Here is a 71,184-nt window from a genome sequence, read left to right as displayed (position 1 = left end):
GAAATACCTATATTATGTCACGGTCCATAGTTGATAGTTTTGTTTCATTTATAATAATAATGCTTTTTAATATACTTTTTCATGAATTAATATTTATTACAGTTGGCTTTTATGATTTGTTTGAACTATTAGTACGTATTTTTTTTGGGAGATCCCTATTATTAAAACACCGTTACCAATATGCGTTTTTTTGGGTTAGTTATAGAAAAATAAATTACATTAATAGCAATAATATTAAAAAATATGGTTGATAATTTATTGTTTTTCGTATGATTTTATATCATTCAATTCAAACTTAAAACATCCTACAGTGAGTAACTTTTACTTACCTAACATACTCCTGTTACTGAGTTACTCCTATAAATTGCAAGGTACTATTTACCAACTGTACAGTAGAGTGGCAAAGTTACTTATCCAACCTTCTTTTTTTAGCTTTAAAATAATTAGGGTCATGCTCTTAGTAAATAAGATATACTTTTAATAATATATTTTTATTCCAATTATAATGTAACTACTAATTTCTTTTCTTTTTTAGATTTCATTAAGTGGACCATTGATATCGAAACAATTAACAAATATGTGCATTCCAATTTCAAAAGAAGAAAGGCTGATTAGGATTGAAGCAATGAATTTGATTTTTAAATGTTTTTTTGCTACCGCTAGCGAACCGCGGCGGCCAAACCGCGCGTCTGAACAGGTCTATTGGAAAAGCATTGTTTAATTTTAGAGAGCGGAAGCGGTCGACCGCTCGAAAATTAAACAAGAGCGGTCGCAAGCAGCCGATCGCGCCGATCAGCGGCGCTGTTTTTCCCGTATGAATATGCCAATTGAATAACCCGTGTTTAATCGTCGGCGGTTATCCGCCGCGGATAAAAACCGCGACCGTGCGCGGCCAAACCGCTCCGTGTGTAACCAGCTGAGGATGTCAGATTTTTAGCGCACCATTTATTTCTCTCTCTGACCCAATCATTGTAGTGTTTTCTTAATCGTACATTTGGTATGCTACGCGTGGGTCAAAGATGGGAAGCAAATAGTGCGCTGACATCCCAACCGGCAACAAGTTTACACGAGTGAGCTGGGTATGGCTCCTAGTTAGATAATAAAGATATTGATAGGACATAATGGTCTAATCAGCGGTCTTATTATCTATGGGCTTCATTCATAGCATGGATTAAGGTGTCAACAATCAAAGGATCAACTTGATAATCAAACACTTAAGTTTGGCAACCTGCATCTCAGGATCTTATTATTCAAAGTGTCCTAATGAGTCATAAGAAGGTTAGTTAGGTAAACCTATGGTTAGTTGAAGCCAAAGAGTCAATAAGGCCTTTGCAATTCAAGATCTTTTCCTACGTATTCGGCATTGTTAACATAACTATTCTACCTTTACACTTTTTCTTCCCCCGTCTCTCACAGCTATATACAGGTTCAGCCACTCTCATTCCACACCTCCATATGATCGGTATTCTGTCTATCCATCTCTTCTTCAGTCTTCTCGTCCATCATTTCTCCCCTAAATTAACTTCTATAGCCACTCTCACTATCTCTTATCATACAGTGACCGAACCACCTAAACCTATTCTCTCTTGTTTTCACTGCAATATGTACACTTCCCTTAATTAATTAATTTCTTATTCTATCCTCTTTTGTACCTTAACACCTTACTTATTATTCTCATATCTGCTACTCTCACTCCACTTACCTACCCTAACCTTACATTTCTTTTTCATCTTTCCCTTTCATACACCAAACATTCTGAAATCCTGTTGACCCATTTCCTTATCTTCGCCATATCACACACTTCCTAATTCCTATTCACTCAGTCTCTAGTTACCTACAAGTCATCGTACTTGATTCTCGGTGAAAATATTTAAATATCATTGAGCGAATTCCCTACTCGAAAGAATTGCTTAAAAAAATATCATACCTCACCAATTTTCTAATTTTGAACACGACTTTATCGATAGCCCGCATAGCGTTATACCAGTATCGTTACAATACAAATATTGAAAATTTTCGGGCAATACATCCCCTGATCAATTAACTATAATAAAAAAAAACCTACTGAGAAATAAGAAAATACATACCCCGTGACGGAATCAAAATCTGCTACGAAACTTAGTCTTCGAAACACTGAGACGTTCACACATTTCAATCTGCTTATGATATATTATTCCCAGTTTGAAAATGTTCACTGACGAATACCATTTCTGAAATAACACGCATCTTATGCAGTAAAATGTTCTACAATATTCTAATGACCTATGCGTTACAGTCTACAGATATTATATAAACCTACCAATAAATACCTAATATAATTTTTATTACACAGAGTTTGTATTTTTAAATGTTGTATTCAAGGATTTATTAGTTTTATTTGTATACCTAACAACAATTACATTTATTCACAAGTCAGTTATCAACTAGAACTCGACTACGAGTAAGACAGCGTTTGGATTGTTCGGACTGGCGTATAATTTATTATTATTATACATTGCGCCTTTGGTAGGCAGTAGTAAACGTATATGCTTCTACATTACTTAGTTAACAGATTTTCGTTTGAGGTGTTCTCTTAAAACCCAAATATTTAATGCCCGTATCCCGTATGCATAGAAGATGTATGTTTCACATTTAATGAAAACTAAAACTATCGTGACGGAACTGAATTACGAAGAACGTATAAAACAAAAATAATCGTCACCAAGTGATAGGGTATAATCTGCTATGTACTTACAAATCATATTAAATAACATTAATCATTATGTATTTTCTTATTTTGTTAGGTAGGTATAAAAACCTACCTTCCTACTTATAAAAGCATTACCTAATCATTGATTTAAAATTTTAAAAATTATTCTACTATAACAATAAATTAACAGTTGTAGGCAAAGTATTATAATTTAAGGTATTTTTCATAATATCCTAATTTTTGTACACCTATAACAACTACTCTACGTCTAGCGGGTATATAAGTTTGTCTGACAATAAATATTTACATTAGGTTTACCGCGTCCACAGAGTAGTAGGACAAAACTTACGTAATTATTTATTCTTCCGGCGAAACGCGGTCCCTTTGAGTGTATAATATTGTCTAGTGTCAGAGCTGTGCGTCTCCGTCAAGGAAAATGCAGCGCGCGTCTTCATATATCCGATCCAAAAGTTCAGTCTGGAAGTATTGAGATTAATGACATTTATAAAAATAGGCACCTAGCTTAATATGCTTAATAGCACCTAACGAAATATGTGAGTACGTATTGGAATCGCTGTTCGTCTCAAACGATTGTCATTTTCCATAGATTATTTATAATTATAACCTAACCGTCCCAATCATAGAAAATATATATATGGTCCTAACCGATGGATGATGAATATTTTTACATTATCTTCAAAAAAACATTTATTTGTTTCTACTAGACGCAAATGCGGTAAATTGAATTCAAATTTATAATAAAGATAACGGTTTTTTTACTTGGTAACAATTTATTTATTACTTGGTTTATAAACAAATTCTAATTGATATAAAATAGTAATTATATAAAAATAGTTTTATTGATCCCAATATTTAAAAATAGTGTTTCAAATAAAATAATAAAAAAAATTTAAGAAATACCTATTAATTAATATGTATTACCTAAATAACAAAATAACTAAATAAATTCGTGTTTTTTTTTAAACATTTTCACGTCCCCCCTCCCCCTTACGAAATTGTGTCACTCTTCCTTAGAGTGGTGCGCCCCTTAGGTCAAGAGCCCTTGAAATAGTGCATGTTAAAAAATCAGCTATATCCTCCCCCCACCCTTTGACAAAATCATTTGACTCATTTAGCTACTTTATGAATTAAGAACGATACATTGAACGTACAAAACTGTACCTACCTACATAATAGTTATCAACCTATTAACCCATCAATAATATTATATTTTTTATTGTGTACACTAATCGATTGGTATATACAAAATAACGTTAAGTTATAAATAGGACGTGGATTTAAATGCATTAAAAATAAGAAAAATGTCTTAAAAATACGATTTAATGCACTTATATTACAAAGCTTAATAAAATGGCCAGAAAAATTAAAAGTCCAATTTAAATGAATATAAAATAGAATTTAGATAAGTGTATAGGTAGTGTATTCGTTATATTTTGAGTTTCATTATAGCACATCAGTCGATCAGATGCTATTTAATATTTTAAAATAAAAAAATTCGACAGTAATTCCATATTGGCAAGTGTTGTTTTCTATAACTGAAGACTGAAGTTATAGTATCGAACATAATGGGTACGTAAAAAAATAGAAATATAAGAAAAAAAGTTACCTTTATTTAATTGTATTTAATTTTTTTCTATTAAGTTTTTATAAAATTGACTTTATCCCATATAAATGTTCTAATTTCATTTTTCAATTCGTTGATAATATATAAAACGAATTCTTTGCTTGGAAAGCAATGTTTTAGAAAATTCAGAAAATGCAGTTTATATTTAAATATTATAAATAATAATTTCTGATGTATTAATGCAGAAGAGTGAGGGGGTTGTCCACCCCCTATGAAAATAAAAAAATATTTATAATTCATGTTTATACCGATTTTCTACCGAAAAAATAAATTACTTTAATCTCAATATTATTTATTAGTCAACGATATCTTTGATCAGAATCGTTTTTCGTTTGTTCGTTTTGTATTTTAATAATTTATACGTGGATAGGTATATTATTATTACTAATAATTATAGTAGTTGTGTTTGTTTTATTTCATTAATTTATTTAGTACTATACCAATAAATTATAATATATTAATTAATAATTTTTAAAACATTGTGTTAAAAAAAATAAAAAAAAAATGTGATTGTAATTAGAGTCTTGTAATGTACCTACCTATATTTAAAAAATAAATAAATATAATAATAACTATTGAACTTTTAGGGACATAATAGGTAACCCATTCGTGTATGTAGTATTACACTATTTATATAGGTATATTTGTATACCTATACGAGTATATGAGTAGGTATATTATTCATAAGTGCGCACACGTCAGGATAGGCAGTTGACCATTAAACCAAAATATTTATATATTTATATTAAGTACCCTGTATAGAGGTATTCACCTATTAATTATAATTATTCTACAAACAGGGACTGGAAAAACGACGACGGCGTTTATATCTCGCGTATTTTATACATTTCTAGTCCGGAACTAAAATATGAGCCTACAACACTTGGATAGCACATTTTTCGTGACATTAAATATTTGTTTTAAGTCTTAAAAGTAAATTTAAGCCAAAAAAGAATATAAAAACAAACTTACTTTAATTATCGACTCTTTCGGCGGAATCCGTGACGTGTGTGAACTGCGACGCCCATGAGGAAACGCTCCAGAATACAGCCAGAACTTAGAATATTGTGATTTATGAAAAATAAAATTATACGAAACGCAGTAAGTTTTTTGCTCATATCTTCTTTGCTTATTGAAATTTTAGAATTTTTAATCGACTGTGTCTTCTGCAACGACTTTGAGATTTGCCATAGATTAAATAAATAAATGATAGATATTATACTAGGTACGTCAATATGATGAATTCACGGATATAAATGATATAATATTATAATGCAACTTTTTATATCAAAGAGTTCCGTGTTAAGGACCAATTTGTTCATTGAAATTTGATATGACAATAAACCAAAATAGTTTATAATTTTGAATTTGAATTATAATAATATGATATAGGTATTATTTAAATTATTATTTTTGTTTATCAATTTAATTATTGATTAAGGTGGTGAATAGATATCAGAAGCACAAGAATATTTTTATAAGAGCATATTGTATTTTATGAATTATTAAATAAAAATGTTTATTGTTTGTATTAATACCTACACCATAATAGGGAACTAAAATTTTGTAAATGATGTACAAATGTATTTTTGGTGTTTTAAGGCTGCAGTAAGATCAATTTATGAGAATCCTTGCATTAAATTGTTAGGATTATTTGATATGAATAATTATTTTATTACATATAGGTTTATTACATATTGGTAAGTCGATCAGAAACTATATTTACACTGAATGTTAATAGTAAAAAGCTATTAAAAAATCTATTATTTGTATTTATTTGTTAATAATTAAGACTTAAATATTAGCAGTAGCAGTAATCTTGTTCCTTTCACAAAATGTTTTTTAATTATTTTTAATTTAATTTACATTTATCCCAAAGTGATCTCTGAATAATCATTCAATGATGAATTTAATAGTTACATTCTCGGTTATATTAATTGGATTATAAATTAAAATAAACTACAGTTTCCAGCTTCTACTACAACATTATTTTATATTTTATTTTATGTTTTTAATTTTTTAAACGCAGTCTGCACCTCGTGTTGGTGATTTTACACGTAATATAATAAAATTGATACTACTGATGAGTAGGTAAGTACCGTATTGTTTAATCAAATTATTTACATGATTATTAACTAAAAAAATATCTATGAAGTATAAACATCCGCATTTCTATTAACTATAAATTCATAATTGTATGAGCTATACATGTTACATATATTTTTCGAAAAAACTATTTAAAAAAACAAGAATAATTCCTATTTTATGTCACACGGGTTGAACTAACTGACTGCTACGACAACTGTGCAATTTTTTTTAAGCATAATACGTTTTGAAAACGTCCAGAAAAGAGTATGTTTTAAGACTGTCTGTCTTGATAACAACTAATTTAATTTAGAGTGTATTGTTATATTATATTATAATGAAATTAATAATTATAGTAAAATATATAATTGCAAGACATTTAATACCTATATCTATAGCCATCTAGGGTATAAACTACACTAAAAAAGGTGTAAGTATGCTAATAAAATATATGAGGTGTATAATGTATTTATGTATATAAAAATATAAAATATAAAGATTAATAACATTATATTGTTTTAAATACTTCGCGCAAACCTAAGGTGATACCCGGCGTATAGTATAACATGCAAAAAGGTGCGTATTAAACTTGGCGTGGTGAAACGAAGACGGTCTCGCGTATTTTATACATTGCGCTATTGGGATTAAACTTATAAATGCTTCTACGTTACCTAGTTAACAGATTGTCCGTGGCAATGAATATTTAATTTAAGTCTAAAAAGTAATTAATGTAAAATAGTAGGTAATAATATGAAAACAAACTTACTCGTAAACATCTACTCTTCCGGTGAAACGTAGCTAGAGTGCCGCCATCGCCGAAGAAACAGCTATCTTCATCCATCTTCATCTAATCACCTCACTCCGATGAACTGAAACTTGAAAGTATCGAAATATTTTATGAAAATAACCTGATCAAACGAAATTTGCGAGTTTGTGTTACAACTTATCCGGTTTAACGAACTGTCCGTTTATATTTGTAGCCTATTATTTTTTTGTTCACTGAAATCAAAATATACAATATATTATATTTATAATACAATAGTATTTCTGAAACTATTGGAATTGTTAACCGTCGCCAACGAATTTCGACAATTGACGACTGCCATAGATATTATAAAATATATTATGCCATAGATATTATAAAATATATTATTTATTATGATAAATCCAAAGAACTTATATATTATTATATAAGTACTCAGTATACCTATACGGTATATTTATAAATCGTATGTTCTTTTACAGAAATCTTTGTGATCTGCAGTGCACCTATTCTGGTTTTCTATTTCAATTATAGTTCGCATGCCAAATTTAACTATACAAACTGGTCCGCAAGTTTATAGACATTCTAATACATTCAGTGCCAATAGACAAAGTGTTTGAGAAGTTATATTTTTTTGGTACCTAATTAATTTACAATATGAATTATTATAAGTTACCTATGTAGGTACTTGTCCAAAACTCGACTACCTGCAAATCATTGGTTTTTATGGTATAGCCTTACGAAGTTCACGATTTTCGGTGTTTTACGCACACGTACAACGCTTAAAGTTTACCGAGATTAAGTATTACAAATTAATTTTTTTTTTTAATCTAGTTAAATCAACGTTTTAAAATTGATGATGCAAAAATAATTCTGACACCCACCCAAGGTGGTTTTACATAACAAGTCGAGGGATGTTTTTGATTTTAATTGTTCGAGCAAGCGCAGTGTGGTACACCGGGTACATATGAAAATACCAAAAATTTCAATTAGTTATAAATTTATAATACATATAACTTAAAAATAAGACTGACCGCCAAGTTCAGACTTCCCTGACGTTTTCAGTTAAAAACTAATGATTTCCGGCAATTATTTTTTGCAATATCGTTCTTAATTCGTTGTTACTTGTAATATATACATATGCCTATTTTAAAAATATTATTCGTGGGTAATTGAAACGTCTAAAATATATTATCATATACAAATACGATAATAAACAAATAATAATAATTCAACTTAAACGGCTACGGTATTAATGATATTTAATAATATCAATATAAATATAGTATACAATATCCTAGGCTGACAAATCGTCTCCACTTAAAATCGTTTTTCGTATACTATGATATTATATCATTGAATTCAAATTTAACACTATCCATAACAGTCACCCACTTGTAACCTACTGTTCAGCAGAGTCACTTCCAATTTTTTTTTTTAGATTCTGAGGTAAGCGATGAATGTATTGATTTTACAATGATGTGTGTTTTTTTTATTTTTTTTTTGTGTCTGTCATCACCTTTTAGGACAGTAAAAGTGCTTGAATTTTCTTTAACAGTAACTTTTCAGATAGGAAAGTGAATCTAGTTGGTACTATGGGGGGTCAAAAGTAAAAATTTCCCATTAGTTTTCAAAAGTGACGTGAAAAACAAAAGAAAAATTAAGGAAAAACGGGAATTTTTACGCAAAATCTGTTTTCGAGAAAATCGATTTTGGTTTTTGGTGTAACTCTAAAACAAATGACCGTAGGGACATGAAATTTTGACTGAATGTTCATATTAGCATTTTCTATACACCATAACATTTTCCATATATTTTGACTTATTTTGAGCTGTTTACGGACATTGTCAGTTTTCAATTTTATTTTAGTTTTTTTTTCTATAAATATCAATAAAATGTTATTTGTTGGTTGAAAAAGCTTGAAAATTTAATAGAAGGTTCCTAGGTTATTGTTTCAAAGGCAGATGAAAAAAATTAAAAATCCTTAGTCACGGTTTTTATTTATAAGCATTTAAAGTTCAAATATTGACAAAATACGAAAAATCACGAAAATTATCAAATTATTTTGAGTTGAGAATTCATAAAAATTTTTCTTTTTCAATCTAAGATTCAAAATTGTAATACAAGATCATCCATAAGTTTACCTACCTATATCAAAAAAAAAATGTCTACAAGAAAGTCAAATTAAATTTTTATTAACGTTTGAAATTCATATTTTTACAACATATGATATTCACTCGATTTCTCATGTAACGATTTTCTTATTTTGTTGTAATTAAAAAACGTATGACTGTAGATACTTGAAAATTTCACTGAATGTTTATATTAGCATTTTCTATACATGATAAAATTTTGAAAATAATTTGATTCTTTTTGAGCTGTTTACGGACATAGTCAGTTTTCAATTATTTTAGATTTTTTTTCTATAAATATCAATAAAATTTTATTTGTTGGGTAAAAAAAGCGTGAAAATTTAATATAAGGCTGCTGATATATCGTTCTAATAGAAGTTGAAAAATATTAAAAATACATAGACACAATTTTTTTTTATAAGCATTTAAAGTTCAAATGTTGACAACATTTATCAATTTTATAATTTATTAATTATTTTGTAGTTAAAAATGTATAAAATGTTTAACTTTTATGGCTAAGGATTAAAAATTCAAAACAAGGTTCCACGTAAATAGGTTATATATAAATTACTTTATTCACTATAATATCATCAAATATACTTGGTAATATCATAGGCTGACTGACCGTTTTCGCTCAGAATCAGTAGTTAATATAATATACAGTGCTTACAGGTAGGTGAAGAGCATTTAACACATTGCACATTGTATTGATTGTACACAGATAGGTGAGGACTGAGGAGCAAAGTAGTATGCGGCCCTTAAAACCATTTATTTTTTTTCTTGTCCCAATTTAAATGTAATAAATCATCAGCCGTCACAACATAGAAAAATTAGGAAATTCGAGAATATGACATTGGAGGTATAATTCAGCCCCCGGCCATTCGAAATTATTATTTTTATTATTTTGTTATAATTATAGTTAGGACTTTGTTTTATATTATAATAAATATTAAATAATAATAATTATGATTCTAATGTATTCATTTTTTTTTAAATTTTCATATACATATGAAATACTGGGCCCTACTGAGAAAACTCGTGTGGGGGCCCAAATTCATTAGTTTATATTTTTTGATAAAATAATAAGATAGTAAGATACCACTTTGTAAAACACATTAAAATAATAAAAAGTTCCAAATAGTTCAGCCACTGGCCCTGGGGTCCATTGTTATGATTTAACGGGGGCCCGGGGGTTCTTTGCACCCCTAGCACCCCCAATTGTTGCGTCTCTGATAATTTGGTTTTGTACAATGGCACCTACAGTCGGTATCTACGACAGTCTCATGTATATGGTACAACCGAAAATACCTATAGTGTATACGCTAGGTAATTAACAAGCGTAATGTAGGTAATATATAAACAAACTAAAATAAAAAATAGCAAGTTATTAGGCAGGTGGTTTAAACCATAGAATCATATTTTTATATTAAAAAATGTAAAATTCATTACATATAGGTCAGCGTTTCTCGACCTGTGTTCGATATGTCCCTAGTCCCTACATAATATTAATAACAATACAAGTTGAATGAACGCCACTGAGCAAGATTGACGAGAAATCTAAATGACAAACCATATTCTGAAACAGGACATACTAGAGACAAATATATATATTATACAAATATAAATATAATAATTATTAAGCGATTTGGAGAAATGCAAAACCGTGGAGATCAATATTACACATATCATTCTTTCCATGTTATCGCATTGTTTTTGGTGTTTTCGACGTATAGGTACCCTGTTGATAACACTTTATGTTCTTTGGTCAAAAAGCTTGATAATTTAATACAAAGTTGCTCGTGAGATTTTACACTGGTTAAAAAAACCGTAAGTATACCTGAACTAGAATTTCCACAAGCCGCATTAATTAATTTTACACAAGAGTTTTGACATATTTATTAATAATATTATCAAATAAAAACCAAATATTATATAACATAACACACAATTTTATTTAAGTAAATTTACAGATACAATATACATTTTACATAATATACAATTTACATTGTACATACATTTGGTGCCCAAATACTGTCGTAACAAAACCATATCATAAGCCCTATTCGTCTGCGCGGTCGATCGCACCACAGCTAAACATACACCTGACGAACCGCTTCGTCCGGTTCCAAAGTGAACGCGCGGACGTCTAGGCGTGACCGTTGTCCGTTCCCGCGTCACTGCTGGTTACCGTACCCATTACTCTGGCTTCTACCGGTGGCAGCCGCGACGAGACGGATAACGGCGTTTTGATCCAACAGTCATCTTCTGGAGTGGCAGGTGGCATCAATGCCAAGACAGACGATTCGGCACGTGACGGTGAATCCGTCGAAACGGGCAACTCCGCGGACGTACCGAACGACTGTCCAGTTTTGGGAGCATCGCCCGAGGAATTTTCACGTACGGCCACATTAGGCAAAGACGCAGATCTCTTGTTCACCGGGAAGCTAAGGACATCGCTGCTCTCCGACGGTTTCAGCACATTCGACAGGTGATCGTCGACAGCCGGTACCATCAAGTCGTGCATGGATTTCCAATCGACCTCTGTAGGCGCTTCGGCCGAGGAATTTACACGCACAGCCATATTCGGTAACGATACAAATCTATTGTGCAGCGGCGATGTACGGAAATCACAACTCTCGAGCGATTTCGGTCGATTCGACATAAGCTCGTCAAAAACCATTTGCATCGTTTCAGCCTTGGATGACAGCTTGATATCTGACGACTTCTTGTCTTGAGCGGCAATATTTGACATACCGATATTTGATGTAGGTACGTGGAATAAATATACTATAAGAAAATTCGATTTTAACTTTTATACCGTAGGTATTAGCAATTATTCGTGATTTTCGTAACAAATGAATTATAATGAAACTACAATACGTCATAAAACATAGTGTTATGAGTTACGGTTGTATAATATATATAATAATCAAACTTAATATTTCAATTATTACATGTATTATTTGCTGTGACGCAACTACTTTTTTTTCAATTATATCGTATAATATACCCGCCGCATTAACAAAACGGTTTTATTTCCGGGATGAAAATATATACTTGGGTAAATAATAATCCACTTCGTAAATTATTTCAAAATAACCATATTTGTTCCAATATTATATTATAGGTACTTACGTTATAAAATAAAAACATAATATTCGTCAAACGCAAACGATATTTTTTTTAAAAAAAAAAACGTAAATTAATGTTTTGTGGGTCTTGGGAGTATTAATTATTACCCCGCACCCGCGGAAGCCACCCTCTGTCTATACCCTATTCAGTTATATCATTGCGACTTTAGGAAGGCGTATGTTATATTATTACTACACCAAATGTACCTACACAGACACACTGTTCAAAGATTGTATATCAACACTTTGAGTGCCGTGTGTATCAATTTTAATACACAACTAATATGTTTATTTTTGCCGTGTGTATTGATAACGGTACACACATTTAATGCTCATGATACACACAAAATAATGTCCCGGTCAGAATGGTCAGTTTTGTCATTTTTGGTCCGTCACTCGCAAAGTGTTAATCAAACCGTTTATATACGGCAACGGTGTACTACAGGTCGTTGAATTGCTCTCGCGAGCTTGCGACAATACCACCACACCAGGTAACCGGCTGTCTTTATGCAGACACCAGTGCCGCAATTAGCGGGGGTGCTGGGGATGCACCGTACCCCCAAAAGGCCCCGGATATAATATTTAGGAAGCTCTTTTCAGACATAAAGGATTTTAGATTTTTAACTAATATGAACTTTTATTCCAATTTACAACACATGATGAAAATTGAAATTGTTTGATACCTGCAACGTGTTTCGTCCAACATCTAATATTATGTTATTATTGTATTGATTATACTTAAGAAGATAATATTTTATACTATACATTTTTTAATATAACTTGGCCCACAAATAAAAATTTGTTGATATTCATAGAAAAAAAAATTTAAAAATTTAAATTGTCCGTAAATAGCTTAAAACGAGTCAAAATATTTTTAAAATATTATCATGTATTGGAATTGATAAAATAAACATTCAGTGAAATTTTCATCTATCTACAGTTCGTTTTTGAATTCCAAAATATCTTAGATTTAAAAAGAAAATTTTTATGAATTTCTCACTCAAATTAATTTTAACATTTTTGTGAATATGACGTATTTTGTCAATATTTAAACTTTAAATGCTTATAAAAAAAAACATTGTGACTATATAGATTTTTAATATTTTTCATCTTTCTTTGAAACAATATATTGGGAGTCGTCTATTAAATTGTAAAGCCCAAAGTACCAACTGGATTCACTCTCCTATCAGGAAAGATACCGTTGAAGAAAATCTAAGCAATTCAATGATATCTTATCATTGTATACGAAAAACAATTCTGAGCGGGGACGGTTTGTCAGTCTGGATATTTTATTATAGCCTGTAAGTACTAAGTTGTATTATAAATTAAAACAAAATAACTAAAATCGTTATTTTTATTTTTATTCGTTTTTAAACAAATCCCATTTTTAGCGGTTTTTTGTAATTTGTCGGTGATTTTTCCCGTGGTATTAAATAACTATTGAGAAAATCGACAAATGACCTCTTTAAAGTACCACTTTGATTATAAAAGATAAGATACTACATGTTGAAATCAAAACACTCCTTCTGGTAGAAATTTTGTATACAAAATAAAAAAAATAAATAAATAAACACGATTGTAAAACCACTAGATCCCTCACTCCGCTCAGAATCTAAAATATCAACTGAGATGAAATTACATATGATGGGTGCTCCTCTGACGATTTTTCGAACTAGCGTAAGACACTACCAATGAAAAAATTCGATGGGTGGTCCCCCAGGTCACTGCCTTGTAAAATTATAAATATCAGAAAAAAAAGGTATTTGTACAAAGAACTTAGAGATTATAAGTTTGAAGATGTATAGAAAATGTTATCAGAAAAAAAAGGTATATTTACGAAGAACATTTCATTTTTATATTTAAAGATAAAAACTAATATATTTTATTGATGTTAAATTATGTTAAAATATAAATATGAAAGAAGGAAATTAATTATTATACATAATAACATTAGGCTTAACAATATTTTCGATTGATAAACATTTTTGTTTTTGTAAATATCGCTTAGCATAAAACTATAAAGTGTTGTACTCCACTAAGACTTATATTATACCCACCAACACACAATATCTTAAAGGAGAGTTGTTATCACTACAATTTATTTTACTATAATAATATATTGTATCGTTGAATGTAATTATTTGTTTGCTAAATAAATAATATATTATTATTATATGCGTAATTATTATGGTATTATTGGTGTATTGGTTTTATTAGTATACACATTGTTGATCGCCGCACAAAAGGACATAATGATATGAAGAAAAATAATATCGGCAAACCTAGGATCCATTTCTTAGATTTATAAATTAAGATATTTAAACATGAAAAATAATAAATACCACACGAAGTTATTAATAACTATCCAAGTTTTCTAACTGCAGATAATCGATAGGTTCGAAAAAACCAGCAATGATAACAAAGAATATATTGACACCTTTTAAAAGTACCAAGTAAATGCTATTAGAAATCGGCCAAAAACTCGAAGTCCGAACTACTATAAAACGTGTACGCCCGTACTCGAAAAAACACACGTCGTTGTAAAACAATTGATACATTCATCGTTCCACCCAATGAATGTAAAAGACTTCACCTAAAAGTATAAGACGAGCACCAATGCAATTCGAAAGACGAATCCTCGTTAAAATAATATTATACTATAGGTACCTACCCGTAGGCTTAAGTACGTATCGATAATAATGATGTTTGGGAAAATAAGCCGTTAAATAAACGACGCGGTCGTACTCACGCTGGCTAGCAATAAACGACGTCGTAACCGTCGTCTGGGCAATGTTTGTATTTTTCGGTGACTGCTTAGACCAAAATTGTTTTTTATAACTCACTTACAATTTTGTCTCCAACAGTATTAGATACTTGTTTCATACTATACCGGAAAAAAAACACTGTTAATAAAATAACATGGCCACGATGGAGATCGATATAGACGCAATCCTGAGGGAGATGATTCACAGCCTTATTGACGAATTTTTCGTCGACAAAAATCAAGAGCATATCGATGAAGAGCAAGTTCCAGAGGACATAAACAGCATGAAAGATCCAGCTTTAGATGACGTCGTGAGCACCCTTTTGGGTGAGATAGTCGAAGCTGTCTGCGTCAAAGTCGACGAAGGGCAACATTTGGATTACGACAAAAATCAAGGAGATATTGAAAACGAGAACCATCGAGAGCCTATGGACGAAAAGGAAGTTCCAGAGCATATCTATGACAAAGAAGACCCAGATGAAGCCGTGAACACCCTTTTGGGTGAGATTGTTGAAGCTGTCTGCGACGAAGACTCATCGGGGGCTATGGCCAGCGGAGACGCGGAGACAGTTACAGTTCCGGAACAGATGATAGAGACACCGGCCGAGGGCAAAGAGAGGGACAGAGATGGACTGGCCAGGATACCTGAATCGGAAGCACCGAAACCAGCGGACCCCACACCTCCACGTGGACGCGCAAGGCGAATAGTGGCCACCACGTGGAAGGGTGTGAGGCGGGTCACGCGCCTGATGCTGTGTGGATGCTTCCGAGGAGAGTGAAGCCGCAGTCCACCCCTCCCTCCTCCTCGGACCGAAGAACACCAGACAAGACGGCGGCGACATGGGGGATTGATACGTGACAGAGCACTTTACGGTGTACGGCGGTAAGTCACCCTGTACGTTTTCCGGCCACCCGCGGAAAGACGAGGTCGTGGTCGATGGCGTCGCGAGCTCGCGGTTTCTGACACGCGAGACCATCTGTGGCGGCTCGGCGATGGCCCAGCAGCGTAGGTCGTGAGAGGAGTGACGGACGGACGACGACGACGACGACATACGACGGCTAGCTAGACCAGCGTGGGCAACGATACCGCCCCGACGGTACTTCGACGACAGCTGCAGTTTGCACGTAGGCGACTCGTGACGGCGGCGGCGGAGATCTCGGAGCACGATGGGTGAGCGATATAGCTAAGGTAAGCTATGGGAACACGGACGTCGCTGCATCGCCTGACCCGCAGAAACTGATCATGTTTCAGGGTCCGGCGGTGCGCAACTCCACGGCGGAGGGGCCATCGGTGCGGCAGACACTGTGCCGACGGGACCCCAGGACGAAAATCACGGAATGGATCAGGACCATGGTGCGTTGTGGCGTGGTCCGACGATTCTCTCCCCTTTTCGTCCAGTGGTGGTCCCGCCGGCCGAGTCGGAAAGCCAGGACGAAAATCACGGAGTGGATCAGGACCATGGTGCGTTGTGGCGTGGTCCGACGATTCTCTCCCCTTTTCGTCCAGTGGTAATTCCGCCGGCCTGGCCGCGCCACCGGTCGCCGCTGATTCCACAGCCCCAAATAGCTGTCTTCGATCGCTCAGTGCTTTGGTGTCTCCGTCGTCGCCGTCACAACAGTCGTCTTCAGCATCTGCGCATCGTCGACGCGCATGACATCGCGCACTAGCCGCTCGCCGTCAATCGTCGTCCAATGTCGCTCCCGCGGCCTTCGCAGTCGGGTCCAACCAGCCGTCACGATGGTCGTCACCCGCGAGCAAACGCGCCAGCGATCACACTCGTCTGCCTTAGGGACCGGCCGCGAAAACGTATGGAGGTGACCAGTGGCCTTTGCATCTGCACGCACATCGCCATCACGTATCAATTCCCCCGCTTTTGTGTCTTGTCTGGTGTTTTTTTTTTTTTATTATATTAATATTTTTTTCATGTTCAAAATTATTAAATTTTCTGACCATTTTGCGTCAAACCTTATCTTTCGGCTCAACAAACATACATTTTTTTTGTTATATATTACCATTAATTCAGACCATTTGGCGTCAAACTACTTATCCTTTGCTCACCAGCAATAAGTTTTTTTTATGTATGTCATCATTAATTCAGACAATTTTGTGTAAAACTTCTTTCGGCTCAAAAAAAATAAAAATTATGTGGTTAAAATATTGTTTCTTTTTTTCGTATTAATAGTGTATTTGAATTTTTATTTATTTCAACAGAATAATAGGTAGAATAATATTAATATAAAATCGATATATTACACTAACTTTGAAATTCTACAACTATTAGCTAACTTTTGCTCCTTATAAATAAATAGGTACACTTATTAAGCTTATACATGTACGTTGCATTGAAATTTTGTAAAATGATACAATTATTTATTGCTATCTAAGATAACTCAAACACACACATGTATATTAGTTATTACTTATGAGTTATGACAATAAGTATTGTAAACAATTTTGTAATTTAAAAATATTATTCGTGGGTACATTTAACGTATTTTATTATATTTTAATATTTTATACACACGATAACGTTTTCAAATGCAATGTTTTCGGCAAAAATTAATTCAACTTACTGTACTTCTACCTAATACTTTTTGAGATACTTACACTAGCTGACTACTGATACGTTGAGAGTTTGAGACGCTGGTCACTGACTTACATAATTACTATTCGGCATTCGCCCTATACATGGGTAGGTATGAAAAGATTTTGATAATTTAAATACACTGTTGACATTTAGTAAGTACTCGAAACTATAATGATTCATTTATACAATTTGCTTTACTTCAGAAGTAAAATTCAAATTCTGTTTTACATTATAACGTTACATCACTTACTTGCTATATTATAAAAACCATCAATGTCAAATATTATAGGTATAATAAAATTTTTGCAGGTCCGACGACGCCGCGAGTACTGCGAGGTCAATACAGTCTTGTAAAAAATACTTTTGAAAAAGTATTCGAATAAACAAGTATTAACATTACTTTTAAAATACTATTATAAAAATGTATTTTACGAATACTCACCAAGTATTTGAATACAAATTCAAGTATTTTTTTAATTTTATGCTGCATAATATTTATGTATATTGTACATTTGTTTAGGCACCTACCTCTATTATAATATGTTACTACTTACCATAGATTTTAACAATAACTATAACATGTCCGACTATTTTAAGATAAACCAATGTTCAAGATTTTAAAATGTAATACAAAATTCCTTATAAGGTTATCTACCTTTATAAAAAAAAAATGTCCATAAAAAAGTCAAATTTAATTTTTATGAGCGTTTTAAGTTCAAATTTGTACAACATTGGATATTCACTCGATTTCTCATCTAGTGATTTTCTTATTTTGTTTTAATTCAAAAACAAATAACCGTAGACACTTGAGATTTATATATGTTTATTTTATCAATTCATATACTTGATAAAAATGTCAAAATATTTTGACTTGTTTTGATCTGTTGACGGACAATTTTAGATTTCAATTTTTTTAGTTTTTTTTTCTATAATTATCAATAAAATTTTATTTGTTAGCCCAAAAGGCAACAAAATTTAATACAATAAGGCTTCTGATATATTGTTACAATCGAATAGTTGAAAAATATTCAAAATACATATACACAATTTTTTTTTATAAGCATTTAAAGTTCAAATTTATCTTATTTTAAATTTTATAATTACTTTGTAGTTAAAATGTATAAAATGTTCAACTTTTATATCCAAGGATTGAAAATTTAAAACAATGTTCCACGTAAATAGGTTATATAATATAAATTACTTTATCCACAATAATCTCATCAAATATACGTAGTAATATCATAAGCTGTGGACCGTCTTCGTTTAGAATAGTTTTTCTTATACAGTGATATTATATCATTGAATTCAAATTTAACACCATCCATAACAGTGACCTATTTGAATGTACTTTAAGGATTCATTTATTTGTATCTATCTTTAGCAACTTTTTTTGTCACGGGAATAACCGACTAATTTAAATATTTAATTCCTAAATTATGTATGCCATTCATAAAAATAATAAATGTACCTATAGTAAGTGGATTTATTTTGTTATTAGTATTTACTATTTTTTAATCATATATTTAAGATATAATGTAATGATGATATATTATTTTAATATTATCTCAAATATTGTATATAATAGTCAAGTGCAGTTAGACATGTTTTTATTACATGAGTTGGGTAGGACACTTTTTTTGGATACATGAGGTTCCCTCACAACCAAAATAACTTAAAATTTTTTATTGGGGGGGGGGGGGGTGATCTAATAGTATATTTGGTGGCTAAGTCCACCCCCTATTTCCACCAATGCTACAGTAAAAACTAAAAGGGCCTCTTAAATATTTTTGATCCGGGGCCTCAAAATTGTAATTGCGGCACTGTTTGTGTTGATGACAATAGACCTTCACTCGTATCGTAGAGTAATATTCGTGACAAATTGTAGTATTTGTCATGGTAATATTACTCTATGCACGATGTAGAGAAGAGGTGATAACACTCGGCTTGGCCAGGAGAAAAAAAGTGGCTTAGTTTTCGACGTCAAATTTGTAGTTTAAATAATATTCACCGGGAGCACCACAAGCTTCGAAGGCCGGGTGTTTGAATAATTGCATTAGATACTATATATTTTAGACACATGTGTATTGTGTTTTATTGCAATGAATCAAAAATATTAAATACTATAAATATTGTATTTATAATGAAAAATACCTGTGTGTACCAACGTTTATTTATTGGTATTTCAATAAGATAATTTTAACGTATGGTATTCATATTGCAAATCATTTATTGCCTTATGATATACTTTATTCAACTGCCTAGAAGCTTACAATTGAAAATTATAGCAAAATTGCAGATAACAGAATACAGACCATTACAAATTTAATAATTTCTGTATATTATAAGCAACTCAAATCTATTTATATATACTTACTTCATATATTTACTTTTGATTCAATATTTACCTGATATTGGTATATGGTACCTTCTCTTAAAAATATTTAAATATATATAAAACACTATTACATTAATAATAATAGGTAATGTGCCTAAGTATAATACATAAAATAGTATACATATAAGTAAGTAGTTATCACATAATATTAAAGAAGTAGTTACAACTTGGACTGTTTTGACAATTTTTTTTGTTTTATCAGGGTTTAAAGTGGGAAAAATTCCAGAGGGGACTAATGTTTCCATATAGTTTTAACTTTTAAGTGTTAAATTTATAATTTTATGTATAATGCCTAATGTATAAAATCCTAATTTGTTAAATGGGACGCATTTTAACCGTCATCAGAGGTAGGGTTGACTGATTCCTCCTGCATCCCCCCCCCACCCCACTTTAACCCCTGAGTGTTCTGTGTTGTGACTTATAGATAATATCCCGATTTGGGTAATATTTTTTTACAAATTATGTCAATATAAATTAGTCATCTAGATTTACTAAAATAAACAAATGTGTTATTTAATTAAAATTATAATTATATCCCAATCAGATTATAAAAACATAAAACTTAAAATTAAATATGTTATAGCCTATAAGAATATTGTAATAAAGATAAATTAATATATAATACATTTTTACAAAAGGTTAAAATTCGATTTACTTAATATGTACCTAATAGTTATTTATTAATTATAGTTTATCTTACATCAAGATAAAAGTTATAAAAATATTGTTTATTACCTAATAATTATCATATTAAATTATAATATTTAGACTCTATGGCTCAAATTACCGAGCTACCATAAGAGTCAATACAAATCGTTGAAGAGTGTACATCAAGGAACATATTATAAACAAATCTATATAATATATATATATAGAATATATAGTATTTATCGGTCCATGATGTTATCATAGAACACAACTGTCGGTTTACGCGTCACGTGATGTATACAAAACGAATTCAATCAATTTCAGTTTACTATTCTAGTTGTCACAATAAGTTATCAAATAATATATTTTATATTATGTATAGTAGTAAAATAAATAATCTTAGAAAGTTGAAACTATCTGTTTTCAATATTATACTTATAATAAGTCAATTTTAACTCGCGCAAATTCGGTGGACAGGCACGACGTGGCCACTGTGAAGACAACCGTCAGTCGTCAAAGCACAACGCCATAACGCCATGACGATGGCGCACCGGTTCCGGAATTTTCGTTTTCATCCACCTAAAACTTTCAACTTAAACCTACCTTATACCGTGGCTAAATAGACTATTTAGCCGTGCTTAATATGTCATACGATATTAATACACAGTGTGGTAATAACCGATCAATAGTGGAATGTTATTTGTATACAAATATATGTTTTATTCATATAATATTTGTTATATAAATGCGGTGAGTGAAATGTTTGTATAATATATCTTCTGTTTATAAGTAAAGATTATTAATCCGTTATCTTAGAATGGCACAGAAACTTTTTCCGTCTATCTTTATAACTAGCAAATCAAAAACGTGTTAGTTTTTGTAGTTCCAACCGTTAAATTATGTTAATGATTGCTTCAGTTTACCTTCAATAGAGCGGAACTATGTTTGACTAAAATTGTTTAAATACCTAATAGATGTCTACCTATATTACTTTTCATTTTATACATAAAACATTTCATTAGTGATATAATTATTTTGAACATAGCAATTTTACTATGAAATTTAATTAATAACAGCTTACCTACCATTTATTAATTGAATATGATTATCATTATTAAATTTAACAGTCTTCCCTACTACTAGGTAGTATCCTAAATAATTATTTTTAATATTTAAACATTTATAACCTATTTTAGTGCATCAACATGAATAGCTCAGTAAATGAATTTGATGAAAAGAAAGTGAAATATTTCAGATTTAACAAGTAATCATTTTATTTATTATGAATATGAATTACTCTCAAATAACAATTAATATTATATGCGATAGGTAATAATTATTCATCTCAAAACAAAACAACTACATCTCTTCCGAGAAGATTTCCAGAATTTCATTACAATTAACAGTCGACGAATTTGCTTCTAGAATGGAATTTAGAATCCGTATACACATCTTATATAGGTAAAATTGAAAAAAAATTTATTACGCTTGTTTAAACTAAATTTTTCTCTTTAATATTTTTAGATATACTGTTATACTAATTTACACTGAACAAGGAACCTGTAATATTGAACAAGTTCCTATTATTCAAAACATTGCTGGTCAAAAAGATGGCATATCAAAAAACACAGTATTTCTATAATCCTAATGAGGTTATTTTACAAAGAATAATGTTATAAACAAAAATTGTCATAATATGTTGGTGGGATATTGTTTGTAATATAATCAAAATTGGCTTTGGAATGACAGTTTTATAGTATTCCATAGCCAGTGTAATTTGTTAGAGCTTTTCATTCTAAAATCAAAGTAATATAATTCATAAGTTAAAGTAGTTACCTAATAATATCCCCCATGGATAATGTTGGAATTATAAACAAAACACCCTATATAATGTAGTGTATAAGTAATATATTCACACTGTAGTTCATCAGACGCTGACTATACATTTTTATATACTACAGCATATTATATGTCCTGCGTAGTGTAGCCGGGTATACATAGTTAGTCGTTGATTTATATTACGCCTCGTAACACTATTGTACATCGTATCATTATACTTATTATTATATTATATATATCCGATTATATTATTATTTACCTTTTAACTTCTGTATATCTGTGTACTTCAACAGATAACAATTATGGATTTATTTGGTAATATATAATAATTAATAATGTAATGAACATAACAATAAGTAATTTATAAGTAAATATTAGATGTGAAATTTCTCGGAGAAAAAAAAAGGAAGTAGAATGGTTAGTAAATAAAATATAACTGAGAAGCAGTGGCATAGCGAGAAACTTGTTGTCCCTTAGAGACAGAGGCTCTCTTTAACACAGAAATTAAATAAAAATAAAAATATTAATTTTATTAAATAGTGATTCTAGGAGCTAATAATAATTATAATGATTGTAAGAAGACCACAACATACGACCTACAAATCACAATATTTTCATCAATAGATTATAAAACTGTGAAGCTTAGATTATTGTGACTGCCTTAGAAATAATATTCATAGAATAGCTGTGCTCATAAGCGGAACCACGGCCTGGGCCAACTGGGCCTTGGCCCAGGCTAATCGCGCCCAGTTTTAATATATACAGTAGTCAGTTGTAGCTAGGTACCTGCCGGTACTACTATATGTCTATAGGTATAGTATATTAAATGGATATCATGCACAATGGTTGTGGTTAGGAATTTTAAATATTTAAATAAAACATAAAACTATAAACACTGCAGTGTTATTTCAGTACCACTATTGTCCTCAGAATTGTATAAATTATTATTTATTAGGTAATTATAAAATATGTCATACCTACGCTTGACTGTATTCCGTTAATTAAATAAACATAAACTATTGTCAACATGAACTCAACACTATATGCCTATTATATTATTACAATGTACTTACATAATTATTACTTGCATTTTTGAATAAAAATCATATACAAATTGGTTTTCAAAAAAATTACCCCTCCATTCCGCTCATAAGTCTACATGTCTAAATATTGATCAGGAAAAGTGGCCCAGTCTAATAAAATTGTCTAGTTCCGCCCATGGCTGTGCTGAAATAACTTATACAATTCTATAAGTCGTGTGTATTATATACTACTACACATTAGAGATTTAAACATTAAGATTCAAAAATTAAAATCATAGAATAATATTAAATACATAATAAATATACATTAATAGGTATAATTCCTAATACTTAAATTCTTATAACAGCTGGTCTTCTCAAAATATTTTTAAAATTGAGTTATTCACTAAGCACAATTTTATAGAAACATGAAACATTAATATTATGATTTTAAAATGTTTAGTATTTAAAGGATCATTATTGCATTTTTAATTTACTGCTTATGATATATTTTCTAGGTTGATATTGATATCCAAAGTAAATATACGGGCAATTCAAATTTAAATACAATTTTTGAAAAATCATTCAATATTACGCTTTACGATTTGTCGCCAGGTAATATTTGAAATCTATTTTCATGTACAATGTAAGGTACATTTTGTACCTACTTAAAATTTAATACTAGCTTAGTTTAAGTCTCACTAACTAAAGAAATGTCAAAATCATACATTTTTTATATGTACATGAATAAATCTAGAATCCATGTTATAATATTACAAATAAATTATTTCCAATAGGTAGGTATTATTGTACTAATATTTTGTATTATAATAATATTCCATAGTAAAAAAAAATGGTAAATTCAATATAAAACCAATGAAATATGATTCCTATAAATTTATTTATAGTATAATCTACATTATTTAGTGCCTACCTACAAATACCAGGGTGGGTGATCTTACAGTTTAAATTTAAATGTTTTTGCTAATATTTATTTGTATGTTTTAAAATAGAAATTTTTTTACAAGTTGTTCATTTTCAGATTCAAAAATATTGGTTATAATATATTTTTTACATAGTGTATTCATTCCTTTGTCAAAAAATCCACTCATGATGAATATTGAATATGGTAGAAAAGGTTTTACCAAATACACTGTGCAAGAATTAATTAATCATGAATTTTTTATTGTGACACTAACTTCTGTGAACATTGAATCTATACAATAAGGTAGGTATTTATTAAATAATAATATTTGTTATGTATTCAGTCAAAATAACTAATAAGTATTGTTTTAAATTCTAGGTATATATTGACTTTAACAGAATATACTATAAAAATTGAAGAAGTGTTTGTATAACGCATTAAATATTGAATGAACGGATAAATAATAATGCCAACACACGAGATTTAACCAATAGTAAGTACTCCATAAATTATAGTATAAAATATAGTATTTTGTATATTTTACTGGTACACAAAATTAAATATCCAGATACTCCTTATAACAAAAATCATAATACGTGTAATGATGTAGGTATTGAAGTGTTTGTTCAATTATTACGATTTGTTTAATTTTTAATACCTAACCAAATTCACAATATTATAAATATGTTTAAACTTGTAGAAAAAGCCATTATAGTAGGTACTTTATCTTTTAGTAACTAATATATTCTATCTAATAAAGGATAACATTTTAAAATAAATAGCTACCTATTGGCAAAGCTGGGCAAAAGTTATTTTCAACTAGTTAAAGCTAAGTTACTTAAATATAAAAAAATAACTAAGTTAGAATATAAATTAGTTTATGAAATTTTTTAAATGCAGGTAAAATTGAACAACTGTCAACTGATAGTTTGATCAAATATTTCAAATTGGTAGGTAATAACCTTAATTTCTTGGAATGTCAGTCATTAGAATATAGAAAGTTTAACTATATAAGAAATTGAAAAATTTAATAAATGAAAATAAAACTACAAAAATAACTAGTTACTTATTATTTTTAATGAGTTAGATTAGATTATTTTACACATTGAATGCAAGTTTACAAAGTTAATATGAATTAAAACTGCAGCGTTGCCTATTGAGCAGTACCAGTATTATTCACTGTAATCAACATGTTATAAATAACATGCTATACATACTATTCAGATGATTTCTAACATTTTTTTAAATTACTGTCTTTTCAGATTCAAAATATTTGATAGTTATGTACTCGTTACATAGTCTGCTAATTCCTTGATCAAGAAAATTAACATGAGAAGAGAATTGAAAAAAATACTATGTACAATATGGAATCAATGATTCCTAAAATTCAACCATAAAATCTAATAAAAAAACTATTGGATAGAGAAGCACTTTTAAAATAGACGGCACAGTCTCTCTCTCATCCATATTCTAGACCACGTCCCCTTATTTTGTTAAAAAAGAAATGGCTTATCCATTCTTATATTATCTATAGTCCTATCCAGCCAAATATATTGATTGTTGGTTGTTGGTACTTTATTTTATGCGAAACAAGTTTTGATATATTTTATTGAAGTCAATTATTATATGACTTACAATTTAAAAAATACTTTACGTATTTTTGGAAATGTTCCATATTTTTAATGTCGAATATTTGCTCGAATCTGAGAGTATGTGCGGATTATGTTACAAACATTGTTTTTAATATTCATACAATGAATGACAAGTCATATACCTACCTTCACTAAACAAATTTCTTCAGAAATTAGGGGCTAAGGTATAATAGATTTGTTTTTATTTAACTATTTGTTTTCATTATACCTACTTACTTTCTATAATAGTATAATATTTACTTTTTTTTAATAACTATTCATGTTTATATAATACTTTACTTTGTTCTATAATGTAGTTACAAATATTTTATAGTTAGGTATTAACTATTTTTATTTAGTTCCAACCTAATTGTATTTTTAACATAGGTACCTATACTTATTTTTTTCTAATTGTTAAACGTATTATTATACATTATACATGTATAATAGCAATAGATATTCTAATTTGAATATAATTATTTTTACTATTAAAAATTCCCCTCCACCCACAGATTTATATCTGTAACACAGCTATGCATCTAATATATTATATTATAATATAACAATTACTTACCTACAAATTTTTATTTCTAAAAATTCTGTATTTTTAACTTTACTCTATTAATATATTATTTAAAAAAAATTGTATACCTATTATGATAAAAATATTTTTATAGTTAAATCTGATATTGTAAATTTTTAATAAACGAAATCATTAAAACGTGATGTACTTGGTTATTTTTTTGTTAGTGGATTACGAAAATTATATGTGGGTGTATTTATATAATTTGTATATACTTGAGAGTAAATAGAATATTTTTCTACTTATTAAATTTTAATTGGTGGTGTTAAAATGGTATTTTTTTTTTATCCTGTATACATAATTTTTACCAGAAGGAGTGCTTCAATTTCAACATATAACATCTTATGTTTTAGAAAAATGGATCAAGATGGTAGGCACTTTAAAGTTTAAAAAGGTCATTTTTCGACTTTCTCAATAGTTATTAATTAATGTCGCGGTAAAAACAACCGACAAATTACGAAAGACCGCTATAAATGTGATTTTAATTTCTGACGCTTTGTTTATCACCAAAAAACCGAATAAAAATTGTGATGAATTTAAAAATATTAATACAATTCACAGGCTATAATAAATAATTAAAATATATAAAATATCCAGACTGAAAGACCCGTCTCCGCTCAGAATCGATTTTCGTATTCAATGATATTCAAATTTAATACAATCCATTATACAACCACCCACTTGTAATCTACTGTACAGCAGAAAGACATCCACTTACCCTTATTTTTTATATTATTATATACACATGGCGTCCATAAGAAATAAAATATTCACATAACCAAATGTTTTTTTATAAATTCTTTTTCGGTGGCTGAAAACGAAATATAACGTTTAAACATGTAACCATGGAGATGCCGCCGACCGTTTGGTTATGACGGAAAAATACACAAAATAGATTTAATTACTAATTTAGTTTAATTTTTTTTGAAATTCCAAATCGATTCTTGTAACTTTACGTCGATATATTAAATATAATTAAATATTGATATACCAATCTACCTATACCTAGTACCTTAGTGCTAAACTTTAAATTTTTTAAATACAAAAAAACAATTCGTAGGTAATCATTAGGGAATAGAAGTCGAAAAAGCTAAAATTGACAAATATTGAAATATGGTTTCAAATCCATAAATCGTTTCACTTTTAAAGTTATCATACCTACCGTAGGAGGTATAGAACATACCTACCTAATAACAAATAATTATTCATACTATCAAAAATTCATAACTTTAACAAATAAAATCACAACATAATACATATACCAAAAAAACAATAATGGTAGGATTTTTAAACCTCAAATTAATAAATAAAATATGTATTATTAATTATTGTTTATTTATTAAATACTTAATCACAATTTCGATATACATATTATTATACTATGTGTGAAGAGTACACGGGAGTCAATGGGTGACATATTCACTCAAATCACCGAAATATTAAAAAAAAAAACACAATTTATGCTTATTTTATCCTAAATTAGTATACAACACAAATGATAAAACATTATAATATTATACCTATACTAACGTAATTACACATTAAAGTATAATACAACGCAAATGCATGACAATTCTGTCAAATGTATTAAGGCGAGTAAAATATTTTGATATTTATTATAAGCGTGAATCTGCGTAAAAATAATATAAATAATAAAAATATAATAATATAAATAAATAATAGGTAGGTACTAGGTTGGTAGGTACGTACGTAACCGATTATTATTATTTATTATTATTACAACATATTTTGTCGCTGGCTGAAAATAAATAAACATTCAAACGAGATAACCACGGATACTACCTAGCCGGTCGGCATATCGACGCTGAATAATAAACAAATTTAATTATTTTGTTTAGCTAAAAAAACAGTGTGTATTATATTTAACAATTTTTCGTTTTGGTATTACGCGTCGTTTTATTTATTATCTCCAAAATAAACTACCACCGAAAGCGATCACGTTATGATGGAGATGATGATCATAAACCAAAAAACGGTCGAATATCCATGAAGTCGTAGGTAAGAATAATAACGAAACTATTAAATCCCGCGATATTGATCATTGTACAAATTATAGACCTAAATCTCTCCGTCTCTTTCCATATCCAAAATATTTGAAAAAGGTTTAAAACAACGTTTGATTGATATTTTGAATATACACACCTAACTATTTTTCTACAAACCAATTTGGAAAAATTAATCAACAAAATATGCATTGTTATAATCTTCGAATTTTATTCGTTCTAGTAGGTATTGACAATGACAATAATAAGGTAGGTAATTTGGTTTGTATTCAGATTTAAAAAATGATTTTCATTAAAAAATATTAAAATATTAATATATTCTTAATATTGCTATAAGAAGTGGATATTTCATATTATTTTTCAAATAGACTGCAAGTAGTTAAAATTGAAGAAATGTAAACTTGTAAAATTCAAGTTATCGTCTTGTTATTTCTTATTTACATAAAATATTGTCTTATTAATCCTAATATTTCAGGAGATATTATTTGTTTTGTTGACGATACATTATAGTGTCAATTGAACGTAAAAGAAATTGCTAATGTATAACTATAGTACAAAAATAAATTGATATTGTATAACTTAGTAAAACATTGTATGCGCCTATATTAATAAAATAAAGGTGGTTTAGATAAACATTTTAAAGAACTGAATATTAAAAAATCTAAATATATGTTTTTTTAGTACAAATTAGTAGAAAATACGATTTATAAATACCATACATTATTTTAGATGCTTGAATAATTTATAAGTTTGTAACTGTTTTTAATTTGAAAAAGTTACTAAATTAAAATATTTAGCTATTATTTTTGATCGAAACCTCAAATGGAAAGATCATACAATATAATATTATGTTAGTAATTTAATTACAAAAATATTTTATAAATCCAAAGCATAAACCGATTACAAATGTAAAATAATAGGTACAGTTTATAATTTATATAATAATAGATATAATTTATACTTATTGTACTTTTTTTTATGTACAGATTGTATAAATTCTAGATTAAAAATATATAAAAAAAAAATATAATAATATAGGCATACAATAAAATCGATCATCAGATCTGTCTTATGTAAACCTACATTAAAATTATTATGGTGCTAAATTGTGTAAATATTTTCAACTAGATTTTTAATTTTATATAAACTCTTTTATCATTAAGTAAAATGATTATTCTGTGTACTTAGTTTAGTTAGAATATTCAACAATAAGTTTAATATTTTTTATTTTATTAGGATGTTATATATTTATAGAATTTAATTGAATCGAAAAATGAATGATTTTAATAATTTTATATAACCTAACGGCAAGATTAGCGCTGAATAAAATATTATTTTTTTTAATTCATCACAACCAGGTATTGTAACAACCAGGATTCGTATTCCGTGGAGCAGAGCCTGGGGGGTACCATAAACAATAGTTAATTATATAAATAATCAATATTTAAATCAACGGAAACCAAAAAACTTATTACATTTTTAACTTAACTTTAACTTTTATACTCATTAGTATAGTTATTGACTATAGCTACTTACATTTTAACAATAACCAAGATAGATTTGAATTGAGTACCTACAGCTATAATGAATAATAACTAATGGATTATAGTAACAGTTTGGACTGCTACCAGTGTTTTAAACTTTCTTACTAACTTTCGTTCTTAAAAACATAGTCCCAGATAAAGAAAAAAATTTTTTTTGTGTATGCAAATAAATAAATAACATTATCTCCCCCGTCCAGACCTACTTTGATGTTGTGGGGGAGTTTCCCCCCCCCCCCAACGGGATCCACCTTGCCGTGGTGGGGGGGCTCACGGGCCAATCACTGGTCCGTGCCAAGAGGTTCCACCCTAGAGCCAGTCATGACCTTGATTGGTTGGGGCTGGCAGGTCCGGTCCACCTGCATACACTTGCAAACGGATCCCTGCCAGCAGGTAAAATGGACGGAAGGAAAACCGCAAACCACAATATGAATAGCAAATGTAAAAATATTGTTACAGCTCCAGGGGGGTCGGACCTCCAGGAGTCGTTGGTAGCAGGTGGATCTGGTGTAAATATCAGGTCCAACGGAGCGGGCTTGCTACTTTCGTTACCAGTCAACCGCGACAAATCGGATAAAGGGGTGTCCAGCATGGCCCCGGATTCTGACAAACATGCTACTGCTGAGACAGACGTGCCTCCGGGTACGCAACCAAGGGATATGTTATATTTTAAACATCATAGAGTATGAAAAAAATTATGCCTGGAAGTCGAGGACACTATATTAATAAAAATCAATCTGGACTTATTTAAGGCCCATGATACCGGTGAGAACGTAGGTGTGGCTACCAATCTGACCTTAATTGACCACAAGCGAAAGCGATCATCTTATGAAGATGATGACCATAATAGAAAAATGTCTCGAACCTCAAGAGCCGCACTCGATATCCATCATGTCATTGGTAAGTACCTAATACACGTCAATGACCCGAGACATAATAACAAAATATACAAATACGGTCGATATCAGTGCCAAACTATTTTAGAGCCTAACCAAAGCGATGATTGTATTGATTTTACAATGGTGTATGCAATGTTAAGAATAGATAAAAAAAACATTTAATATAGATAAGATACAAATAATTATATAAAGGTATCATTTCTGGTGCAAAAGTGAATCTTGTTAGTGCATTTGGGAGATCAAAATTTAAAATTCCCTGCAGTAATTTTCTAAAGCGTCGGGAAAATGTTTACGCAAAATTGATTTTGGTTTTGATGTAACTCTAAAAAATTCTCATAGCATTACATTATAGAAACATTATATCACAAATTTTTTTAGTGCATATATTTTCGCATATTTTGACATTTAACCATTTTTTTTCTATTTTAAGGGGTTATTTTAAATTACATATTTCATCTTTTAGTGCATATTTTGATGCTTTATTATACATTTTTCAAATATATACTTTTGTAATATAAGAAAAAAAATTATACTTTTATTGTTTCAATTAATATTAAAATAAACTAATAGAATGCTTGTAGATATAATCGATTTTCCCAAAGATGATCTTAGATCTATAATCGGTGAAATAAAAAACGTATACCAAGATAAGAAAATATCGATTACGATCATTGACCATTGAAATTATTTTTAAAAAAAATGAAGTAAAGTATTTATGTTGTTTAAATTTGTATGCATAATTTTTATCTTTCTTGCATATTTCAACATTTTAGTGCATATATTTATGCATATTTAAGATTTTTAGCGCTTATTTGGTTGGTTTTTAATGTTAATAAATCAACTTATTTTGTTGTAATTAAAAATATTATTCGTGAGTACCTATTGTGTACCTATTATTAAATTGAGTACACACAATAACATTTCAAAATGCAAATATTCACTAAAAATTAATTTTACTTACTGTATTACCACTATAATGTCTAATATTTAAACAAATTACATTCAGCACAATAAAATCATAAAAATATACTTAGGTTATTGATATATCATACATAGGCCGTCAATTTTGTTAATTCTACTAAAATCAAAACAGCCCTTCTTTCCCTGTGTAATAACTGCATTGTCAATATCATATCTAGACATCATGCCGAAAGATAATGTGTCAAATAGTAATGACAAGACAACTATTGTTCAAACTGAAGCACATTTAGTATCTAGTGTAATACGTCACCGTCGTCCCAATAGCACATCATCGATTGAAACACCGATCTTAAAACATGCTCCCGGAAGGAAAGCACGATTGCCTAAAGTAGACTCAAATAAAATTAAAACAACCTCCCTCTCACTCTCTAGAGCCGGTGAAAAAAGAAAGAGTCTACCACCTGAGGATATCGACAAAAAGTTTAAAAAAGTAACAAAGACAATAGAAAAAACATTCGGTATTTATTAATATATTATTATTTTCACAGGGAAAGTTTGGAAAACCATGTATCAAAGGATCGATGTACGCACGCGATGTCACGGAAGACAGTAATGTCACCTCGACTCTTTACGTAAAAAAGGTAATTAATGTCAATTATTATAATTTTAGTATTTATTAATATATCGTAATTTTTACAGGGAAAGTATGGAAAACCACCCATTAAAGGAACGATGTATATAATACCCGATTTCAAGGAAGACAGTATGGCGCCCTGTTTACTACCTAGAGCTGCAGGGATAAAAAAGAAAAGGGTACAGGCTGATGCTAGCGACAGGACATTTAAAAAAGTAATAAAGATACAAAATTATTTCTTTCAGTAGGTATTTATTAATATATTGTAATTTTAATAGGCAAAGCATGAAAAACTTTCCATTGTGGGTTCAACGTATCAACGTGATGTCGCGAAAGACGGTAATGTCTCTCTTACTTCTCGCCCCCCCCTCCCCAACACATCGCCCAATTAGAGGTAGTGTACGGTGGGCCGGTGGGACACTGCTATCTCCAAAGTGAAATCAAAATTATTTAAGCAAAGTGCTGCACTTATAATGCACTAAGTGTGAACGGGATATGATCTGGTGTGTTTAATTTTGATCCATTGCATGTTGTATGTTTATATTTATGTTCTTTTGAGTATATTAATCAAACGTAGTACCTATGTATAGATACCAAGTACCCATAGTTCTCAGAGAGGAGATTACGAATGGAAAATTAAAAAAATAAATAAATACCAATTTCGAAGTTATTAAGACTAGTGAATGATATTTACGTCACACTTTTATGATTTAAATAATTTAAAAGCCATATATTTAGCGATGACATAGGTATATCATAAAGGTGTCATAGGTATATTATATAGGTGTCTATTTATGCTGTACTTAACTTTTTTGGCTTACTAACCAGTCTTAGTAATAAATATTAAATACAATTTTCAGTTCTGGAAAATATGATCCGCCCTGTGGCATCTGGAGTTGTAAACGATGATATCAATATATGTAAGCGGAAAAGAACACTGGAAAAGAATGTAAAATTTAAATTATTTATTTTATTTTAATATAACATGACGTCTTATATTTCTATAATTATCATTGTAGAGTACAATTCAAACTCCAGTACGATGTCCGAGTGTAATACAATTGGGAAAATTTGAAGTGGAGACTTGTTATTCATGTCCATTTCCACAGGAAGAGAATTCTCCGAGATTAATATTTTGTGAATTTTGTTTAAAATACACTAAATGTCAATCGATTTTGGAAAGACATATGCGACACTGTAATTGGAGAACACCACCAGGCACAGAAATTTACCTAAGTGGAGATTTAAGCGTTTTTGAAGTAAATTAATTTTACTAAACAATTCATGAGAGGTAAACTATACAATTGTTTTTTTTTCAAACAGGTTGACGGAAAAGTAGATAAAACGTATTGCGAAACACTATGTCGATTGGGAAAATTATTTTTGGACCTAAAAACTCTGGACTTTGGCGTTGAACCGTTCTTATTTTACATTGTGACGAAAAACGACGGTTTTGTAAGTATACCTATATAAATACGTTTTAATAAGTCCATCCAGCTTTAAATTTGTATACAAGCCAATAATCTAAATTTATTAGTAGAAGTTTCCACTTCTGTCCATACCGTTGCAAGACGGTAATTTAATTTTTAGTTTTTTTATAGTTGTCTACCATAATTATATTGTAATAATGTTCAATTAAACATGTTAAGGGCTGTCATTTGGTTGGTTATTTTTCAAAACTCAAACAAAATGAAGAAAATTTTAATGTAGCTTGTATCGTAATCATGCCACAGTACCGAAGACAAGGGTATGGACGAATTCTCATCGAATTCAGTAAGTGAAAACTATATTAACCTAGGCGTTTTAGCATATATCACGTCTAGTTTATCCTTTCAGGTTATCTTCTATCTAGAATTGAAAATCAACCAGGTACGCCAGAAAAACCGCTTTCCGGTTTGGGTAAAATTTCATACGATGCGTATTGGAAAGGTGTCATTCTACAATATTTACATCAACACAGAGGCATTGACAACATCTGCATCAATGATATTAGCAGTGAAACTGGTAATTTAAAAACATTTAATTTGAAACTTTTTAATAAGAATTTTGTGAGACAATCATAACATTAATAACAATTTTATTTTAGGTTTAATGAGACAAGATATTATAGACACTTTCCAATCTCTGCACATGGTTGTGGAAATCTATAAAGAAATGACAATTTGTATAGACTGGAATGTTGTAGATTCTCACATAAAGAAGAAAATTGAATTAAACCAAGTTCACATTGCTCCCGATAGGTTGAAGTGGACACCATCAAATTTATCGGATGGCCAAGTTAGTTTTTCCTGATAAAAAAAAACAGTTTTATATTATTAGAATATTTTTTTTTAGAATAACCGACATTTTGAAGAACCTGCAGTTTTCATCAAGTGCATTCCAAGTGGCTAACCCTAGTGTACGTGTGCGCGGCCGGCATGTACCTGGTTTACACGTCGCCACTGATGATCGTGTTGTGCGCTTCGTGCTTTGTGTTCCACATGGCCGTATTCGAGTACTTTTACGTGGACAGGTGCACCGCCGAATTTACTATGTTCACCAGCTGATGGCCAAGTTAGTTTTTCCTGATAATAAAAAAATAACGATTTTAAATTATTATAATATTTTTTTTTAGGATGTTAACATTTCGAAGAATCACTGACGTGTATTCCACGGACAGTGGGTTAGGTTAGCCCTAACTCTAGTGTACGTGTGCGCGGCCGGCATGTACCTGGATACATCCCGGCTTACGCGGTCAACACTATATCACGCTCACCGTCACGATGTTCCTGGCCTTCAAGATTTACACTATGCTGGCCGACGACGGTGGCATGTACCGCAACTATCTGATATCGTCGCTGTTTTGCCTCACGTCCATAGTCATCTGCTCCCTGTGGCCTCCCCGAGATCAAAGGCAAGACGTTTGCTGCCATACAGGACCAGCTGAAGGCGGACGATTTGGTCTGAACGAAGGCACGTGATCGAGTTCAACTGCTGCTGGTGGAGGCGGATGTGAGTGCATGGCGATGACCAGTCGGTTTGTACGAGTACGAGTCGAGCACCCACACGATAATTTTACGACTTTGGACTTGCGTCGAGTGTGCAGAATTTACAGACAAAGTATTCCAGTTTTCAAAAAAGTCAACATAGATTGTAAACAATTATTTTTCTTTAATACTATATCATAATTTATACGTGCTGATATTTTACACGTGTAAATGCTGTATATTTTTTTTAAATAACGATAAAAAATATGTAAATATACCAGCCATATGGAAATTTAGTATTAATTGTAAATAATATGATGTATATCAATCAATTTTTCTTTATTTTAAATATTAAATGTACGTACGATTTGATATACATCCAAGCCTATTTGTTCTATTATAATTTAAAGTAAAATCTTTTTACATTTATCATTTTTTCTTTACTAATTCATAAAATCATAATATTTTAAGTAATTCATTGTCTTTTTATTTGTTAATTACAATTTGTTATCTATACATTTTTTGCTGAGAGTTATTAGGTATTATTTTTTCCTCGAGTAAGAGTATACTGTTATCTCAGTTCATTTTGTATGTGATCTAAGACTGTATATATGTCTTATTCGAATGGAAAATTACTATTCTGATTAAAGTAAGATTATTATATTTTTTTCAAAAAAAAAGTACGCTGATGTCTGTTGATTGGTGATTAATAAAAACCCCATTCTGGCTTGGGTAAAATTACATACAATGCATATTGGAAAAGTGTTATTCTAGAATATTTAGATAAACACAGAAACATTGACAACATATATGCATCAATGATGTTAGCAGTGAAACTGGTAATTTAAAAACATTTAATTAGAAACTTTTTACAGCGACGGGTGTTAATTTTCTTCGGACTGTCACGGTGTCCTCCACCATGGCGAATACCTACGTGTACCCACTTGAAAATTCTGCCAAACACAAAAACGTGTTCCTCCGACCGTTCCCGTCCGTACCAAAAACCTTACAATACCATCCTACAGCTAATGGCCTCAGTTGCCGGGCTTATGACCAATAAAATAAAAATTATTATTATTTTTTGAAAAATATGTTTGAACATTGTAATCTGTAATAAATAATATTTTGAATGTCTTATATGTTCAGTGTTCACATTATATCTAAAACTCATGTATAACAATTATTTTTGCTGGAATCTTTCAAATTTTTATATTATTAATTAGAAATTAGATTTATTAACTTATCGAATTTTTCTTATATTGTTAAATTATTATACAACCAGGGCCGGGGCTACATAGTGGTCTAAAACGTAAATTTACAAGGAAAAATTTTAAATTTAGGGGTTTTGCCCCTAACAATATAATATTATCAGTATTTTTAAAATGCTGCCTTCTTACTAAATTGCTGCTTAAGTGAGCTCTAGGCGTGTGCCTATGTCGCCTACCCCTTGAGCCGGGCCTGTATATAACTATAATATATTATATAAACTATACTTTTTCTTGTTTTTATGTCATTATTATATAACAGCCGTTTCAATATATTATTGTATTTTACGTTAATTTAGTATTATAATATTAATATATATTCATACCTATATTATATTGTCTGAACATTATTGTGTATTTTGAAATTCAAAATACCTACCTACATATATTTTTTAAACGTCTACATAATGGTCAAATCATAATAACTACATATACCTGCTATTACGAATAATGACGATGACGACTCGGGTGACAGCAGCCCTTCAGAGCGGTTTTGTATATAATAGCTATAATGTACACTATCTAATACCTATTGGATAAGGCATAATAGTGTATGACATGACGAATTTTAACTATTTTATGATAGTATTATTATGTTGGTTACGTATTGATACATTTTTTCGATATTTTATATTCGATTAGACAATCTCGGATGACTCTGCATGCCAGATATCGATTGAAAAACTAATTCGACCATCATATACTGCAGTCAGGTAACCAGGATTACTACATAATTGAACCACCTGACGACGACCAAGACGTACCTATACTCGAGTAGTCGAGTATATAATATGACTCCAAGGAAATTACTCATAACGGGTGGTACCTAAACAATTTTCAATGTAATTTTTCATGTCAAGTGTCATAATATGTATGAATTGGTATTTAATGACTAGTCCATCACGGATCGACTCACGTTTCAGAATTATTTCACTAGCTGGACCGATCATTTCTGACTAAACCAAAACACGTATAGCGAGTTCCGTTCTCCAGATAATACCAACTAATTAACATTAAATTTTGATTTTTAATAATAAAATTGTATATTTAATTTGTTTTAGTTTTTTTATTGTGAAATTACCTGGACGGCACTCGATGAGTTTTGACTGGAACCTCCAGCAAGGGGTATTGTACGATCGGATCTTTTTCTAGTTCATATAATGTGTCCATATATGTTTATCCCCTGCCAAAACTGCGTCGGCGCTATTCAGAGTTCAGATCGTAACTTTTAATAAATATGCTAACGGTTCGTATCACAATCACGTCCAACAGTGGGTGGCTCTAATACTAGTTTTTAAGTGCCGGTCGCCGGAACTGAGGCAGAGACTGACTGAAGTGAGTGGTGCTGAAACATGGAATCTTGTCAAAACCCAAAGTGACAGTCACAATAGCGAAACTAAAATATCAAAGATGTTTAGTTTTTTTCACTGTATTTTAAAACAATTTTCAGTTTATAAATTAAAAGTATGTAATAATAATCATAGATACCTACTAATTCCATTTGCAAATTGAATTTATATTATGCAATTAAAATCCTTTTATGTATTATTTGTTTTAAATGAGTTCACCATATCTTATATTTATTTAGCTGTGTCAAGTAGAATAAATTTATGCTTAAAGTTTTTGAGTGATATCATTTGCAAATGCGTAAATTTGTTAAAATGTCTTATCTGTGTATAACTTTATAAAAACACCTTGATACACCTTGAGAAAAACATATGATTTATCATAGTATTATACCCTATAATAACATAGATAATAGATACCTATATCTTTCTCTATATCTATGTACCTATAATCATTATATCTAAATAATCTATGGGAAACGACAATGGTTGTAGATAAAATTATCGATTCCATTAATTTTTTTCTTGATGTGTTACCATACGTAAATACAAATGTCGTAATAGTGTAATACATTATGTATGGATACATTTTATTCCCTTTGGGTTGGTTTTATAAGTCAGTACTTCCAGTGGAAAGCAGAAATATTTAGTGATTTGGGAGTAAAGCAAAAGGAAAAAATTAAAATTGTAAAAAATGTAAGTCATATGTACCTACCAGCTACGCATACAGAAATGTTATTTAATAAGCTAATTCAGTCAAAATACATTTTTACAGTTCATGTTAATAAATATATAACAATATATAACGTATCCTTTATCCGATATGCTTATATTGTATATTTTTATCCCTAAAGTCTAAAGTATAATATTAACGTAATAAAAAAGAATATATTTAAATTTTAATTTATAAGATGTTCTTGTAATGATTAGACCGTGTTTCTGCAGATGAAAATAGTTTGGTTTTTAAGATTCCAAATCTAATTGGTCATTCCTATAATATTATTCATTATTCATAATATAATATTATATGGGTATGTTATTATTTAATAATTTTGTTTAAAATTTTAATGCAAATGTCGAGATATCGCTTAATTATTTTTATGTCGCAAATTTCCTAAAATTGGTTGTTGAATTTTTGTTGTTGAATTGTTAACCTATATCTAGAGCTATAATTTATTTTAATCGAAATAATTTTAATGTTTTTAATACCTACCTAATTAAAATGGTTCTACTTCTACAAGTCGCAATTGTATAGAATATCTATACTTATTTTTTTAGTCGAGTAAAAATATTCTAAAATATTTAACGCTGCTCGTAAACCGTAATATTTACGATGAGTATAATATCTCCACTAAGTGTTTATAATTGTACATGTCTGATGTCATTGACATTGCAATTTGCAATTAAATTTATTCTACATATTAGATGATATATATGTAAGTGTATGGGGCATAGGTTTGTACAAATAGGTGATAGGTAAGTTGTAAAATGACGAGCATTAATAATATAATTTTCAAATATTATATTAATTGGTATTTTGGTACTTACCTATATATTATAATATTAAATTTGGTATCTCTGTTATATCAACTTCATTAAAATATCGTTTGGTTATAAACATTTAACGTTTAATTAGGTATAGGTACCTACAGAATGCGATATTTTATATTGTACAAGTAAACAACACAATGTGATTTCCTTAGAGATGTAAAATGTACGCACGTTTTTTTATGGTCATATTACTATGGTAGTTGCTAGTTACTGTCCGTCAACGTGTTAAGGACGATATGCGAGTTGTTCTGTCCAATATTTTCCCCGATTTAAAGCCAATATTGCAATCAAAACAACAGCAAAATAATATGTCACATTGAAACTTGTATACATAAATAATTATAAACTATGAAACAAGGTGATTATTAATATTTCATAATTATTTAATAATGTATTATTGTATTAACTCTCAATGTTATCATTAAAAAATAATTAGGATCTTTTCGTTATACGTTTATAACGGCTCTTAATAACGACCTTAATTTTATATGTCTAACGGAAAAGATCCAATGATAAAAATAAAATGTATACATATATTTTTTTTTTTATTGGTTTGGGGGGGGGGGGGGGGGGGTGGCCCATGATCATACTTTATTCTTTATTCTACAAAGGGGTCCATGACTCAGACAACCTATGGCTTACAGCTTTCTTATAAGTGCCCATCAAACAATGACTGAATTCATTTGACCTTGCATCCGGTGTAGGGGAACGTGGGGATGTTGAAACTCATTAACAGTTTTAAAATACCTGCAGTATTAAGCAATATTAGATTCAGAGCGAAGTGATGAATGCATTGATTTTACAATGATGTGTGTTTTTTTTATTTTTTTTTGTACATGAAATTTTGACTGAATGTTTATATTAGCATTTTCTATACACCATAACATTTTGACTTATTTTGAGCTGTTTACGGACATTTTCAGTTTCCATTTTTTTAAGTTTTTTTTCCTATAAATTTCAATAAAATTTTATTTGTTTGTTAAAAAAGCTTGAAAATGTAATAGAAGGCTGCTCCTAGGTTATAGTTTCAAAGCCAGATGAAAATAATTAAAAATCTTTTGTCACAGTTTTTATTTATAAGAATTTAAAGTTCAAATTTTGACAAAATACGGAAAAATCACGAAAATTAGCAAATTATTTTGAGTTGAGAATTCATAAAAATTTTTTTTTTTTAAATCTAAGATTTGAAAATGTAATATAAGATTACTCATAAGTTTGTCTGCCTAAAAAAAATGTCCACAAGTAACTTAAATTAAATTTTTATGAGCGTCTGATATTCATATTTTTACAACATTTGATATTCACTCGATATCTCGTGTAACGATTTTCTTATTTTGTTGTAATTAAAAAACGAATGACTGTAGATACTTGAAAATTTCAATGAATGTTTGTATTAGCATTTTCTATACACGATAAAAATTTTTAAAAATAATTTGACTCTTTTTGAGCTGTTTACAGACATTGTTAGTTTTCAATTTTTTTAGTTTTTTTTCTATAAATATTAATAAAATTTTATTTGACGGGTAAAAAAGCGTGAAATTGTAATATAAGGCTCCAAGTATATTATTTGCAAAATTAGATGAAAAATATCAAAAATCCATACCTAAACACAATTTTTTTTTTAAGCATTTAAAGTTCAAATTTTGACAAAATTTATCAAATTTATAACTTAATAATTATTTTGTAGTTCAAAATTGATAAAATGTTCAACTTTTATAGCTAAGGATTGAAAAATTAAACCAAGGCTTTCTTATACAATGATATTATATCATTGAATTCAAATTTAACACCATCCATGACAGTGACCCACTTGTAACCTACTGTAAAGCAGAGCAACATCCATTTACCCACCTTTTTCCTTTTTAAATCTAAGATTTTAAATTGTAATACAAGATTCCTAATAAGTTATATTTGATGATGCAAATGATTCAATGATTCAGTACAAATTGATATATTAATGAATATGATTTAAATGTTCCCTTCGAAGACCGCTGATAAGACCATTATGTCCTATCCATATCTTTATTATCTATGCATTCTACAGACTACGCAGAAAAATCTGTGCGTGCATTATTATAAATACTAATAATTAGTTATATATATGAGCTAATAATCTATATAGGCATATAGCCATAATTTCACAATCGAGGAACAGCTTTTGGAATTTTGGAATGAAAAAAAAAAATAATAACTAGTTGGTTTATTTTTTAACGAGTTAGATTAGACTATTTTACACATTAAATTTAACTAGTTAATAGTGAGTAGTGACAAACCCGGAAACTATATTATTTTACCTATGTAAAATTCAATTTTGAATGTTTTTAAATATTATTTTGTATTAACTATTCGACTATATTGACGTTTGCCCGTTTGCACGTTTGCACGTTCTACATAATACATATTATATTATTATTATTTACAATTCTTGTATTAGTTTTGGTCGTTTATGTCGTATCCGCCGGTGTAATGCGTTAGGTATTATGTGATTTACTCAGCAGTTTTCGTCACCTTTAGTGTAGCGTTTATACTGCAGGTCCACGGTCATTACTTTGCATAATTCACTAACGAGTTTTTTTATTTGAAATATATATTTTAACGATTTTTTTAGTCGTTAAATCTGTAACAATTGATTATACACTCGAAAAAACGAAAAAAATAGAAATTTTTTTTGTTCACATCAAAATATGTTTATTACAAATACACCAAAAAAAGTAAGAAAACATATGAAAAAAAATAGCAAATTTGCCAAAAAAAAATATAAATATAATATTTGACACAATATTATGCGTTTATGATAATAAATAAAAGAAAAAATAATATCTAAACAATTTAATAATTTGAAATAATTTAATAAAATTTAAAGAAAAAAAAAATACGACGGACAGGATAGATACAATAAACAAGGGGGGGGAGAATGCGAGATGGCGATTGGTGCCGAAATGCAGTGTTGCTGGCCACTGGTCACCTCTGCACGTTCTCCAACCTGTCCCGCGGGTTGACGATTTTCGCTGGCGCGTTTGCTCGGTCGCTTGACGACCTTGCCCAGCCGGCGAGGCCAGACCGAGACAGCCATGGGAGCGACTACGGTTGACGGAGACGGCTGGCGGCTAAAGCGCGATGTCGTGCGCGTCGACGGTCGACGACGCGGCGACTCGTTCGACGAACGGCAAAGACCAAGACGCGGAGCGAGCGAAATGAGATTTTGTGCTGCGGAACCGGTGGGGACGAGCGAAACGGCTGATGTGGGATTTCCACTGGGCGAAAATGCGAAAGTCAGCGGACCACAGCGTGATCCTTGACTCTCGGTAATATTCGCCCTGGCGTTTTCCCTTCGGCCGCGTCTTCGTTCCGCCGCCGCGGTGAAGTCGCGCACCGCCAGACCCTGTGAAACAGTTAAGTTTCCGCGAGTCCAGCGCCGCTGACGTCCCCCGTGTTCCTAGCACGCAAATCTCCATACCACTCACCCCGTGCCGAAGTCTCCACCGCTGCCGTAGTACCGAGTCACCATCGCCGTCGTACCGAGTCGGTATACCGTCGGGGCGGAATCGTTGCCCACGCCGGTACCTCTACTATATAGCCGCCGTGTCGTCGCCGTCTTCCGTCACCGCCACTCCGCGTGACCGTAACTGCAGCCGGGGGCTCACCGAGCCGCCAGAGGGTCTCGCGCGTCAACGACGACCGAGTGCGCTACGCCATCGAAACCCGTCGAGCCGCGGGTGGTTGAAGAACGTGCGCGGGTGACTTACCGCCGCGCACCGTCCGTGCTCTTTCTCTCATCCTCCCCTCCATTCCGTCGCCGTCATCCTGTCCGTCGTCTTCAGCCCAGGGGCGAGCTGCGGACGGCTTCTCATCGACGCCAGCACAGACCGCGGAAAAAGCGTCTGACGCCTTTCCACCTCGTACGACGAAGTGGATCGCAGTTTCCGGGTGTGCTGCCGCCGGGTATCCAGCCGTCCGAACAACTCACCAAAGCTATTCCTCACAGCTATACCCCTGGCCGGCTCGATGTTCTCATCATCCAACACGTCGTCTGGTCGCAAAACGTCGTCGAGCGGTCCGCCCTCGGGAGTCGGAGTGGGATCGACAGGCCCCGACTCCGAGGACGGTGCGTCCCCACACGACGACGGCGCACAAATGTTCGCCTGCAAAACGGAATGGTCCTCTTCTGCTTCCGAAATTTTCGAAACACCTCGACGTTTTCGTCACACTCCTTCCCATCTGCGCCTCCAAGAATCGGATTTTCTCCATCCGACGCCGGGGTCTGATCGTCGCCACTTGCAGTAGTGCGACCGAATCAATGGCAGACAGAAGAAAAGTCACTAGACGCACGAGGTATTCGTCGCTTTCGTCAGCGTAAGTGGCTTCCATTTTGTTGACTGCGATGACTTCTAAGGTTTCGAGTAATATGACGTTTGCCGCGTAGCGTGCGATGTTGTAATAGTTAGTTTCCATATTTTATTTTTCGGGTGAAGATAATTTGTACGTGCACGTTCGGATTATTGAGAATTGGTATTGAGCTAAATACATTAATATTTCAACGCAGAGACCCGAGAAAATCTCTTAGACGACGTGTATTACCTACTAGCCAGCTATAGTTTGTAGTTTGTTTATGTTTCTCGTCGGACCGCAGCATTAGAAGATTTCGAGCGCGTTAATTTTTTTAAACTCCATTATTGTTAGATATAGGTATTTATCTTTTAGATATAAAAAAGAAAAAATGTTATGAATTTACAACTCAAAATAATTTTCTCAACCTTCTAACTTTAGTCGCTCATAATCTACTATTGTGGATTTACGCTCAACTTTGTTTTTAACTTTTACTAACAGCAACTTACGAGTACCCTTGTATTAAATTTTCAGGTTTTTGACCGTACATCTCCTTTAATATTACAATTAGTAATTAATAATTATACAATATATTATGTAGGTAATATAATATAATATAATATAATATATATAATATAATATAATACCTATATTACAATATAGGTATTATATTATAAATTATTTAATTTTAACGTTTAATATTGGTCATAGGTATTAAATGTTTTGACTCGATTAAGAGCTGAGACCGTCTGTCGGCCTAGGATATTTTATATTAAGAGGACGTCGGCGTAGCTATATTTCGGTATAAAAACATATTTTCGAAAAATAGATTTTATTCCGAAAGTAATATACTTAGCGTAGTATAATTTATTATCAAAATTAAAGAACACAACATTATCTAGCGAATGACATATATAAATACGATATTTTTATGTTGTCAATGATTTTAATTTTTTAATCTTAAATACCTATCGTTTCAGTCGTTTAATCTACAAATGTATATGTTATGCCATAGATAATTTTGTGTTCTTTAATTTTGATGATTTGTTATTTTTCTCTAAAACCACTCTAAACCTTTGTATTTGTCATGTTTCGTAGGCATATTTTTTTATTGTCAAATTTAATTTTTCATCCGTAATGTGCTGTCACCTAAGGACGGCGACGACGTCTACGGTTCCTTCCCCCACCACTACTACAAACGGCGGATTCGGTCGCGTCTAGCCCGCACGATCTTAATTTAAACTAATCAGATTTCTAGGAATAAATCCCCATTACGATATTACCAAGTTATTATGAAATAGTCATAATAATTATTATTGTGATGTTTCCAGTCATTATATTATATAAAACGGATCACTACCTTTTTTCCATAATAATTTGTTCCAATATTAATATCACACTATTGAGGACTTTTGTTCCACAAAATATTTGTCCAAGGTACTCATAAAGGCCTCATATATAGACCCATAAAGGTTTAAGGTTCTACTAGATCCAGTTGATCAAGATCTATCTAAAGATCTTTCTTTATAGCCATCCTTGTTCATTTTACATTTTTAAAATACAAATTCTTGGTTCTTAAAGGACTCACAACACATTTTTTTTTTTTTTTTTTATTTTAGTTTATTGGTGAATTAAGTCCAAATAATGTAAACTGTTTGGTAAATAACCGAAGTTAACAAAATTAATATTCAACGAGATAATGAAAGTCGATTAAAAGCCACGTACCATCATAAAGCATCATAAATCATCCAAGCAAACTCGTTTTTCGTGTTGTGATGTCCTTTAAGTAAAAGGAGTTTATTTCAGCACAGTTTACGACTGAAATCGGATAAATATCAAACTTTTGAAAATATAGGGAGTGTTATAAACTAGCGATTGGGTTAATTGCTTAGCTTATAAGTTGCAGCTTAGGTAGCAAGACCTTTGGTAAGGATTTCTTAGGTAGGTTGATAAATAATTAGATTTTGTTGAAACGTTTAAGTTGTATATTTAAAATTATTCTTCATAAAACACTCTTAGTCTAAATTGACAAAATCGTTATACTGTCTCTCGCGAAGGTGCCCGCATGTACGATGGTAAATCACGTCTAATCTACAGACCGTTTCAAGTCTGGTTTTTTAATGCCTAGTGCTCTCTTACCTTCCCCCGGGTCCATCGATATATCCGCGGACCTCACAGGACGTGATTCAAATTATTATCTATGCATTCCTAGGCCTGTCTATTCCAAGAATCGTATCCCATTATCATATTTACAATATATGGTATACGCCTTCCGTAATATTTAGATACTATGCATTATATATATATACAAATTATAAATAAAAATTATATATTATATTAACATGACTATGATATTGTTCATATTTCTACTGTAGGCTTTTTTATATAGTTGTTCAGAAATGCGTACTATGGTTTAACTTATGTATCCTAAATATTAATTATGTGTGCTCGGCCATCTAGTCGTAGATCGTCACCCCCTTTCTTATTGTATGTGAATCTGCTCGTGTATGACTAATCCTTGATTACTTTCTTAACCTGTCTAGGTGAGGTTGTTCATCCCCATTAGAATGCGATCTCAAGGTTGCCTTGCTTTCTCGTTGTAAACCTACAGCGTATTTTATTAAGATTAATGACACTGATTTAAATTACATACTATTCTTTATCTAATCTTTTATGTTATCTAATATACCTTAAGGCGAAACGATCACAATAATAATATAGTATGTTTATTAATGGGTTCGTTACAGGAGGTACCTACTTAAAATTTAAAAATCATAGAACGCGGTTGGTTATTAACCCTGTATAAAAATTACAAAAAGAAAATTGTATAATAATATGAATTAAATAATAATACACTCATAGTGGTCATATGACATGGAAAATATAATGATGGTAAAAATAGTAATTTGTTCTCTTAACAAAGTGGTATAATAATTAATTAAGGTATTCATATTTATTGTATTGTGGTTTAATCAGGGATGGAAATCAAAATAAAAATGTTCAATTTTAATTTCAATTAACTTATAAATATATATTTCCTTTTTTTGATTTCAATTAAAAAAATATATATATTTATATTATAATTTAATTATTTATTTACTATTTCACGTTGTCGATTTAATTTATTGTATCAAGATTTTTTATTAGATTTTAAACGTACTTTTTTCGATTTAAAATATAAATTTTACATTTTAATGATTTAAATTTTGATTTCTAACTACGATAAACCACAACGATTATTATTTCGGTATAAATTATCGATTTAAATTGTTTTCGATTTCAATTCGACTTTTGGATACCATTTAAAAAAAAATTTATATCACTTGATTTTTAATGATTTTTATCGATATTCAAATCAGATTTTGAATTAACTATATTTCAATAAACATTTTTATGATTTAAGTCAACTTGACGGGCATAATATATTGTAGACGTTAACCAAAATTGGAATATCTGGGAATCACAATGTCCAATATTTTCCCACTATTATTTAGTGACATATTTTAGAAGCAGATTTAGTTATATTAATTGAGCCGTTCATACAATACTCGATGGATATATTTTCAAAGTTAAATGGTAAAATATGTAAATAAATAGTAATATTTGACGTCGTCCGACGTACAAAATCAGTTACTCGAATCACCTTTCAGAGCTATGGTTACGCCACCACGCCAGTGTGCTCTGCACACTAGGCCACTGATGTATATAAAGACGTTCTGATGCTTCGTTTCGTCATAACGCAATTTTCGTGCAAATATAATATTCTGTGAGTATATAGCTGACGAGAAACAAAATTTCTTTGATCTTTATATTAATTTAAATTGTTCGTGTTTTCTATTTTTAATTTAATATTTTTTTGTCTACTTGCAGTTTTCACTTTACACCTCAAAAATCCAAAATGGGCGCTGAAAAAGTAACCATGAACATCGTCGTCGTCGGACAAGCCCAATCTGCCAAGGCCATCAAATCGGTCGCCAAAGCCACTCCAGCCACCAGCCTAGAGTTAACAATTCTTTGATTTTTTGCAAATTACGAATAATAGTGGGATTGTATTTTCTTCCAAATCGTATTGTTATTGTGTTTTAGTTTTCTTTTATTGTTGTACACATGCATAGATAAATAGATTGGTATGTTTATTTAATTGTTCACAAGGTTTATAAATTAAATCAGTAGTACAATATTATTTTTATATCACGTACTTCGTTAAAATATATACAATTTTTATTATTATTGTATCTAAAATCCAAATAATTAGAGCTTTAATAATTTTGTTAAATATTTTATTGTTACATCCAATTTAATTATTATTGATTTTATATAAATAACCTTTTCTATATAATTTGTAATCGTAACTTACTATAATCATTTTATATTTTATCTTTTGATATAAAAGTCTCGAAAATCTTCTTTCTCTACCTCTTATTAGTACTAAAATTGACTAACAAAATACAAAAAAACTATTTTTGAACACAACATATTTATAATAGACTATCAGTGTTGTAATGTATTCTAGTAAATGTATTTAAATACTTTTGTAATATTACTTAAAACTTTTTTAAATTAACTATTAGTATGTATTTTAATACAGTATTGGAATAACTGTACTTGACAATCAAATATTTTTTTGTAAATACTTTTAAAAATTCAATGAAGTAGGTATAGGTACTAAAGCTTTAATGATACTTTAATATTGACATCACAACTTTATATTAGTATAACTACTAAATACATAAATAATTTTTCCTACTTTGTAAAATTAAATGAATACAATTAAAAGCAAATTCAACAAATAGTTGTTAAAAACATTTTCTTAAAACTTAAAAGTCTTTGAGTTGTATTTTGAATACTTTTTGAATCGATGTATTCTTATATTAATTTAATTATAATTTAAAATATATATATTTTACAACTCTGTAAGCTGTAAATATAACGAATTTTGTAACCTTTTTACATTTTATTTAATTCTACTAAGATTCTATACTTTTATACTTTAGAATATTGTAATAATTGAATATTGTTCGTTTTGTTCCAGAACTGTTAATTTAAGTCCACATCAACCTCAAACTCAAATAAGCCATAGCCCAAACAGTATACATAATTTTATAATTTTTTTAATTGTAAAATTAACATTTTAAAAGTTATTTTATTTTATGAAAGGAGGAAAATATGTAATTATTAATTATTAAAATATAATGTAGAAGTAGTTTAACAAATCTATAATATAACACATTTAAGCATAGCCTTTTAATTCTTTAGTTACAAACACGTAAGCATATCATTACATAATATTGTAAAGCTCATACCTATAGAAAAAAATGTTAATGTTTTATTTATTACTTGTTAATTAATTTACTAAATATTATAAATTCTTTCATAATTCTTTAAAACTATATAAGGAATATTTAAATACAACTATAAATTATAGTAGTGCAAAATGTTATAACTTTACATGCTTATAATTTTATAAATAAGTTATAAGTAAATAACAATATGAGTTATTTATGTCTGGATTACTTTATTGAACAAGATTGTTGATTTTTAATCACCTAAGGATTCTAGATTTTATTTTATGATTTATAAGACAATTAATACCAATACACCACATTATTTAATACTTATACAGTTATACAGTTTGTACGTTGTAACTTAATTTATAACCATCAACATAATAATATTATAGTAATTCGTAAACCTTGGTTGATAGCTGATAAGTTATTTTCATTATTTAATGGGGCCCATAATATCCTGGGGCGGATCGGTGGCGCGGAAAGCAGACAGCTTATATCGCCGCCGCGCCGTTGCGTAGGTATTACTATATACAGGCATAAATACATGCGTCGGAAGGTTCGATTTCGTTCGCGAATCTCGCGTTTTCGACGTCGTCTGCCGTCCGAACTGGTCGCCACGCCCTTTGAAGGACGTCTAAACCGCGTTCGTAATTCGCCGGGACGCCGAAACGGTTTAAGAGTCATAGATTTGACTCCATTTTTCAACGCAGTAGGTGGGCAGGTAGGTTAGGGCGTTGGTGCGGATGACCTGCCAGTTATGGTTTCGAAGCCGGCCGCCGGGATTGTCGTTAATTTGCGGCGGTCGTGTAATTTAAAAACCAATGATAGCTAGGTCTGTCGAGTAAGGTGTCGTACTGTATATTATTATAATATACGTTTTAACACTTTATGCATTATGCGTTCGTTATTTAAATCGATTATCGAATTTGATTGTTGGCGTATCAGTTGGTTTTTTTTCACACATGCATATTTTAAGCACATATTAAATAATTTATAAAGTACACACTAAGACTTAGCCAATCATTCTCAGTTACCATTTAAGTAAATATGTAATTTTTTTTTTTTTTTATTTATCAATAAAATTTTACAATTTACAATACACAAATTGATAGTTATAATACTTGATTATCTATCTCTTTAAGCATAGCTCGAGTTAGAGATAGAGAGTGTAACAATGCTATTCTAAAAAAGATCAAAAAAGAAAAAAGAATAATAATATACAATTATATAAATAAATAAAATGTGAACAGTTTAGTTAGTTATTTAAATAAAACAATTTTAAAATAAAAATATAGAAAAATCAAAAATTACAATAGAAAATAATAGACATGTTTTTAACACATTAAAAATTTAGAATTAAGATTCATAATAAGGTAATACCAAAAATAACAGAATATTATTTGACATTATCAAGTTAAATTACTTGAAACTATCTATCAATATATTCATAAAACAAATAATAATTAAACTAACTCTAAGAATAAATACTTATAAACACATTGTTTAACACTACTTTGATGCTGATGGATGTTTTTTTTTATACTCATATGGCATTAAGTTGAAGTACGTAGGCCCCAAGTAGTCCACAAACGATTGACCGAAAGATTTTTTGGGATATTTAACGGGAATATTATAAACCATATTTTCTCTTTTATTTTCAGAAAATGTGTTATTTTTCCCCTTTATTAATTGTTTGAAAATAAACATGATTGCTTTTTTTTATACGAATTGTTTGTGTAGGTATTAAATTCTTAAGCTTTATAAATTTGTAAGTTATTGTACGTAACTTTCCTAATAAATTATATGTATATGTAAATTCTATTTTAAATGTTTATCAAAAACAATACCTAAATATCTGATTCTAGAAACTTCATTTATTATTTTACATGTATGTATGTTGCAAAGTTCTGTATTAAGGCATCTATGTATGGTTATTGAGTTACAATAAGTATAAGTTGAGGTCCTATTAATAGAAAAGGACATAAACATAGTTTTATCTTCATTTAATGTTAGATTTCTATTACATTAAACTTTATTCAAACCAAATGTAGCTTTATCATGAACTCCATTCCACGATTTGTCCGAGAAAAGTAGACATGACGTATCATCCGCGTAAGTAACGACCATCAATATTAATATCACAGATGGAGTTAATATATAATATAAACAAAATAGGCCCCAACACACTGCCTTGCGGAACTCCGTAATTAATAGAACTTTCATGACCAACAACATTATTTATTTTTACCATTTGTTTTCTATTTATTAAGTAACTTTTAAACCAATTTAGACTAACATTTTCTATTCCAAGACTAGGCAGTAGCTGTAATAGAATTTTATAATTAACTGTATCAAATGCCTTTTCCAAGTCCAAGAAAATCCCTATTACTTTGTTGCCACTATCTAATTATTTATATAAAAACTGAGTAGTACTATAAAGAGCGTCCTCTGTACCAATACCAGGTCTAAATCCATACTGGTTTTTAGATAAAAGTTTGTTATTTTCCAGAAATGTAATTAACCTAACTTTAATTATTTTTTCTAGGATTTCGTAATGATTTATATAAGTATTTATAATTACTAATATAAATTATTGTGTCTCATAACTCATAAGTTAATGAAGTTCACCACGCCACTAATAATATAGGTACTCTATTTATTGAAATTTGTACTTATTTGTTTATTCGTTGTTGCATATAAATTACAAAATGATTATAGTCCCAATCGAACAACTGGAATAATTATAATATCAACGGCACACGTAAACTCGCTGACGGAAAATTTACTAATTTTATTATTGCTGAACGCTTGGACATAATAACGAAATCGTAGACAAAGCCGTGTCGGTATACAGCACATTTGCACAATAATACATAATATTATATTAATACACAAATACATATTTTGGTTTTGTACAATGGCACCTACAGTCGGTATCTACGACAGTCTCATGTATATGGTACAACCGAAAATACCTATAGTGTATACGCTAGGTAATTAACAAGCGTAATTTAGGTAATATATAAACAAACTAAAATAAAAAATAGCAAGTTATTAAGCAGGTGGTTTAAACCATAAATTCATATTTTTATATTAAAAAATGTAAAATTCATTACATATAGGTCAGCGTTTCTCGACCTGTGTTCGATATGTCCCTAGTCCCTACATAATATTAATAACAATACAAGCTGAATGAACGCCACTGAGCAAGATTGACGAGAAATCTAAATGAAAAACCATATTCTGAAACAGAACAAACTAGAGACAAATATATATATTATACAAATATAAATTTAATAATTATTAAGCAATTTGGAGAAATGCAAAACCGTGGAGATCAATATTACACATATCATTCTTTCCATGTTATCGCAGTGTTTTTGGTGTTTTCGACGTATAGGTACCCTGTTGATAACACTTTTTGTTCTTTGGTCAAAAAGCTTGATAATTTAATACAAAGTTGCTCGTGAGATTTTACACTAGTTAAAAAAACCGTAAGTATACCTGAACTAGAATTTCCACAAGCCGCATTAATTAATTTTACACAAGAGTGTTGACATATTTATTAATAATATTATCAAATAAAAACCAAATATTATATAACATAACACCCAATTTTATTCAAGTAAATTTACAGATACAATATACTTATTATACTACATAATATACATTTTACTTAATATACAATTTACATTTTACATACATTTGGTGCCCAAATACTGTCGTAACAAAACCACATCATAAGCCCTATTCGTCTGCGCGGTCGATCGCACCACAGCTAAACATACACCTGACGAACCGCTTCGTCCGGTTCCAAAGTGAACGCGCGGACGTCTAGGCGTGACCGTTGTCCGTTCCCGCGTCACTGCTGGTTACCGTACCCATTACTCCGGCTTCTACCGGTGGCAGCTGCGACGAGACGGATAACGGCGTTTTGATCCAACAGTCATCTTCTGGAGTGGCAGGTGGCATCAATGCCAAGACAGACGATTCGGCACGTGATGGCGAATCCGTCGAAACGGGCAACTCCGCGGACGTACCGAACGACAGTCCAGTTTCGGGAGCATCGCCCGAGGAATTTTCACGCACGGCCACATTAGGCAAAGACGCAGATCTCTTGTTCACCGGGAAGCTAAGGACATCGCTGCTCTCCGACGGTTTCAGCACATTCGACAGGTGATCGTCGACAGCCGGTACCATCAAGTCGTGCATGGATTTCCAATCGACCTCTGTAGGCGCTTCGGCCGAGGAATTTACACGCACGGCTATATTCGGTAACGATACAAATCTATTGTGCAGCGGCAATGTACGGAAATCACAACTCTCGAGCGATTTCGGTCGATTCGACCTAAGCTCGTCAAAAACCAAAAACCATTTGCATCGTTTCAGTCTTGGATGTCAGCTTGATATCTGACGACTTCTTGTCTTGAGCGGCAATATTTGACATACCGATATTTGATGTAGGTACGTGGAATAAATATACTATACGAAAATTCGATTTTAACTTTTATACCGTAGGTATTAGCAATTATTCGTGATTTTCGTAACAAATGAATTATAATGAAACTACAATACGTCATAAAACATAGTGTTATGAGTTACGGTTGTATAATATATATAATAATCAAACTTAATATTTCAATTATTACATGTATTATTTGCTGTGACGCAACTACTTTTTTTTCAGTTATATCGTATAATATACCCGCCGCATTAATAAAACGGTTTTATTTCCGGGATGAAAATATATACTTGGGTAAATAATAATCCACTTCGTAAATTATTTCAAAATAACCATATTTGTTCCAATATTATATTATACTTACGTTATAAAATAAAAACATAATATTCGTCAAACGCAAAAGATATTTTTTTTAAAAAAAAAAAACGTAAATTAATGTTTTGTGGGTCTTGGGAGTATTAATTATTACCCCGCACCCGCGTAAGCCACCCTCTGTCTATACCCTATTCAGTTATATCATTGCGACTTTAGGAAGGCGTATGTTATATTATTACTACACCAAATGTACCTACACAGACACACTGTTCAAAGATTGTATATCAACACTTTGAGTGCCGTGTGTATCAATTTTAATACACAACTAATATGTTTATTTTTGCCGTGTGTATTGATAACGGTACACACATTTAATGCTAATGATACACACAAAATAATGTCCCGGTCAGAATGGTCAGTTTTGTCATTTTTGGCCCGTCACTCGCAAAGTATTAATCAAACCGTTTATATACGGCAACGGTGTACTACAGGTCGTTGAATTGCTCTCGCGAGCTTGCGACAATACCACCACACCAGGTAACCAGCTGTCTTTATACAGACACCGGTGCACCGTACCCCCAAAAGGCCCCCGATATAATATTTAGGAAGCCCTTTTCAGACATAAAGGATTTTAGATTTTTAACTAATATGAACTTTTATTCCAATTTACAACACATGATGAAAATTGAAATTGTTTGATACCTGCAACGTGTTTCGTCCAACATCTAATATTATGTTATTATTGTATTGATTATACTTAAGAAGATAATATTTTATACTATACATTTTTTAATATAACTTGGCCCACAAATAAAAATTTGTTGATATTCATAGAAAAAAAAATTAAAAAATTAAAATTGTCCGTAAATAGCTTAAAACAAGTCAAAATATTTTAAAAATATTATCAAGTATTGGAATTGATAAAATAAACATTCAGTGAAATTTTCATCTATCTACAGTTCGTCTTTGAATTCCAAAATATCTTAGATTTAAAAAGAAAATTTTTATGAATTTCTCACTCAAAATAGTTTAAACATTTTCGTGAATTTGACGTATTTTGTCAATATTTAAACTTTAAATGCTTATAAAAAAAACATAGTGACTATATAGATTTTTAATATTTTTCATCTTTCTTTGAAACAATATATTGGGAGTCGTCTATTAAATTATAAAGCCCAAAGTACCAACTGGATTCACTCTCCTATCAGGAAAGATACCGTTGAAGAAAATCTAAGCATTTTTATTGTCCTAAGAAGTGATGACAGATACAAAAAAAATTAAAAATTAAATATAAAAAAGCAGGCAAGTGGATGTCGCTCTGCTGTACAGTAGGTTACAAGTGGGTCACTGTATAATGGATTGTGTTAAATTTGAATTTAATGATATCTTATCATTGTATACGAAAAACAATTCTAAGCTGGGACGGTTTGTCAGTCTGGATATTTTATTATAGCCTGTAAGTACTAAGTTGTATTATAAATTAAAACAAAATAACTAAAATCGTTATTTTTATTTTTATTCGTTTCTAAACAAATCCCATTTTTAGCGGTTTTTTTGTAATTTGTCGGTGATTTTTCCCGTGGTATTAAATAACTATTGAGAAAATCGACAAATGACCTCTTTAAAGTACCACTTTGATTATAAAAGATAAGATACTACATGTTGAAATCAAAACACTCCTTCTGGTAGAAATTTTGTATACAAAATAAATAAATAAACACGATTGTAAAACCACTAGATCCCTCACTCCGCTCAGAATCTAAAATATCAACTGAGATGAAATTACATATGATTTACATTTCGAATGGAGGCCTGTGCAGCTTAAATTTCTGATCTATTTTTGTAAGTAAAATTAATTAAAAAGTGATTATACACTATGTACAGACAATATTCGGAGAGTTAATTTAATAATGTTTAGCCTCCTGAGATGGAAAACATGTGTCTTTATTATTTTCTTGGTTTTTTTTTTGTTACTATGGAGTTGTAAGCGCACCCTTAATTGCGCTTTTGGTGCTAGGCAATTTTGTAAGACGAAAGTTTGAAATAGGGCCATAGGGGGCCCCAAAATTTGACTCACACCTGGGCCCTTTTATCTCTAGTTGCGGCACTGGCAGACACATAATACCGATATTATTATTGGATATAATATTATAGGTAATAGCTGCAAGTTTGACGCGATGTCTTAAGTACTTTACACGATGGTTGGCTATACACCCCAACGGTTACGGTTTTGAGACGACAAGACGTCGCGTACTTATTACATACACTCTAACAGTATAGTTGACAGCGCCCACTCGATTCCCCGGCATATAATATACACAATATTATATACTGCATAGGTGGTGATTATTTTATTGAAAAACACTCGTTATTCAAAAAAAAATTTAACGTTTTTGAAACTGTTATACATATAATCTTAGGACGTTACAAAACACCATTTTCGGAAAAAAAATTCTATTTTAATCGTTACATTTTTTTTTTAAGTTTTTTCCTTCGCTTTTTCGGATGACAACATACATTTTTGATTCGATATTTCAAAGCAACACGAAACAGGAAGATTTTGATAATTATAATATATAATTGTTTTGAAAATCCAGATTGCGGACGAGTTGTCGATAAGTGTTTAAAGTTTTGACACGCGAGCTGGGTGGAGTGACAGAGCTATGGGTACCCCGCAAGATTTAATAGCCAAACTGATGACTTATAAAACACTCGTGTCCAAAATTTGATTTCTATATATAATGATCCCAAGTACCTACTCGTGCTATATTCTGAATTGGAATTAAAAACGTATGTCGCCATTGGAAAAAGTAAAAACTTAAAAAAATTACAACAATAATACTGCCGTGCTAAGCGTAATAAGCAGTACCTATTTAAATAAATATTTTTGTATAATATAGTTTAAAATGGAAAATGGCGACGTTGCAGAGTTTTTTATGCTCAATCGTGTAAGTTTTCTTTTGTATTCTGATTTTCTTTGATATGCCGACAATTTGGCTCAATCGTGTCTCAGCCGTAATAATATTCTCTTATTATATAAAGCAGAAACCCGAGGGTGCTCCTCTGACGATTTTTCGAACTAGCGTAAGAGACTACCAATGAAAAAATTCGATGGGCGGTCTCCCAGGTCACTGCTTTGTAAAATTATAAATATCAGAAAAAAAAGGTATTTTTACAAAGAACTTAGAGATTATAAGTTTGAAGATGTATAGAAAATGTTATCAGAAAAAAAGGTATATTTACGAAGAACCTTGTATTTTTATATTTAAAGATAAAAACTAATATATTTTATTGATGTTAAATTATGTTAAAATATAAATATGAAAGAAAGAAATTAATTATTATACATAATAACATTAGGCTTAACAATATTTTCGATTGATAAACATTTTTATTTTTGTAAATATCGCTTAGCATAAAACTATAAAGTGTTGTACTTCACTCAGACTTATATTATACCCACCAACACACACTATCTTAAAGGAGAGTTGTTATCACTACAATTTATTTTACTATCATAATATATTGTATCGTTGAATGTAATTATTTGTTTGCTAAATAAATAATATATTATTATTATATGCGTAATTATTATGGTATTATTGGTGTATTGGTTTTATTAGTATACACATTGTTGATCGCCGCACAAAGGGACATAATGATATGAAGAAAAATAATATCGGCAAACCTAGGATGCATTTCTTAGATTTATAAATTAAGATATTTAAACATGAAAAATAATAAATACCACACGAAATTATTAATAACTATCCAAGTTTTCTAACTGCAGATAATCGATAGGTTCGAAAAAACCAGCAATGATAACAAAGAATATATTGACACCTTTTAAAAGTACCAAGTAAATGCTATTAGAAATCGGCCAAAAACTCGATGTCCGAACTACTATAAAACGTGTACGCCCGTACTCGAAAAAACACACGTCGTTGTAAAACAATTGATACATTCATCGTTCCGCCCAGTGAATGTAAAAGACTTCACCTAAAAGTATAAGACGAGCACCAATGCAATTCGAAAGACGAATCCTCGTTAAAATAATATTATATTATAGGTACCTACCCGTAGGCATAAGTACGTATCGATAATAATAATGTTTGGGAAAATAAGCCGTTAAATAAACGACGCGGTCGTACTCACGCTGGCTAGCAATAAACGACGTCGTAACCGTCGTCTGGGCAATGTTTGTATTTTTCGGTGACTGCTTAGACCGAAATTGTTTTTTATAACTCACTTACAATTTTGTCTCCAACAGTATTAGATACTTGTTTCATACTATACCGGAAAAAAACACTGTTAATAAAATAACATGGCCACGATGGAGATCGATATAGACGCAATCCTGAGGGAGATGATTCACAGCCTTATTGACGAATTTTTCGTCGACGAAAATCAAGAGCATATCGATGAAGAGCAAGTTCCAGAGGACATCAACAGCATGAAAGACCGAGCTTTAGATGACGTCGTGAGCACCCTTTTGGGTGAGATAGTCGAAGCTGTCTGCGTCAAAGTCGACGAAGGGCAAAATTTGGATTACGATAAAAATCAAGGAGATATTGAAAACGAGAACCATCGAGAGCCTATGGACGAAAAGGAAGTTCCAGAGGATATCTATGACAAAGAAGACCCAGATGACGTCGTGAACACCCTTTTGGGTGAGATTGTTGAAGCTGTCTGCGACGAAGACTCATCGGAGGCTATGGCCAGCGGAGACGCAGAGACAGTTAAAGTTCCGGAACAGATGATAGAGACACCGGCCGAGGGCAAAGAGAGGGACGGAGATGGACTGGCCAGGATACCTGAATCGGAAGCACCGAAACCAGCGGACCCCACACCTCCACGTGGACGCGCAAGGCGAATAGTGGCCACCACGTGGAAGGGTGTGAGGCGGGTCACACGCCTGATGCTGTGCGGATGCTTCCGAGGAAAGTGAAGCCGCAGTCCACCCCTCCCTCCTCCTCGGACCGAAGAACACCAGACAAGACGGCGGCGACATGGGGGATTGATACGTGACAGAGCACTTTACGGTGTACGGCGGTAAGTCACCCTGTACGTTTTCCGGCCACCCGCGGAAAGACGAGGTCGTGGTCGATGGCGTCGCGAGCTCGCGGTTTCTGACACGCGAGACCATCTGTGGCTGCTCGGCGATGGCCCAGCAGCGTAGGTCGTGAGAGGAGCGACGGACGGACGACGACGACGACGACATACGACGGCTAGCTAGACCAGCGTGGGCAACGATACCGCCCCGACGGTACTTCGACGATAGCTGCAGTTTGCACGAAGGCGACTCGTGACGGCGGCGGCGGAGATATCAAAGCACGATGGGTGAGCGATAGAGCTAAGGTAAGCTATGGGAACACGGACGTCGCTGCATCGCCTGTGCCGCAGAAACTGATCATGTTTCAGGGTCCGGCGGTGCTCGACTCCGCAGCGGAGGGGCCATCGGCGCGGCAGACACTGTGCCGACGGGACCCCAGGACGAAAATCACGGAGTGGATCAGGACCATGGTGCGTTGTGGCGTGGTCCGACGATTCTCTCCCCTTTTCGTCCAGTGGTAATTCCGCCGTCCTGGCCGCGACTCCGGTCGCCGCTGATTCCACAGCCCCAAATAGCTGTCTTCGCACGCTCAGTGCTTTGGTGTCTCCGTCGTCGCCATCACAACAGTAGTCTTCAGCATCTGCGCATCGTCGACGCGCATGACATCGCGCACTAGCCGCTCGCCGTCAATCGTCGTCCAATGTCGCTCCCGCGGCCTTCGCAGTCGGGTCCAACCAGCCGTCACGATGGTCGTCACCCGCGAGCAAACGCGCCAGCGATCACACTCGTCTGCCTTAGGGACCGGCCGCGAAAACGTATGGAGGTGACCAGTGGCCTTTGCATCTGCACGCACCTCGCCATCACGTATCAATCCCCCCGCTTTTGTGTCTTGTCTGGTGTTTTTTTTTTTTTTTTATTATATTAATATTTTTTTCTTGTTCAAAATTGTTAAATTTTCTGACCATTTTGCGTCAAACCTTATCTTTCGGCTCAACAAACATAATTTTTTTTTGTTATATATTACCATTAATTCAGACCATTTTGCGTCAAACTACTTATCCTTTGCTCACCAGCAATAAGTTTTTTTTATGTATGTCATCATTAATTCAGACAATTTTGTGTAAAACTTCTTTCGGCTCAAAAAAAATAAAAATTATGTGGTTAAAATATTGTTTCTTTTTTTCGTATTAATAGTGTATTTGAATTTTTATTTATTTCAACAGAATAATAGGTAGAATAATATTAATATAAAATCGATATATTACACTACTTTGAAATTCTACAACTATTAGCTAACTTTTGCTCCTTATAAATAAATAGGTACACTTATTAAGCTTATACATGTACGTTGCATTGAAATTTTGTAAAATCATAAAATTATTTATTGCTATCTAAGATAACTCAAACACACACATGTATATTAGTTATTACTTATGAGTTATGACAATAAGTATTGTAAACAATTTTGTAATTTAAAAATATTATTCGTGGGTACATTTAACGTATTTTATTATATTTTAATATTTTATACACACGATAACGTTTTCAAATGCAATGTTTTCGCAAAAATTAATTCAACTTATTGTACTTCTACCTAATACTTTTTGAGATACTTACACTAGCTGACTACTGAGACGTTGAGAGTTTGAGACGCTGGTCACTGACTTATATAATTACTATTCGGCATTCGCCCTATACATGGGTAGGTATGAAAAGATTTTGATAATTTAAATACACTGTTGACATTTAGTAAGTACTCGAAACTATAATGATTCATTTATACAATTTGCTTTACTTCAGAAGACCGTAAAATTCGTAGGCCCATTTTAACAAAGTCCGATAATGACAATAATTGACAATAGTCGTTTACGCAGTACCAAAAACAAAAAAAAAACAAAGATTTACTCGTATGTAAATTGAAACATCAGTGTGATTAAATCATTTATCGGAAGCCCGAAGGACTTTCAATCACTCTGCGCGTACGGCAACTGGATCTACTAGACGGGCTAGATGGAGCTCCACTGAAATGTATTGAAATAAAATTAAAAAAAAAAAATTACAAGATATAAGCATAATGTGTCAACACAATGTCGTTTACAAATGTTGTACCGGAAGTAATTCGGGCTTCCATTTTCCACGCATCAATAATGAATACATATTATATTCCACTTGCGACTTTACCAAGTACATAATATATTGTGATTTGTGGTAGTGTGGTTACATGTAGAACCACGTATAGGTACGTCAGACCTACTAAACATATGTACAGGGCGAGTAAAGAGCAAAGCAAACGTTAACCAAATATTTGAAAATTGACAATTTGAAAGAAAAGTTTAAATGAAAGTTATTTATTTGTTTAAAGTTTGGCCATCTCTTTATTGAGCGTTCTGTACAAATATATATTATTATATACACTTAAAAATGTAAGTCTTAGCTAAATCGTGCTCTGGACCACATAGGTACCAAGTGCAGGATACTGAATAAACTATACGACTTGACAAATAGTGGTGCGTTGACTTGAAGAACCACGTACACAATTTAACCTACAAAAGATATATGTCCAGTAAAAAGCAAACACTAACCAAATATTTCAAATTAAAAACTTAAAGTAGTTATTTTTAAATTATAAGTATTTCTGTATATTTGTTAAGCGTTTGATAATTTTTTATTGGGCATCCTGTACATATATATTTACATAAAAAAGAGAGTCATAAACTCCTAGAAAAACTGAGCACAGGACAAGGTACTAAAAAATTATAAGACCTAACCAATAGTGCATATAGTGCGTTGACTTGAAGAACTGTGTACATAGGTAATAGTTGAATGATGAACCTGCAGAAAATATATACAGGGCATCCAGTAAAGAGTAATCATTAACCTAATATTTATATATATTAGTTTATTTATTAATCTATTAATATAAATAATTTAGTTTATGTGCCGCCGTCGCGCGTGTATATCGATAATTTTTTAGAAAAGTTGAGTTTTACTATATACAGGCATAAATACATGTTTTTTTTTTATTTAATAAACTGCGTTATTATTATATTAGACTGCCTTTTATCCTTTTGCCTACTCGGTCTGTACGTAGGTACATGTATATATTATAATAAATTTATAAATATTAATTATATAAAAAAATATCCTAGCTCGAGTCAAGTCGACTATACTCTAGGTATGTATAATCATGAGCATAAAATCAAATTAATAACTAACCTACATGTATACTATATGACTTAATGAGGATCTATTTATTTATTAATATATATTATATAGTAACTGTAGCAGTATTTGTATGCTACATTAAATTATGAATTGCCAAAATAAGAAAGTGGCTATTTGATTACCTCAACCAGCTAACTCACCTGACAACTGTAATATTATATTGATATGTATGTAATTATTAGTTCATATATCATAGGTATACACATTATGTTTTTTTGGGTTGTGTAGTATATCGTTTGTATTGTGTGTAGTTATATACTACGGCGAACGTCGTTCGAGGTGACTGACCTGCTAGACACCCAACAAAATTCGTTGGCTGTATGATTTGAATGGACGCGCGAAATTTTTTAATTTTTTTTCACGTAATTTATTACTTATATTTGCTTTTTTGGTAACAGTAATGAACGTTGTCCGCGATCCGACGCAGTCGTATTGCATACCTGATGACGTGACCCGGCCGTCGCAAATTATCCGCTATCCGACGAAGTCAGATAGCCTACCTTTATTACTACGGCGAAAGTCATTCGAGGTGACTAACCTGCTAGACACCAAAAAAAATACTGTGGCTATATATGATTTGCATGGACGCCCAAATTTTTTAAATTTTTTTTCACGTAATATCGCGTTTTCGGCGGCAGTAAAGAACGTTGTCAGCGATCCGACGCAGTTGGATTGCATACCTGATGGCGTAACCCGGCCGTCCCACATTATCCACTATCCGACGAAGTGAGATTGCCTAACCGGATAACTGAGATGACTGACCTGCTAGACACCAAAAAAATCGCGGCGGCTATATAATTTTTTTTACGGAATTTCGAATTTCCTACGGCATAACCCGGGCTACCACGTTAAACCTAAGGTTGTGGTCCTAACCTTATCACCAGACCTCCTTATCACACACCAACCGGCTCGAGACCGACGACCAGACCAAAAGACCACTGCAGCTTCCGACATCGGTTAAAACTTTTCGCCTTCTACTCGGGGGGTTAGGGGGTCTGCCCCATCGACGCTCGGAGAGCTAGTAATAATATAATACGTAAACTCTGGAACGTTATGGCAGGTAGGTACGCCTCACCTGTATTCAGTGTTCGGACTTATCTTGATAATTATTTGTTCATCTTTTATCTTATCTAGATAAATAGTTACAAGATATCTAAACGTTCATCTTAGATAAATTTCTACTAATCTAAATAAATTCATCTATATACATTTTTTATTGATAAAAATCGGGAAATTGTACAAACACGTTTTAAATATTTATACATATTCTCAAACCGAGTTTATGGCTTATAAATAATGTAGTTATTAGTATTTATATCATTATTATTATTATATTCCTAGTGCCCAACTAAAATATACCTAAATTAAAAAACCATTTAAAAAAAAATTGTATCTTTTTTTTTATCTAGATAAAAAAGTATTTTTCTTTATCTTTATCTAGATACATATGAGTTAAGATATCTTTTATACCTATCTAAATACATTTGAGTTGCATTATCTTTATCTTTATCTAGATAAAAAAATACTTATCTAGTCCGAACACTGTGGCTGTATTACGTTATAATAATAAATTATATAGTTGGTGATTCTATCGATCAACACACGTCAATTCAGAAAATATTTGTTTGACATATAATTACTTTATATAAACGGTTACAAACATAAAGGCCTAAACTCAGAATAACATATTATACCTAAGGCCTAATGGATGCAAAACGAGATTTTTGAATAAGGAAAGTATAGTAAAAAAATATAGTAGTGCAAAATGTTATAACTTTACAAGCTTTTAATTTTATAAATAAGCTATAAGTAAATAACAATATGAGTTATTTATGTCTGGATTACTTTATTGAATAAGATTGTTGATTTTATAATTACCTAAGGATTCTAGATTTTATAATATGATTTATAAGACAATCAATACCAATACACCATATTTAATACTTATACAGTTATACAGTTTGTACGTTATTGTAACTTAATTTATAACCATTAACATAATAATATTATAGTAATTCGTAAACCTTGGTTGATAACTGATAAGTTATTTTAATTATTTAATGGGGCCCTTAAAATCCTGGAGCGGCGTCGCGGAAAGCAGACAGCCAATATCGCCGCCGTCGTGTAGGTATTACTATATACAGGCATAAATACATGCGTCGGAGGGTTCGTTTTTTTCGCGAATTTTGCGTATTCGACGGCGGAGCCGGTCGTCATCTGTCCGACGCGGTCGCGTCGCCCTTTACAACGCCCTTTGACGTACGTCTAAACCGCGTTCGTAATTCGCCGGGACGTCGAAACGGCTTAAGAGTCATAGATCTGAGTATCTGACTCCAGTTTTCAACTCGGTAGGTAGGTAGGTAGGTAGGTAAGGGGGCGAATGTAAGTTCCCACACGAGATATATCAGGTAAAAATTAACCCTGGATATCCATACGTAAGTTCCCACACGAAAAAAAATTATACCAAACAACAAGGCTGGGCAAAGAAAAGTAACTTAACTTAATTTAAACTTTAAAGTTAAAATGTTCTTATTTTCAAAATAAAAAATGTCAGATACATAATAATGTTTATATAAATTGCTTATAATTTTAACTTTTAATTCGTTAATGCTCAGCCTTGCCAAACACAAACTTCCTTCCCACTTTATTCAGACTTAGGACTGACAACTTAAACGTAGTTAGTGTGGTTAAAATTTGTTTTGTTTTTATATTGCATAAAAAAAAGTCCAATTCAATTTTGAATTGAATCTAGTCCGTATATCATATAATAAAAATTACTAATATAATGTGTATAATATTTGTATATGTATAAAATAAAAATAATAATAGAAAAAATCAAATTTCATTAGGTTCATTTCGATAGCTCAAACACTTCACATAGTCATACTGTGTAATTTTTTGTAAGTTATAATCTGAAATTGTATTATTTATATAGTTGATATTTATTCAATTCTGATGTTCTTATCGTTATATAATAATATGTATTTGTGTGAAACGTTTTTAAAACTTCTATTATTTTGAATATATCAGGATGATGATGATAAAAATTTGAATTGAATTTGAATCAAAATTATTTAAGCAAAGTGCTGCATTTATAATGCACTAAGTGTGAACGGGATATGATCTGGTGTGTTTAATTTTGATCCATTGCATGTTGTATGCTTATATTTATGTTCTTTTGAGTATATTAATCAAACATAGTACCTATATATAGATACCTGCAAGTACCTATATTTCTCAGAGAGCAGATTATATCCGACTATATAGGTGTCTATTTATGCTGTACTTAACTTTTTTGGCTTACTAACCAGTCTTAGCAATAAATATTAAATACGATTTTCAGTTCTGGAAAATATGATCCAACCTGTGGCCTTTCAATCTGGAGTTGTAAACGATGATATCAATATATGTAAGCGGAAAAGAACACTGGAAAAGAATGTAAAATTTAAATTATTTATTTTATTTTAATATAACATGACGTCTTATATTTCTATAATTGTCATTGTAGAGTACAATTCAAACTCCAGTACGATGTCCGAGTGTAATACAATTGGGAAAATTTGAAGTGGAGACTTGTTATTCATGTCCATTTCCACAGGAGGAGAATTCTTCGAGATTAATATTTTGTGCATTTCGTTTAAAATACACAAAATGTCAATCGATTCTGGAAAGACATATGCGACACTGTAATTGGAGAACACCACCAGGCACAGAAATCTACCAATGTGGAAACGCAGAACCGGCTGTCACTGGTGTTCCCCTGCTCGGTGCTGTTCTCGGCGCTCTAAGGCTCCTAGGTTATTGTTTCAAAGGCAGATGAAAAAAATTAAAAATCCTTAGTCACAGTTTTTAATTATAAGCATTTAAAGTTCAAATTTTGACAAAATACGGAAAAATCACGAAAAATAGCAAATTATTTTGAGTTGAGAATTCATAAAAATTTTTTTTTTAAAATCTAAGATTTGAAAATGTAATATAAGATTACTCATAAGTTTGTCTACCTAAAAAAAATGTCTACAAGTAACTTAAATTAAATTTTTATGAGCGTCTGAAATTCATATTATTACAACATTTGATATTCACTCGATATCTCGTGTAACGATTTTCTTATTTTGTTGTAATTAAAGAACGAATGACTGTAGATACTTGAAAATTTCAATGAATGTTTGTATTAACATTTTCTATACACGATAGAAATTTAAAAATAATTTGACTCTTTTTGAGCTGTTTACGGACATAGTTAGTTTTCAATTTTTTTAGTTTTTTTTCTATAAATATTAATAAAATTTTATTTGACGGGTAAAAAAGCGTGAAATTGTAATATAAGGCTCCAAGTATATTATTTGCAAAATCAGATCAAAAATATCAAAAATCCATACCTAAACACAATTTTATTTTTTTAAGCATTTAAAGTTCAAATTTTGACAAAATTTATCAAATTTATAATTTAATAATTATTTTGTAGTTCAAAATTTATAAAATGTTCAACTTTTATAGCTAAGGATTGAAAATTTAAACCAAGGCTTTCTTATACAATGATATTATATCATTGAATTCAAATTTAACACCATCCATGACAGTGACCCACTTGTAACCTACTGTAAAGCAGAGCGACATCCACTTACCCACTTTTTTCCTTTTTAAATCTAAGATTTGAAAATGTAATACAAGATTCCTAATAAGTTATATTTGATGATGCAAATGATTCAATGATTCAATATAAATTGATATATTAATGAATATGATTTAAATATTCCCCTCGAAGACCGCTGATAAGACCATTATGTCCTATCCATATCGTTATTATCTATGTATTCTACAGACTACGCAGAAAAATCTGTGCGTGCATTATTATAAATACTAATAATTAGATATATATATATGAGCTAATAATCTATATAGGCATATAGCCATAATGTCATGATTGAGGAACAGCTTTTGGAATTTTGGAAAGAAAAAAAAAAATAATAACTAGTTGGTTTATTTTTTAACGAGTTAGATTAGACTATTTTACACATTAAATTTAACTAGTTAAGAGTGACAAAGTTAAAATGATTCAAAACTAACTAGTTAGTGCCCAGCTTTGTAAGTACCCAACCATTTCAAATACATTAATTATACAAAAATCTTTACCCTAGACGACTAGACCTGCCTAAGCTTTTGTAACGTATGCAGTGTAGAAATTCATAACAATAACAACAAGAACAAGAACAATAATCAACTACTATATTATTTTGTTTATCGTATCGATTGTTACAACCCGTCGTCTTTTTACAAAATTTTATTTTGATGAGGTTAAGGTAAACGTAAGAAATTTATTAAAAATTTAAATCTAACTAGGTATTATAATAATACAAATTAGTAATAATATTCTATTTATTTGTAATGTTTTAATCGCATGATAAAGACGACTAGCAAATTAATTGAAAATCATTAATTAAAGGATTTGTTAGTTAGTGTTTATACTACTATTTACGCCGCACTCAGCGAATTTGCTCAAGTAAAACGTAAATAGAACACAGGAACGTAGAGTACGATAATGTAAATTATTAGTATAGCCAGCAGTCGAATTTGAATCGCCAAGTAGAGACTGTCAAACAACAGCCATCTCTACATTTTTAAGTAACGTTAAAAATTTGTTTTATAAACCAACTAAACTATAGGTATATTACAATTTTTTTTCAGGTTTAGACCGACGACGCTGCGAGTACTATTTTTGTCGTATTTATCTCACGACGCCGCCATCGTTTAATGAGGTCAATACAGTCTTATAAAAAACACTTTTGAAAAAGTATTCGAATAAAAAAGTATTTAAAATACTTTTAAACTACTATTATTATAGTTACATATAGAAATGTATTTTACGAATACTCACAAAGTATTTGAATACAAATACAAATATTTTTTTAAATTTTATGCTTTATAATATATATATATATATATATGTATATTGTACATATTACTAAATCAGTATAGGTACCTATTATGTTACTACTTACCATAGATTTTAACAATTACTTTAACGTGTTTGACTATTTAAAGATAAATACATGTTCACATATTTCATCCTGCATTCAGATATATATTTCAACTAATTGATTACATTTTAATGAAAAAAATTAAATAAAAAGTGGTATTAACTATTAATATGGAATTATTTTAAAGTTATAAGATTTTCAGTTTTCTTAAAAAATTCTAGAAACAGAAACCATATAAAATTAATAAAACGGACTTTATGGTATTTTAATACAAGAATATTTAAACTTTGTTAAAAGTACTTTTAAAAAGTATTCAAAATAGTATAGTAATACTGTTTTGCTAATGACGAGTATCTGAATAACAGAAAACGTACATTATTATACAGTATATGTAGAGCATTAACGGAGCCTGACATTATCTGCCGAGTGTAAATTTGCAAATTTACTATGTTATGCACTTGTAGGACGGAGACGATAAATTTCAGCGTGGCGTCCTCATAGAGTAATACTCTATGGGTGTCCTCTTAAAACAAGATACGCCGGAGCGCCTTAATCTATTCTTTGATATCACGCCGTGTGTATTTAGTATTGGCATGAATTATCTTAGTTCATGTTATTGGGAAGACAGATTAACACTGGAGTCTGGGAGCTCTGTCGACGCCTATCGTACTGATGGTTAGGCGGGTTCCCTCCTACGTGGAGTCCCGAGTCGGAAGATTGTATTCCTTTAAGTGAAGTGTATGTGAATGTATTTGATAATATTAGAAGAAATTATTTAATTTATTTTATTAGATTTTAAGGCTTCGACGACTGAGGTAATTTGCCTGTAAGGTTGGTAGGGTTGGTGCAGTAGGGTTGGGACTGTTGGTATATACGGTCGGTTAGGAACACGTGTATGTGTGACAAGGTTTTTGCGCACAACGAACCCAGATGGTTATCCATCCGAGAACTAGTAGCAGCGGCCGTTGCTTACTCTTAATCACGTCGCGTGATTGATTTCAGCCACTGCGCCGCGCCGAATCACGATAGTAGAAATTGTACTTACCAACGTATACAGTTAGCTATAAAAGCGTATAAAGTTTCGATACCAAAATTAATTTATTATAAAAAGTAAAATCCTCCATCCTCCACCTATATAAAACAGAAACCCGTATGGCGCTCCGATTCCGACTAGGTATAATTTTTGTACTAGCGTAAGGAAACGGCTAATGAAAAAATCGCGTTTCCCGGATGGGCGGTCTCCCGGCGGCGGCGTAGCCGTCGCTGCGTTATCACCGCTCCTTATCACTTTTGACGATTTTTTTCAAAATTTTCAAAATGTCTTCAGATTTTTCGTCTTTACTTCGTCTGAGGACTTTCCGCGTCCATGCTCGGACCTTATTCGCGTTCCACGCTAAATTTACAGGTTGTGCGTTGCCGTACTTCTTTTGCGACAAATCCTGGGTCGGAGCGGCGTCGCGGAAAACAGACGGCCAATATCGCCGCCGTCGTGTAGGTATTACTATATACAGGCATAAATACATGCGTCGGTGGGCTCGTGGTTTCGATGCCGGCTGACACCCAAAAAATACGGTGGCTTTATGATTTGCATGGACGCCCGAAATGTTTTACATTTTTTTTCACGTAATTTATTACTTAATTTGCGTTTTCTGCAGCAGTAATGAACGTTGCATACCTGTTGTCGTGATATAGAAGTTACACGTTGTCCTCTATCCGACGATTGCCTACCCCGATAACTGAGGTGACTGACCTGGTAGACACTAAAAAAATAGCGGCGGCTATATGATTTTTTTCGACAACACTCAGGGCCAACACCGGTGGCGGGGGGTCTCCCCTTGCGACGCTCGGAGAGCTAGTTTAATTATAAACTCAATGTGTTTAAAATTATTCACTCTATGTATACCTTTCAAATAAATATCTACCAGCACACTAAATCCAAAATAAATTGACAGGTGCAGCGAAAGCAGTATTCGCTGCACCCGTGCGCACGACTAGGGGTTTAATGGTTCAAACCTAAACCGGAAAGTTTTCAAACAATATTATTTTTCGACATGCAGCTCTATTATATTATATAAAAATTATACTATTATTTTACATATGTAAAATTCAATTTTGAATGTTTTTAAATATTATTTTGTATTAACTATTCGACTATATTGACGTCTGCACGTTCTACATAATACATATTATATTATTATTATTTACAATTCTTGTATTGGTTTTGGTCGTTTATGTCGTATCCGCCGGTGTAATGCGTTAGGTATTATATGATTTATTCAGCAGTTTTCGTCGCCTTTAGCGTTTATACTGCAGGTCCACGGTCATTATTTTGCATAATTGACTAACGAGTTTCTTTATTTAAAATATATATTTTAACGATTTTTTTAGTCGTTAAATCTGTAACAATTGATTATACACTCGAAAAAACGAAAAAAATAGAAATTTTTTTTTGTTCACATCAAAATATGTTTATTACAAATACACCAAAAAAAGTAAGAAAACATATGAACAAAAATTTTGAAAAAAATAGCAAATTTGCCAAAAAAAAAA

General features: G+C 31.4%; 4 protein-coding genes and 2 long non-coding RNA genes across 6 annotated transcripts; 3 read left to right on the top strand and 3 right to left on the bottom strand.

The window, feature by feature from the left end:
* Positions 1-2,145: 2,145 nt before the first annotated feature.
* LOC132946392 (uncharacterized) lies at positions 2,146-5,389 on the bottom strand. The gene is made up of 3 exons (XR_009664706.1): positions 5,307-5,389; positions 3,039-3,166; positions 2,146-2,210 (listed from the first exon to the last, which is right to left on the bottom strand). It is a non-coding gene; the product is annotated as an uncharacterized LOC132946392 (long non-coding RNA).
* A 6,071-nt stretch (positions 5,390-11,460) lies between these two features.
* LOC132947586 (uncharacterized) lies at positions 11,461-12,066 on the bottom strand. The gene is made up of 3 exons (XM_061017880.1): positions 12,023-12,066; positions 11,896-11,914; positions 11,461-11,829 (listed from the first exon to the last, which is right to left on the bottom strand). Exons 1-3 carry the CDS (start codon positions 12,064-12,066, stop codon positions 11,461-11,463), a joined length of 432 nt encoding a protein of 143 aa, XP_060873863.1.
* Positions 12,067-21,164: 9,098 nt separating this feature from the next.
* On the top strand, positions 21,165-26,963 carry LOC132946880 (uncharacterized). Its single transcript, XR_009664788.1, has 8 exons — positions 21,165-21,590; positions 22,037-22,104; positions 22,170-22,301; positions 22,365-22,492; positions 24,220-24,316; positions 24,744-24,929; positions 25,005-25,119; positions 25,889-26,963. It is a non-coding gene; the product is annotated as an uncharacterized LOC132946880 (long non-coding RNA).
* Positions 26,964-30,803: 3,840 nt separating this feature from the next.
* Positions 30,804-31,466, top strand: LOC132947585 (uncharacterized). Its single transcript, XM_061017879.1, has 2 exons — positions 30,804-31,088; positions 31,158-31,466. Exons 1-2 carry the CDS (start codon positions 30,804-30,806, stop codon positions 31,464-31,466), a joined length of 594 nt encoding a protein of 197 aa, XP_060873862.1.
* Positions 31,467-32,595: 1,129 nt separating this feature from the next.
* Positions 32,596-48,331, top strand: LOC132947583 (histone acetyltransferase KAT6B-like). Its single transcript, XM_061017878.1, is given in 13 exon segments — positions 32,596-32,715; positions 32,774-32,866; positions 32,925-33,074; positions 33,138-33,207; positions 33,210-33,293; positions 33,720-33,808; positions 33,879-34,118; positions 34,183-34,314; positions 34,509-34,632; positions 34,696-34,863; positions 34,946-35,136; positions 35,213-35,412; positions 48,184-48,331. Coding segments are annotated over 12 exon segments (1,656 nt in total). The 5' UTR covers positions 32,596-32,715; positions 32,774-32,806.
* Positions 48,332-53,435: 5,104 nt separating this feature from the next.
* On the bottom strand, positions 53,436-54,048 carry LOC132947582 (uncharacterized). Its single transcript, XM_061017877.1, has 2 exons — positions 53,983-54,048; positions 53,436-53,804 (listed from the first exon to the last, which is right to left on the bottom strand). Exons 1-2 carry the CDS (start codon positions 54,046-54,048, stop codon positions 53,436-53,438), a joined length of 435 nt encoding a protein of 144 aa, XP_060873860.1.
* Positions 54,049-71,184: the final 17,136 nt, after the last annotated feature.

This window comes from Metopolophium dirhodum, chromosome 6, assembly GCF_019925205.1.
Source record: "Metopolophium dirhodum isolate CAU chromosome 6, ASM1992520v1, whole genome shotgun sequence".
In the NCBI taxonomy this organism is placed as follows: domain Eukaryota; kingdom Metazoa; phylum Arthropoda; class Insecta; order Hemiptera; family Aphididae; genus Metopolophium; species Metopolophium dirhodum.
Note: the sequence above shows the minus strand (reverse complement) of the source record. Positions and strands in the feature narration are given on the sequence as shown.

Coding starts and splice junctions, on each gene's coding strand:
- LOC132947585 (XM_061017879.1), top strand. CDS start 30,804: ATGGACGGAAGGAAAACCGCAAACCACAATATGAATAGCAAATGTAAA. Junction 31,089..31,157: donor TATATTTTAAACATCATAGA/GTATGAAAAAAA, acceptor GACTTATTTAAG/GCCCATGATACCGGTGAGAA.
- LOC132947582 (XM_061017877.1), bottom strand. CDS start 54,048: ATGTCAAATATTGCCGCTCAAGACAAGAAGTCGTCAGATATCAAGCTG. Junction 53,805..53,982: donor TGACATCCAAGACTGAAACG/ATGCAAATGGTT, acceptor TCCATGCACGAC/TTGATGGTACCGGCTGTCGA.
- LOC132947586 (XM_061017880.1), bottom strand. CDS start 12,066: ATGTCAAATATTGCCGCTCAAGACAAGAAGTCGTCAGATATCAA.